The sequence below is a fragment of the Pholcus phalangioides genome, unplaced genomic scaffold (genome assembly GCF_987345545.1).
Source record: "Pholcus phalangioides strain wild (caught in Gottingen) unplaced genomic scaffold, Ppha-v1.0 ptg000028l_1, whole genome shotgun sequence".
Classification (NCBI taxonomy): Eukaryota; Metazoa; Arthropoda; class Arachnida; order Araneae; family Pholcidae; genus Pholcus; species Pholcus phalangioides.
The window spans coordinates 2,940,731-3,002,691 of NW_028301618.1; the positions used below are offsets into that span (position 1 = coordinate 2,940,731).

The window sequence follows — 61,961 nt, forward strand, 5'->3', positions numbered from 1 at the left end:
GTGGGGGGGGGGGTGTTACTTCAAGTGCCCACAAACTATCCAAAGGTTTTCTCGTTTTTGGCGTACCGAGTAAGATGCTATTAAAAATATTTAATATTGTCATTAAGGGTGGTTGATGACGTAAGCATTATGCAAACCCCCCCCCCCGTCATCAAAAGTCAGCAAATCAGAAACCCCCCCCCCCCATCGATGCTGAGGTAATACTTGAAGGGTCCCTACAAGCATCATGGGCCCCCGGGCCAAATGGTTTTTCGGAGGCCCTACGAGGCAAATTCTTGAAAACTTCAACCAGATCTCATTTTTGTGAGGCCCCCTTCTTCACTTGAGACCCCCCGGGTGGGCCCATGCCTTGAGACGGCACTGCTCACCCCCAAAATATTTTTGGATTCGAGTGAGGTTATCATATTTCCTCGAGAAAAATACATGAAATTCGGTTCGCGATGACGGGGAAATACCGGGCATTGCCAAATTGCGGAGAAATTGCTAATTAAGGCTCAAAACTAGCCAAAATTTTCTAATTTTCAAACTGCTACCAGAACATTTTCACATACTTGAGAACGGCTTCAGTTTAGGCTCTGAACTAGATTAAAGAAACGTAGATTTGAATCGATTTTTTTATCTCTAAGCGAACTCCGAGAATCAAGAATTCAATTCAACTTTTAAAATTACGTATTAATGTGGCGGAGAAAAACCCCACTAAATTTCCGCATTCCCTCTCAAGTAAAATCTTCAATTTTTTTATGTGGAGATCATCCTCTCTTTCAAAGTGATGACGGGTTATGCGAAAAACCTCATATTGGTATCGCAACTAGTGTGGCCATGTCACCATGACCAGTGTTTCTTAACCTTTGCTCCGGCGGCCCTCCATACTTAGCTGGAAGTAACAGATGAAAACCATAGTACCAGATCCCATATAGTGCAGTCCCCCTCCATCCATTATAGACATGAAGACCCGGGTCATGCCCACATAGACCCAAGGGTTAAGATGACCCTATTTCTATGAACGGATCTGATGAATTCTGAAAGTAGTAATATTTTTTTCAACCATGTTTCACTTTTAAAGTTTTTTTCTCTTCACAGCTCTCTATGACTCCACCACCTGTCGTGGGTCACCTTTCTTCTGATTTTCTGCCGTGGCCCCCCTAGAATATCCCAGGACCGCAAGGGGGCCATATGGCCCCAGGTTGAGAACCACTGACCATGACTAATAAAACATTTCCGTATTTTTTCGTGATCTTGGCCGTCTCGACTTTTCTTTTTTGCCCGTATTTCCATCGAAGCTTTTACCTCAATTTATGTTTCTCAGAAAAATCAAGGATTATATTTATTTTTATAATTTACAAATTTTTCTGATAATCATCTCATATGTTTACCATGTTTGGACGATTATTTTAGTCCATCGCGATTCGCAGTAGTGCTCCATTTCACGCCATTGGTGACGACGGTACGACGAGTAAAATTTGAAAGAACCCACCCTAAAACAGGGCCGTAAATGGGATTTTTGTGGGGAGGAGGGAGAAAGGCAAAATTGGTTTTTGCGCCTCCTCCACTACTAAACCCCACATGCACCTCGCAGGGCCGTCTTAAGAACATCATGGGCCTCCGGGCTAAATGATTTTTCTGAGGCCCTACCAGGCAAACTCTCAAAAATCTCAACCAGATTTTGTGGGGCCCCTTTTCTCTTGAGGTGCCCGGATAGGCCCATGCCTTAAGACGGCACTGGCACCTCGTCCATATTCCTCTGCGGAACTTCTAACGAATTGGTACATGTTGGAATGTGCGTGCACGTGTTGTGAACCTAACGAGAACTTTGTAATGATAAGAATGTTGCAATTCTTTTTGTTACTGCCTAAAATTTGCGTTGAAGCAGTTTGGACCCCTTCTCTAGTTCCCTCGCGCTCAGCCTAGAAATATAATAATTTAATTCCTAGCGCTGCTTCGAATGACGTTGTGTCCCTTGGGGGCCCCCAAGATGGTTATATATGTGCGTTCATGGCTTGTCCTTTCTAATACGATTTTTGTTTTGTCTTTAAAATGAATTTTGTGTTTGTTTTTACAACTAAAAAAAGCGTATTTTCTTATCCGTACACATGTTATTTTCCAACGACAATAAAAACATCTATGACTTTTAAGCAATTACTGCCTGAATTGAGGGCCTTCTATGCAAGAATTTCTCTTGAAGATAAAACACTGAGATAAACTATTTACGAGGGTGAACTGATAACGCGGTCCGTCTCATTTAATAGACATTGTATTTCCTAGATAGGACGTGCTATCTACGATACCCGAAAATAGAATGTTCTCAAATGCAGTATAAAACCTAAGCAAAGCAATAACATTAAGCCACAGATTTATCCTACACGTCCTATCCTATATCTCCTTCAATCTGCAATATATGGTTCAAACAAAAAAATTAGACCCTCACATATATACCCTATCTGATTGATACAAATATGGGTTACTGCGATCCTATATATCGCTCATCACCAATTGTCTCCAAAAAAAACAAGGCAATTTTCGACAAATTTGTTAATGGTTGCTGAAATTGCTCTGACCCAGTAAGCGATGAAAATCATTAATCTATCTGAACACATAATAACACAATCTAAATGAAATAACCAATACAGTCGAATCCCGTTATAACGAACTTCAAGAGACCGGAGAAAGCTCTTCGTTATAAAGGAATTCCAATTTTTTGCATTATTCCTATGTAAAGTTATCTGGGGGATTAGAAAAGTGTTCGTCAAAACGAGATTTTCGCTGTAACAGTGTTCGTTAAAACGGGGTTCGACTGTAATATATCTCGAAATTCCAAAAAGTTGCATATACAGTCCAGTACTACACTTATAACATTACCCACATATAGCATAAACCGTGGATATAACGTAGGTTGCGCAATCCTTAGAATTTGGCCCCATTCATACCACACCATAATTGAACGTTTTCGTCGGTTCCTAGCCTTTGCAGCCTGTCATCCGACTTACAAATTGCCTGGGATTGACATATGAAGGAAAAGACAAGTTGTGCTTACGTGTCAGTGGTGTAGCGAGCGTATGTGTAGAGAGAAATAATTTCATTGTCAATCCAAAAGTGGGTAATTTACAGATCTTTGAATTTAGAGCACTCCATCACGAGAAATATTTACTATATTCTGAAGGAACATTTGTCATTGACGGGGAAAAAAGAGTAGCTGGTGTAATGCTACCCAAAAACGGATTATGTGACATAATTGAGAAATGCTAATCAGAGATTTATGTATACAGAGCACGAGCAATTTTTTTTAACATATCGTTCATTCATTAAATAGTACAATAATTATACACTTTTTCAAGGTTGCACTGGCTGTGAGCACTCCTCAGTAGTCAACCCTCTTATGTCGTTGCTAGTTGGTGCGAAGTACCGAGCACTGAGCTCTCGTCTTCTTCGTTTCTCTACTTAGGTAGAGATATTGTCAATGGCAAAATGGTTGCTTAAAAACAACCATTTTAAATCCCATCCAAAACATCGATGTTCCAAAAAAAAAATTCAGGATATATCAAAGAATTTGCAAGTAGAAAAAAAGGGGAGGGGTAAATGCACTCGGAATGTCTGTGCTTAGGAATATTCACATGACCCATCGCTCGAGTCCCTGTCTGACGTTGGATTCGTGCGACACCTTTTCGGAAGCCTCAGCGAATCAAGCTTGATTCGGGACTCATAGCTCAGTCTTTGGTAGTGGATCTGGACTGTTTGGATTTGGACAACGACCCATCTCGGAAGCTCCTGCAACCCACAGGTTAAGAGCCCCTGAATTATGTGTTATGAGGTGGGGAGGTAGAGCTGACGAGGGGGGGGGGTCAAAAAAAGTCTAAAACTCTGCCGACGTTATTACTTGAATGGTCCCTTAGCCTCGGGAGAAACAGAGCAACAACTTAGGAATTGGAAGGATTAGGATTTTGTATTGGAGGACAGGAGAGAGGACCGTTTAAAAATTTAGTTTTATTTTATGACAAGGTATTTTCACTCTTGAAACTGGTACAGAGGGATTTCTGAAAACATTTTGAGCATTTTTCGAACTAGAATCATGCCTGTACTACGAACGAAACGGCCGAATTAGGACTTGCAGGACGCGCTTTGAATACAGGAAAATAATCATTATTGTTGATCATTTTCTAAAATTTATTGCATGATAACTACGATCATAACAAAGATTTCAACAGCTTGTAACATCGATTTTGAATACGTTTAATTTGGAGTTATTACAAATTTAAAATAAATTGAGCAAATGTAATATAACGGTTAAAACTTAATAAAGATATTTTATTATGTATAAAAAAAAATATTGTTCGTGAGGTATAGTTCTCAGATGACGAGAAGAGTTACGGTGACACCCCCCTCTCTCTGGAGGGGGTCCCGGGTTGCCACAAGTAAAGCCTGTCTTGGCGAAATCTCTGTATGCGGGTATTCTTCACGCTTGAGTGAGCTGCGCTTTTTGTGTTGGCGTTTGTTAAGAGATGTACTACTCAAAAATTATAAATTTTTGAAGTAAATTAAATTTTTTAATTTAAAAAATTTGAATTTTTATTAAATTTAATATTTTTAACTAAAATATTTGATACAAAAAAAAAATCGAAGGGTGTAGTGATCATTTAGTAATGAAGGGAATAAAATTACTTTAAATTAATAATTTAATACAAAAGGAGTATTATTAATACAATAATAATAATTTATTACTACTGTAAATTATATGGCATTTTCTTCGGGTTAATACCGCAGCGAGAGAATGCCACCTGCCAGCAATTAGCCATTTCTGTTTACCTTCTCTTATAGCCATGCCATCGTCTTTCTCCACAGAAGCTACTCATATGGGCTTTTTAAACAGGTGACAAATAAAAAGATTGAGCATGTCTGCTTGTCAAGTTTGCAGTTACGTCTGTAGCCACCTTAAGGGCATGTCCCCCCAAGGGCAGGGCTGGATCTAAAGTGACCCGTCGAAGATCCCAATCTGAGAGCCCGGCTGCAAGATGTGGGGGGCCATGCTTAAGGGCATCGGAAGAATGGTCCTCTCATGCTGCAGCAGGGATCCTGGCTGGGATCTCTCACCGGCCGTCAATTCTGAATTTACAGTGTGGAAAAAAAAAAGAAAATTATAAAAATTCCCCTATAGGCTGGATTTTGTCAGCCCATCCTTCGTCTTTAGCTCGTCTGCCACTACGAAGGTTACCATCAAGGTCCATGGGTTCGAATCCGGGCATAGGACATTCGAAGCAAGTTCTTTACCTACGGAGCCTAGGGCGACCACCGATGGATGGAGCCTTCATTTCCCACTCAACTCCACTGGTTGGAAATTGCCGTATGGCGATATATGACCGTAGTTGGTGTGCGGTGTAGTAGCCCATCCTTCTGGGGGGCCATGGTCGAAAATGTTTTATACGAGCAGCGTTCGGCTTCGCCTTGATGCATGGAACTGATTATTAAAAAAAGGCTGGAGTTTTCGACCCCTTCTGCGGAATAAAAAATAATTTTTTTGTATTAAAATAATGTGCCGTAAGTGCTCGAGCAGCCGGGCCGTCTTAAGAGCATCACGGGCTTTCCCGGGCCAAGTGATTTTTCGGAGGCCCTACCACGTAAATTCTGGAAAATTTCAACCAGATCTTATTTATGTGAACCTAATGCGACAATGCCTCAAAACGACAATGTCGAACAGCCGGTGTTTACGCAACAAAAACACTGCAATGACGATGTTATCGAGAGCACTGCCGTGGCGCTTTTAGTGAAATTTCTAGGAGGCCAAAATAGCGCAAAAGACGCCAAACGGAAAGCGCCGTTGCTAATGCGCTATTCTCGATGGGCAGTTGCTTTACCTAAAAGTAAATAATAGAATCGTCCGACGTGACGTAGCCAGTGTTCTTCTCGTGATCGGTGGACTATAACTTGAGTGGTGTAGAACCGCATTGGGGGCCACTTATGCTCTAAAACTACGTCACATGTCACTCAAGGGATCTATAAATGTATCACGGAGCGCTTAAGTGTTCTGGAACCGTGTCCCGGGTCATTTAAGTGATCTGAAAATGTGCCACGCGCCGCTTAAATGCTCCAGAATTGTACCACGGGAAACTTAGGCGATCTGCAAATGTGCCGCTTAGTTCATTTTTACAAAATTAGGTTTGAGGAGGGCATGCCGCATTAGCTAGCCCCCAGGGCCATATTTGGCCAGTGGGCCAAGGGCCTTTATGCAATATATCATTATATGGCTTAGCCTTCAAATAACCAAATAACATTGAAATTAACAGAAATTGATATAATAATAAATATATAAATAATATATAAAGGTATTTTCTTCTGAAATTTCAATTTAAAAAATATTTTTTCCATTAAAAAAATAAATTCTTAACTTGGGGGGGGGGGGGGCACGCGTGACCTTCCTATGCCCCCCCCCCCCCTCGTGTACGTCTCTGATCCCACCAATATGCATTAGGATTCAGGAGGGGCAGAGATGATGACGAAATTTTGCTGACAAGGGAGGGGGGAGGGGTCAGATTTTTGCTGCCAAGTCGAGGGGGGTGGCCATGGCTAAAAATTTGCTTACGTAATGAGGCTTTTTGGATCACGTGATATTTCTCTCTTTTTTTTTTTTTTGAGGGACATACAAGGTAACCAATATGGCGACTTCCTGTGCGATTCATGAAAGAGACAAATTTAAAGCAAAGAAACATAGAAATGAATCGTTTTTTCTTCTTTTTAATAGGAGCTAGAAATTTTGAATTTTTTTTTTTAACTCCAAATTATCGATATGCCTGTTTTTCCTTCAAAAAAATGCTTGATTAAAGCTGCGGTTCTTCGATGTAATTTATATGGGCCCATAATTAATTTAAAACATCCTAAACTATATGGTTGATGCAATTGCATAATAAAAGACAATACGGATACATTAATTTTCATGCTTGAGAAGATATAAATAAAAATTTGAAATCAATGTTATTGCATGAATATCCACCTCAAAAGTGTGGGTCTGGTTCATTATTTTATATTTAATTTTCTGGGCTTCGTATTTCTAAGCGAACTCAATATATTACGAAAATCAAAAATTCAATTCAATTTTTAAAATTATTGATGTGGCGGAAAACCCGACTAAATTTCCGCATTCCTACGCTAAAATCGGCAATTTTAACATTGATCTCTGGGGATCTTCTTTCTGTGGTTCAACGCACGAATGCGAGTCAATCTCCTCGTTAAAAAGTCTCGCCACAGAGAGCAACAGGCCTACAACGTTACAAATATTCAATCATTACACTTCACTCACAATTTGAAGTATAGATGGCAGCACTGAAATATCATACACAACATTAGCTACACACTCAAACTATTAGGTGCACTCACTTTGTTCCAGACTCTGACACGAAGCTGAGCTGGAAGAGATCTCGGCAACGGGATAAGTCCGGTGGCAGAGACCCTGGCGTTCATTCATTCATGGGGATCTTCTAGAGCCTCGGGAGTGATCTTGACGATGATTATGACGTCTATTCAAAAAGCCTCATGGCTTAAATGCACTACTACTCGTGAAATTGGCAGAATTATTTGACGGGGGTGGAGAGAGTTTACTGAGTTTTTATTACGCAGTGAAACTGCAGCTCGTTCCAATCAAGGTCTAATGATGCGAAACAAAGCTGCATTAAGCGCAGCTGCAAAGCTGCATTAACTTACAAGCGGCTTTGGATGCGAAACGATCCCTTATCCCGTATTTGCTTCGATAAAATATGGTCACAAATTTAAAAAAGACCTTGAAACTACGCTCCAGATGTATATGAAATCGAGCAACATGTCAGAAACTCTCTCTTATGACTTTGAAAAATCATCCGTCAGAATGTATTACGCATTTTTTTTACATTTTGATGCCTCTAGATATTATAAAAGTTCATTTAATGATTTTTAAAAATCCCATCATCATCACCATCAAAATCATAGATAAGATAAAATAAAAGACTTTTTTTTTTCCAGAAGATATTAAGATCGCCGTCCACTCAGCTGCTGATCTAATGTATCATGTGGTTCGTAGTTGTTTACAAACACGTGAGGTACATACAGTGAAAGCAGAAGATGACGTTAGCTAAAGAATACGATACCGATATTACGCCATCATCAGTCCATCTGAGTCATCGCAGTTCGCTATCAGACAGGACAGGCGAGACGTCGATATCGATATTGTCATCGCAGGATGGCCGCGAAATCGAGCTGCTTCATCTACTTCATCTCCATATTGTCGGCCGTCGGAGGCTTCCTGTTCGGCTATGACACGGGAGTCATTTCCGGGGCGATGGTCCAGCTCAAGAGCCACTTCCGACTCGGCCCCGAGTGGCAGGAGCTGGTCGTCAGCGTCGCCATTCTCAGCGCCTGGCTGTTCTCCCTCATTGGGGGAGTCCTCTCGGACAGCTGTGGGCGCAAGAGGGTCGTCATCTTCGCCAGTTTCCTCTTCACCGTCGGGTCCATCGTCATGGGCTTATCCGATGACAAGTTCCAGCTGCTTGTCGGCCGTGTTATTATTGGATGCGGGATAGGTAAGTCGATGATGAGGGTAATAATTGCTTAATCAACGAGGGTTTAATGGCCTCCCACAGCATTTGCTTAAATGTTTCATCATTTCTAGGCATTAAACCGGTGTTTCCCAAAATGGGTAATATCGCCCACCTGGAGGCCATGGAATGGTTCAGCAGGGGGGGGAGGCATGCGGGAAGATATCTGCCTCAGCCAATTCGCAGCTGAAGATGTCTGCCTCCGTTACAGTCCCAGCTGAAGATATATGGCTCAGCTCATTCACAGCTGAAAATATCTGCCTCTGCTCCATTCGCAGCTAAAAATGACTGCTTTCACTTAGATCCAAATGGGACTATGGATAAATGGACGTATAGAAAAACATACATTTCAATATTTAGAGAGAAAAGGCAATGAACTGCATGTGTTTTATATATCAGTTTTTTTCCCACATGCCTAGACCAATCACTGTTGAAATTCACAGAAAACGGGAACTGAAATTGCGCCCCACACAGAGCATATTGTGTTATTCTAGCTACTGCTTTATCAAGGGTGATTACGATTTTTCAGGGTGGGGGGGGGGCAAACATAAATTGGTACATAAATACCTCTTGGGGCCTTTTTTGTCTTGGCGAATTTTAATCTAATTCTTGCCTCCTGCTTAGCATTAAATATTTTCTTTTGTGTAATGTTTATATATTTTTTATTTTAAATAACCATGGCATGCGGAAAGGAAACAAGCCAAAATGTGTCAATTCAGTATCAAAAACACATGGTATGGTTATAACGTAAAATTACCCGCAATTTCGCTGCCTCCTTCCAGCATCAAAGTTAGTGATTTTGTAATTTGGTTCTCTTTGTTTGATAATGAAATTGTTTATACTTATTTAATTTTTTTTTTATATGTTCACATATAAAAAAAATTTAAAATGTGGCACGACACATTTTTAATTTTACAGGGCTCGCTTCTATGATTGTACCTGTTTACATTGCGGAAGTGTCACCAGCGGATTTGAGAGGTAGGCTCGTTACGATCAACAACTGCTGCATCACCATGGGGCAGTTCATAGCGAGTGTCATCGACGGAGCGTTCAGTACTAATGCTCAAGGATGGAGGTATGTGCATATGTTTTGTTTCTCTTTGAATACTCATAATATTTTTCCTAACTATAAGCTCTTGTTATGACAGACTGCTCTATATGCAGAGGGGAGGGGGTTAAAATTAGGGGGAAATCAAAATATTGAAATAAAAAACCCTTTATATGTTGTATTAACCAATGTCTGTTAATTTAAATGCTTTTCTGAAAGATTGTAGCTCGAAATTCCTCAGGAAAAAAATTTTTGTGCCTCCCCTGTCTCCAAAGACCTATCCTGCATACAGAAAAGTATGACATATCCGGTGCAAGGAAAGAAACTTTATTGGAAGCATATAATACATGCCTTGATATGCACGGTGGACATTTTATACATTTTCCTATGTAAACATATGCAAATACCAATATTCATGTTTCTAATAAAAAAAAATTTCTTGCACCAAATATGATGTTATACTTTCTCATTTTTCTCGAAAACCATGGGTCGTACAGGTACAGTTCTTTGTACCCCCCCCCCCCATTTTTTATGTATTGCAAACAAAGAATCTGACTGTGCAGCATTTGGGCGGTCTTGATGGGACACCCTGTATATGCATATATACAAATTGGCATCATCATCGTGCGAGACTTCCCTCCCCAGCCTTTTATGTCTATCTCCGCGTTTGCCCTGTATGCATGAGAATATTCCCAGGCCTTTGTGGTAAAGTTGATATCAAAAGTGGGTCTGTTTTAGTAGGGAAACGAGGTGGCTGAAAAAAAAGTAAAAAACAGGAAGATTCTCATATTTAGATACAGTTACATCCGATTTCACAACCCAAGCCTATCAAAGGATGACTTACTGTGTGTTACCCCCGAGGGGGGTGGGTGGGTTGAAGCGTATAAAAGCTTCCATCACACTCTGGAGCCTCAGACACCTGCATGGGCGACGCCCCTCCAAGCATCTGATTCCCTGGACCATTCCATCAGGGTAACCCAGTGGGCCTCTGCTCACCTCTCGGCTGGACCATGGTCTCCCAGGACTGTTTAATGAATTCAAAATCGGTACATACAAAAATGGAAAATGGGCATCAGCTGCTGGAGCTGTGGAAACAACACATTGCAGGCCCTATGCAAATTCCAGATTATTTGAAGATATTTACAATCAGTACATACAGAAATGGACACCAGCTGCGAGAGCTGAATGAATGAATGAATGAACGCCAGGGTCTCTGCCACCAGACTTATCCCGTTGCCGAGATCTCTTCCAGCCCAGCTTCGTGGCAGAGTCTGGAACAAAGTGAGTGCACCTAACAGTCTGAGTGTGTAGCTAGTGTTGTGTATGATATTTCAGTGCTGCCATCTATACTTCAAATTGTGAGTGAAGTGTAATGATTGAATATTTGTAACATTGTAGGCCTGTTGCTCTCTGTGGTGAGACTTTTTAACGGGGAGATCGGCTCGCATTTGCGCCTTGAAGTTGGGAACCACAGAAAACCAACTTCAGCTGACCACCACTGTGGGGTTCAAACCTGGATCCTCACATTGCGAGTCCGTCACTATAACCACTCGACCACCACAGCGGCTATCAGCTGCGAGAGCTGTGGAAACAGCCCATTGCAGGCCCTACACACATTTCAGATTATATGAAGATATTTTCAAAGAATATAAGTGCTGACTGGGGGGAGGATTTTGTTGTTGAGTATAATTCCTCTTGGTGGGCCCATCCAGACACCAGGAGTATTCGGATCTGGGGAGTGATGCTTCCTCCTGATGTGCCCGACCTGACACCTGTGTTCTCCGGTTCCCAGAGTATCCTGTCAGGTACCAGGAATTCTACCAGACCAGGAGCGAAGAATCCAGTTCTTGATGTATCGTACCAAATGCCTTTGAAGGCTGCAGGAGATTGGATGATGATTCATATAATATACAGTGCTCCTCTATCGAAGTAGTATCTAGCATGTCCCCTTGACCAAGGCAGATACCTGATCCTGGTGAGCAAAATCTAAAACTCGGGAAAGCAAACAAGATTAGTTAGGAAATGTGGTCATGATTTAAAGGTACCTGTGGATTATGCAATGAGTTGCAAGTATGGATACCAAAGGAGTGAAGGCTCTCATTGACTTTTACACGAGCAGATCGGAGAGATGGGGGGGGGGGGGGAACATGGGCTTCGACAAAATTGATTGACATTCCAATTGCAATTAAATGCGCAAAGTTTCAACTGAAATCCAATGATTATATTTACATTTCCACTTCCAAAAATACATAGATATTATAAATTATATACAAAACTTGCTACAAGGATGATATTCCTGTGTGCAAGTGCAGGTCATGTGATGGATTGTAGGTTCTGCTTCTTTTGTGGGCTGTGAAAGACTTGCCTCTTTTATTGTAGTGAGCTGAACCTCTTTTAGTTTGCCTTTTGGTCTCTTTTATGACCTGTACCAGGAAATTGTTGAATAATGATCGCAGCAGTGAATCGTGGCAATAAAAGACATATTCAGATACAACAATCTTACACTAATCTCCTTCCAAGTAGTCTCCTTGGGCTGCCACACATTTCACCCAACAGTTCTGCCGCTGTTCGAAGCAGTGTTGGAACGCCTCTTTTGAGATAATGTGGAGCTGGTCCATTGCATTCTGCATGGTGTCTTCTCTGGACTACTTCTAAACTACACATGCACCTCATCTACATTTCTCTGTGGAACTTCTAACGAATTGCTACATGTTGGGATGTGCGTGCACGTGTAGTGCAGCAGTTCTCAACCAGAGCTCCGTGTGCACCTCCCAGGGGCTCAGTGGCGACTTGAGTAAAATAAAATGAACCAGTAAATTCAATAGATAAATAAATAAGAGAGGCCTACAATGTTCTGTCATAAAAATTATGTACAAAAAAAAGGGCTCCTCGAGTCAAATAGGGCTGTGCCATAGAAATTATATACTAAAAAGGGCTCTGCGAGCCAAAAAAGGTTGAGAACCACTGGTGTAGTGAACCTAACATAAAGTTTCTTTCTTTGTAATTCTTGTTATTTGTAGTGCTGCCATCTATTTTTCGAACTGTGAGTGAAGTGTAATGATTGAGTAAGTATCATTGTAGGCTTGTTGCTCTCTCTGGGTAGACTTTGTCTTCTCAGACTAATATCTGGTCCCTTTCAGGGGCATTTTCAGCATCACGCGGAGCTATGTCGGGTGATTAAAGAGCCCGACAAAGCATGGGTGTGTTGTGTTTGGCCAGGAATCTCTGTATCAAATATGAATAATGGGTGGGTGCATTACCCTGATGCAGCTGTCCATAAGCCCGTCTGTTTGTGTTTCATGGCATCAGAAAGGTGACACAGGTGATGGTTATGTGATGTAGAACTCTAATGTAATCATGATGAAACATGCCACTATTGTCAAAGAAGATGGTCCTATCAGTGAAGATAGACTTGAAAGTCTGGGGGCATGCAAGATGTCAATTCATATGTACAAATCTCCCGTAATTCTGCCCATGCTGAGAAGCCACGATGATGATGAGCGCTGGCGGGGGGGGGGGGCATCAAGATGATGTAAATTCATATATAGGCATGTAAGTTAGATCTTTCGGCTCCACCATTGACGCTGGCTCCCCCCTATCTTCACACATGGATGGTCAGTATGACATTACTATGCCCGAGTGGCATGGCATAGTGGTAAGATGCTTGTCTACCATCGTGAAGGTTGTTGTCAGGGTCCCAGGTTCGAACCCAAGGGAGGATATAGACAAGATATTTTCCCTAACGAACTCGAGGCGACCACCGATAGACAGCGCCTTCACTTCCAACCCATCTCACTAATGGCAGTAAATTGCAATATAGCGATATGGCCAGAGTTGGTGCTTGGTGAAGTAGTATGACATTACTGCTGACCTGCCCTTTTTTCTTTTCCTTTTTTTGGCCTTAGATGTTGGATGCTTTCATTGTGATAAAATGGTTTCTGTGTCATACTCATAAACCCAGGACTCATCACCTGTAAGGTGACCTCTGTTGAGGAAATTGGGGTTATACTGCTAAAGTATAGTTATCTATTTACTGCTAAATGGCAAATGCATGAATTTTATGTTGTGTATTGTGTTGACTGTCTACCTGTTCTCTGCAGAGAGAGTTCTTCTGTGGACAACAATAACAAGACAAACGCATAGTTTTTCTTCTTAATTCTGATTGGATTCAAATTTTATAAATACGCGTCCAACAGAATTAAATTTCACCCGATTATCATTCATTCACCATCATGGATGAATGGCTGATGACTTAGTCAGAGCCATGCGACATGCTTTAGGCTTGTGTTATATCAAATTATTATCCCCTTTATGTGCGGGTTCTGCGAAAAATTTGGATGATAACGATTAAAGTAACTATGATATCAAAAAATATATATTTGTTAACATTGAGGAAATAAATATTTGTTGTTGCCTGTCATTTCTATTTGTGCCTGTGATTTAAGCTGCAGCATGTGGGCCACAGTCTTTGGTAATGTTATTTGAATTTGTGTCGTTTTTACTGCTTTCTGACATTTCCGCGATCTCTTTGTGAACAGGTATATGCTGAGTCTTGCAGCTATTCCATCTGCCATTCAGTTCGTGGGTTTCTTGTTCATGCCAGAGTCTCCCAGATGGTTGACAGCGAGGAAAAGATACGGGGAAGCCGTCAAGGTTCTAAAAGACATTCGTAATGACAGCGCAGATATCGCAGGTGAATTCAATTCTATCAAAACGTGCGTTGAAGAAGAGGGGGAAATGATGAAGACCAAAGGTTTGTTCATTTACTTAAAATATACTTGGCTCCAAAATAATTTAGCTGTCGCTTGTTAAGCCCTGTTAAATCACGATTAAACATTATCATGGGACCCTCATGCACCAAGGGGCCCTGAGGCTGTACTATCTGCTCATGCTCATTCTCATCCCATCCGAATTATAAGCATAGATTCCAGGGTTGTTTGGTTTAACCAAGTGTTTTTTTTTTTTCCAAAAAAAGTGGCCTAAATATAATTTTCCCCATGAAAAATATCATATTGGTTCTTATTAGCCAAAATGTTTCATTTTTACCACATTTTTTATTCTTGGGGCACATTCTGATGGTATATCTTTAAATGTAAGATGATATAAGTGGGTTTTTTTCAAAAAAATCTCATAAAAGTGGTCTGAATATAAATTTTCTTCCATATTAACTATCTTAGTTGCTTAAAATTATATACAGTATCAAAATTTCTCATTCTTACTGCATTTTCTAACTTTGCGTTACATTCTGATGTTCTATCTTGGGCAAATTCATGAAAGAGGATTGCATCACGCATGTTGTGGTGGTGGTCGAGTGGTTATAGTGACGGACTCGCGATGCGAGGATCCGGGTTCGAACCCCACAGTGATGGTCGGCTGAAGTTGGTTTTCTGTGGTTCCCAACTTCAAGGCGCAAATGCGAGCCGATCTCCCCGTTAAAAAGTCTTGCCAACAGTCCTACAACGATAAATCATTCAATCATAACACTTCACTCATAGTTAGAAAAACTGGTGGCAGATGGCAGCATTACACATAACAAGCATTACAAAGAAACAAAAAACTTCACGTCAGGTTTCACTACACGCACATTCCCGCATGTACCGATTCGTTGGGGGTTCCGCGGGCGGGCGGGGTGCATGTGTGGTGTAGCAGTAGTAGGTAGGGCCTCCAAAAAATGGCTCGGGGATCCATGATGTTCTTAAGTCAGCCACCTCGTTGGGCAATTTGCCTGTTGTGGCGTTGTATTTGTATTACCTCAAAAGCTTTGTTTTTGCCCTTTGCAAAGAAGCAGCAACCATAGTGACTTCACTGTCATGTGCTAACGACAAGTTGTCTTACAATCCAAAAAGTGACCAGCTGCTCCTTATGGACAAAGACCAGTGCACTAGTAGTTACATTACCTCACAGACATTTTCATTTTCTTTCCATAGGAAGCAGCACATCTCGTACTGTATATCAAACCACCAGGCTTAATATTGAATTATTATTTTTTACATATTTTCAACATTACCCCTTGTTAATAAAGGTTCTACTGTGCAGTAGTAGTAGACCGGAATTGAACAGTTCGTGAAGTGACCGATGATCCCTGTCCAAATAATTTTCAGTTAGAAATTCCTTGGAATATGGACTGGTTCACCGTTTGGTTAGGATGTGCAGCAGTAAGTGATTTATGAAAAAAAATCAGCTATGTACACAGGGTGATTATAATTAAAGTTCTGATTCCAAAACACGAATAAGAACTGCTGGTCGGAATGGCTTGAAAATTTGCATGGGTCCATTGCATGAAGCAGTGCAATTTTCTTTGGCGAAAGAAAAAAAAAATTACTTTAAAATGTACAAGTAGCTGATGCTGTACTTGGCCAGCGGTATAATCTATTTTGTGCAGCCATATCATTTTGGCACTTCAACAGCATCAGTATGTGGATAGCAGGGTTGGACAAATCCCAGATGCCAGGGTGACTAGAAAATCAGTTTTGGCACCTAAAATTTTATATATATCATTGCTATATAAAAATTTTTTACCAACCCTGATAGATTCATAAGCATGACTTTAAGAATAATCTGAAAAACGGTACTAAGGAATTATTCTTAGGCAAGCTTAAGAATAGTTGTTGTCATTGTAATGAGCTTTCACTGTAAAGTACATCAATTGCAAAAGGCCAACGAAATTGCATAGTTTTCTTTCAAGGAAAAACACTACTTAAGTGATCGTAATAAATTTCCAGGTCAGAGAAATAAATTTTCCACTAAACTGGTGCCATCTGGAGTAGAAAATATGATCCCATGCTGAAGGAGTGGGTCTCCCCTATCCGTATCTTCCTCTGAATGTTCGAAGAAATACAATGCTTGTTTTCGGAAGGGGAAACGCAGATAGTACAAAAATTTCCCATTTATGCTTATATTGTCATAACTGGCATGGATACAGATTGGATTCCTGATAAGCATGAGTAAATAGTACAGCCCGTGTTAAACTGTTGCGTTAAGACTGCCCTACGATGCATGTTTTTCTGTCACCCGTACACCATAAATTTCATGGTCAATTTCAGAAAGAACAAGTGTGGGACTCCATCAACTATTACTACCAAACCTTACATGCACCTTGTAAACATTTCTCTGAGGAACTGAATATTATGTTTGTGTTGTGCATATTTGATGTTCTGGAATTGGCATCATCTATCTTCTATTTTGGAAGTGAAAGTGGCTGATGCTTGAATTTTTGTGTTCGTGAGTTATCATCTCAGCCTGCCATTTAAGACGCTGTTGTTGAGACCATTGCAAGAAAAATGCATGCGGCTGGAAGTATTTTGACATGGATGGAAGGGAAACATTTGAAACTTCTTTAACTTGAAAATTTCTCATGTAAGATCCACTGTACCCATATAATTACATTGAACAAAACAAATTTCAATATTTCACGACCAAAACAAAAACAGCCAATTCTTATATAATTTGGTGTACTAAACACAAATTTGGCCATGGGAAAGATGGATTGGCGAGGTTTTCTCTGAAATTGTGCATTTAACCACTTCCCGTACAAAAATCTGGCGATAAATTTGAATGATCTATATTAGATGTATAGGTGATAAATGTGAGAGTGTGGTTCCAAGGTAAAAAAAAAAAGAAAGGGAAGAAAGAAAGAAAATGAAGGTGGGGGAGGAACAGTACAGAGATATATGAATAACAGAGTATTAGTACAATACCTTGCTTTTTTTGCCCTCATCTTCAAACTTGTTTTGTAGTTTTTTTACTTGTTCTTTTTCCTCCCTTCTATGTACAGTATATAATAGAAGGATTAGTTCTAAGAAAGATATATGTGTGTTGAAAATGGGGATGGTGAAAAAAGCTGAGGAGAGAACCGTCACACTATTGTTATCTCAGTTTGCGCGTTATCAGTTGATCGTTATCGCGTTGAGATATCACGATGGTGGAGAACATAGAGGGGAAAACACACACACACAACTTTGTTTCGTATAGTTGCAATAAGTTTCAGGTAAAAAAGGGGCTAAAGGAACAGAAAGCTTGATTGAAGTCACTCTTGTATTTCGATGCAATATTACATCCATGATCGTAAAGAGGTTAATACACATATAATTCAACACAACATAAGTACCTTGAATATTGAAGGGCCGGACAAACCATGCGTCACATCTCAGATTGATATCAGAGTGCAAACGGTGGGTATATCCGGAAATTTAACACGATATAAGTACAATGAAACAATGAACCTCTCTGCTAATTACATAAAGTATGATTGATTGGATACCAAGCGAATATAATTTCAGGAAAAAAAAGTCACTTTCAACTCAAGCTTGATATTCAGTCAGTTACAGTGTTGGCATGGAAAAGAGTGTAAGTCCCAAAAAAATCAGAAAATTTTTTTTTTTTGCTGCCAAAAAAGTATGAATCCATGCTAGCAGCAAGCAGCATGTTAAAATAAGAAAGTCTCTAGAAGAAATAGTTTAGTTTCTGCAGCTCTCTAAAGATGGCATTAGCAATGAGGGTTTATGGCTTTGCCATAGAGACTTTGGATTGTCCTGTGAAATTTGATTTTTGTGATTTGCATGCTTTTCCATGTCAATGCGCCAATTGTACTTTAGTATAATTAGCGGAGAGGTTCGTTGCTTCGTTCACTTCACTATCTCAGAGGTAATGCTGTTACGAGATGTTGCTGACCCAGGGGCGCAGTCCTGTTCAGCTTGAACATATTGTTCTAAAGTTAGTACATGTTTGTCCTCTGTAGCTTAATGGTAGAAAACTGGTCCAATCAATGAGAGGTTGGTGATTCGATTCCCCTCAGAGGAATGTAACTTTTCTTCCCAAAATTATTTTCACTTAGAATCCAGTCAATTGTACTTCATGCAACGTAAGTATTTAGAAAAAGTAAATGTACAAAAGAAAAAACACAAATATGTAAGAACTTCGTCAATATATAGAGGCACAACATTGATCTACATGAAAACACATAAAAATGCAAATATTATTGCACAATAGTGTGTCTGACTTCTATTTCATTTTGTATTACACTTGTACTGGGCATGAGGAGCATTTTTACCAATTATTTACCAATTATTGTCCAACAATGATCAGCCAGCATAGAGGTCTGCCATTTTCCCTTGTAACGTTGCTCTATGGTCCTTGCCACTTTTTTCACCCTTCAATAATGCTTGTAAAGCTATTTTTAACTGTAACCAGGATAATATCTCAAAAACAAGAGCCAATAAAACTTTCTCAGAAAAACCACCAACAGAAAATGCAAACACAAAATTCCTAATGCATTTCGACATGCTATGGGTATCATATCATCTTCAGAGGATAAAAAAATATCTAATATAATATATAATCGCCCCAGGTTCGGTAGGTTAGGGGTCATTCAAGTATTACATCAGCATCGGAGGGGGGGGGGGTTTCGGATTTGCTGACTTTTGATGACAAGGGGAAGGGTGGGGTTTGAAGGTTGCTTGCGTCATCAATCACTTTTTTTTGAAGATATGAAATATATTCTAAGCTGCTGACGAAATTTTGCCGACAAGGGGGTGGGGAGGGGGTCAGTGTTTTACTGACTTTTGCTGACAAGGAGGGGGGAGGGGTCAGAAATGGCTAAAAATCTGCTTACGTAATACTTGAACGGCCCCTTAAGAATATGCTTCTGAAGTTCTATGCCAGGATTCGAACCCGTGGACCTTGATGGTAACCTTCATAGTGGAAGACAAGCATCTTACCACTGCGCCAGTTGAGCACACGGGTTCATAAAAAATATTCATTGACAACTACTCACTGGTTCTTAGTTTTTCAATGACGAGAATTAAGTAACAACATTGTGCCCTGTGTATTCTTGAGTGAGCGAGCAAGTAACCAAAGAGATGAGAGTGAGCAAGCAAAGGGAGTGAATGAAGTGTTCAAGAGAGTAAGCACCGAATGACTGACAGAAACAAGTGAATGAATCAATGACTGAGAGCAAATGACTAATAGAATGAATAAGCGCCCAAGTGGCTAGTGGTAAGATGCTTCTCTCTACCTTCATGAAGATTGCCATCAGGTCCCAGTTTCAAACTGGGGAAAGAGTATAAAGAATAGATAGCAAGATATTTTCACTAATGTGTTTGAGGCAACCACCGATAGATGGTGCCTTCATTTCCAACCAAAACTCATTAATGGCAGTAAATTGCAGTATAGCGATATGGCCAGAGTTGGTGTGTGGTGAAGTAGTAATAGAGCGAGTAAGTCATTTGCTCAGTCACTCTCACTCACTTGATCATTCACTTTTTCAAAACTATCTGTGGTGACGAACTGTTGTCTATTAATTCCCCCTTGTAAGAATTGTTTTTTGTGAATTTTTCAGACACACAGCATACTAGTCTTGGTTGTTATCTGCGCTTGACATTGAAAATTTTAGCATGGTCACTTGGATACTGGAATTTTTAATGATCATATCGCAAACAGACATGACATCTGATCTCGTAGAGACCACCTAGAGATGTTTTGCACCTTTCTTAAGGGTAACCTCTGAGAACTGATTAAAATCTGAAAGATCCTGAAACCTATTATATTACGACTAGCTCTCTGAGATTGCTCATTCCATTTGGGATGTGTGAGCAAGGGAAGGGATGAATTTTGGACCAAGAGACTGAATGATTGAGCAAGCAAATGAGTGATTCCACCACAATGTTAAAATATGATCGAGCACTATATTATTATTCATTATTATTCATACTTTAAATTTGTTGCATCAGGTGTGCGGTTCTGTGTCTCTCTGCCGTAACTAGGCTATTTGGTCTAAAACTGTGTCAGTTATTCAGTGCATCATGTTACATCATCTGTCTATGTTTATTGATAGAAATATTTATTATGTTTTCAGGAAACATGCCCATTATCCTACAGGTTTTGAAAATCCCAAAGTTGCGAAGAGCATTGGCCGTCGGATGTGGTTTGCAGATCATTCAACAAATTGCAGGGATAAACACTGTCATGTAAGCATTTGATATTTTTCCAATAAAGTTGTTTGGGTTATTATTGAAAATTAGAACTCTTCATTTCCTCTAAAATTAAAAAGAAAAAAGAAATGCCCTGTAAATTTGATTTTTTTCAATTCTTTCTAATCAAAGCTAATAGAGATGTAAATTCTTCCATAGGTATTATAGCGCAACGATAATTGAGATGTCTGGAATTGCTGGCGATTCGAAAGCCATATGGCTTAGCTGCACCACAGCTGCGATGAATGCAGTATGTTCGTTGTTCGCATTCTTTCTCATTGATAGAGTTGGGAGACGAATCCTGACTCTGACTAGTCTGGCTGGTATGTTTGTTCTTGCTTTCCCCCCCCCCCTTATACTCTATTGAAAATACTTACATTTTTTGAATGATGGCAATACGGCAACTAACACCTCTAGACACAACCTACAAATACTAGAAAAACAAACTTTGTCACAATTCATCATTCATAAGTGGATACAGTCTTCCTGAATGAGGAGTGAGGGCTGAGGTGAAGTGGGGTGGATATTCACCTCTGCCTATGCCAATAATACAATTTTTTTAACTGAATTTTTTCAAAATATGTTTTCAGCTCTCGGGACCCATTATTACCTTTGCATTAATGATTTGGATATCGAATTTGGACTTTTCGGGATTGTAAAAAGTTCTTGTATTGCCTGTATTTTCACTGTGATTATGAAAAAACTATTTATTCTCAAAGAATTTTCTTTAAAAAAATTACTTGCCTGTTTTCTTCCAAAACTGATGTCATATGCGAAAAGTAGATTGTCACCATTGCATCAAATCAAAAAAACAGCCTTTAAGTCACTCCAAATCCAGGGGTGGCTTAAGCGAGGGTGCAACGGGTGCGGTGCACCTAGGCGGCAGACTAAGCTTTTGTGTATACACGTGTAAGCTTGATCATTGAAATTTTGGGATAATAAAAGTTCATATGACACCGCCTGTTGTCACTCATTTGAGTGACCTTGACAATGAAAATGTCAAGAAAACTGGATGGGACAGACAGGGTTTGAGGCCGTAAACACAGAAACAAGAATAGACTATCACATTTAGGAAGGGTACAAACGGGGCAAGTGTGAATTTTGGTTTTTCCCCCAAACAGTAATTTTTTGGAAGCAGTTGAACAAAGGCAAAGAAAGAATTTGGGTTCTCACTTTCCAGGGCCTGGAGCACTAAAAACCCCTCGCACTCCCCCTAGTTTTTGCCCTGGGAACCTTGAAATAGGTATTTTGGCATTTACAAGGTTCAACTGTTTAAAAAAGTTTTTGATTATTTAAAAAATTCAATTGTAAAAGGAAGGAAAATATGATAGCTCGTCAATAAGAGCTGCAATGTGGAATTTATCTAAATGTAAAATCTGACGTAGTTAAGGTCAGTAAAATAATTCTGGGAGGGGAGAAATGGGGCAGTTTCCTTAAAAGCAGGATGTATGGTCAAGAACATTTTGTTGATTAAACAATGGTGTGTAGCTTCAGACGAATTTAAAAAAATCAGATTTGTCTCAGAGACCTATGATAAAGTCCTTTCAGCCTCCCACCAGTGTCGTCTTTAGAAGAGACATATGAGGTTTTGCAGCCGGGCAGTTGAGATAAGAGTCTTCCCCCTGGTGAAATCGATGAGGAGATTATTTGTGACCTTAAAGTCTGTCCTGTTTTTGGGCGAGGTGGAATTTTTTTTGTTACCTTGATTTGAGTAAGTAATGGGCATGGAGGTATTATATAGAGTAATATATTGCCACCATAGTAAATAGGTAATCTTTCTGTTGGGTGATGATTAGCGACTTTGTGCCAATGGGCGATGACTGGCGCAAAGCCACTTTTTCCAAATTGGAAAAAAATCCCTATGATTTCACTTTCATGTGTGAAAAATCTGTAGATTGTTTTTCAAAAATCCCATTTGTGTGTGTAAAATTTTTGTACAGATTCCCACAAAAATCTCACAAATTATGATTCTCCAAGGCAGCAATGACATGTCTGCCAATAACTGAAAGAGATATCAATGTCCCATATACATTGAAGAAACCATTAGTTTGGACCTGACCATTCATGATAGCTTTGCATTTGAAGAACTTAACCGACAGCTGTGCTATTTCATGGAAAAAGATTACCAAAAATTGCTGTTTATAAAGTTCCTCAGTCATCGAGAGATGGTCAAATTAAAGCGGTTTGAGTGAACTTGATAACCTGCCTACTTGTTCTGGGGGCTCCCTGATTTATGAAAGGGTAATGTAAGCATAACATTATCTGCGTTCCACTGTTTCAGAATACTGCATTGGGTTTTACAAAATTTTCCTAGTAATTTTTTTCTGCAGCTCTTGCTATTTTTTTTCATATGGCCATACCTAATATTGTCCAACTTCAGTCAAGTTTGTAGTATTAATGACTATATTTTTCCCTTTCACAGGTGTGATTTTGAGCCTGAGTTTCTTGGCCATCAGCTTCCAAGTTGCGAATGATCACACTCCCGCAGTTGTGCAAAATGTGGATAACAGCACTTGTAATAATTATGGGTACATTTATTTTTCTGTGTTCTAGTGAAGTAAATTGCTAAATTTATTTTGCTCTGGTTCTTTCCCCGCCCCCCTGACTGAAAAGTTTTCATTCGAGTTATACTCATTGAATAACCTGTGAACCACGTTTAATTGTTCTCCAGCTTCCTCTGTATCTTCAAGATATTTTTCTTCCAAAACCTGTAGGATAATAGGTGAGAGCTATAATATGAAAGCATATTTCAGTCGTGGCCGTATCACGCCATCGAACTATACTGATAGGAATTAATTCGCATCCTGACCTACCAAACTGACCTTCTACTCTTGAAAAAATGCAAGCCTGTCTAAGCGTTAACTTTTGTAAGACTAAACCACACTAAAATCATATGATGTGAATTGTCTCTAAATCTCTGTCCAAACTTTTTCCAGTCGTTTGACCACCCACCTGATCTGGAATTTTATTGCATACAATTGCACACACTTTACAATTGCTCACTGTGGCAAGACATTTGAAAGCAAAACTGACTTAAATATTTCATCTTCGATTATTCAGTACAAGGAATACCAAGTTTAGCAGCAACAGCCACCACTGTGCAGGCACCATGAGCAAATCTAGACTTAACCATTATCATATCCACGCAACTGCACAGAAGCTATCACTGGGGTTGTCTGTCTTTCATGTCCATACCCCGTCGACTAATACTAATTTGAGATTATGGAAGAAAGCAACTCATAAAATGTCGAAATTTGCCAGTAATTCACTTGTTGCCAAGTGTCATAATAAATGTGTTAGACAAAATTCTATGAACGTTTATTTTCCACAAAAATTATAGATTCACCCTTCAGAAAATTAAACATTTTCAAATTACCATTGCAAAGATTGTATTACTGCATACACACCATTTTTTGATTATTATTTCTTCTTATTCCAGATATTGCTCAGCATGCATAGAATCGAATCACTGCGGATTTTGCTATGAAGATACCTCGAACGGGCCTCAAAATGGGTCTTGCGTACTGTGTGAAGATGACTATTGCCAGTCTGGACCCACGAACAGCTCGTGCAGTAAATCACATATCGAGAAACGTGACGTGTCTTGGGCAGATACCTGGTGTCCCTCTCCTTACTCGTGGTTGACTTTACTCGGTCTTCTGTTGTATTTACTTTGCTTTGCGCCAGGTAAACAGTTTAGTTTGATGTATTCGAATATATTGATGAATATGTATTTGTATATTATACCATGGCTGCCAGGTGGGCCCGATTATTATTTTTTTTTTTTTTTTTCCTTGAGGCTAATGAATTTCGACTCAATTTCCAGACCTGGCAACTCTCCAGATTTAGGTGGGAGACTGAATTTTTCACCCTGCCTCCTGCTCTCCGGATTCGTAAAATTTCTTTGAATTTTGGCAGAAAATTAGATTTTTTGCAAGCTTTTACGTTGTCATGGCGTAAATGACTATTGTCATCATTAGGAAAAACACCCATAGAGGGCAGCCGTGATCATTTCCATCAAGCAGCCTTAAAAAAGTCTTGGTGACTGCATTTAGGCAACTGGCAAAGACGTGACTTTGTTTACAATTTTATTTTACCTTTATCAACAATCATTTATCAGGGGGATGACCCTGGTTGCCAAAATCCCTGTATAATCATTATTGTATTCCATTAACAGCCATGCAGTAAACACAATAAGTTTTCTCATCAGCAGCTTTGTATTTTGAAGTTTTTGTTTCCTCTAATTAAATCTGTCGCCAGAAAGAAAATATAAAGCTGCTTTTAAGAGTTCATATACTAATTCTATCAGTCACAGATGGCATCCACGAAAGAAAACAGCTATGTTTTATAAACAACTAGCTATAATACCTGGCGCTGCCTGGGTTTTCTTTAATGAGGCTTTTTGGATCACGTGATACCTCCCTCTTTCTTTGAAGGACATGCAAACCATGTCCAAGTTGACCAATATGGCGACTTCTTGTGCAACTCATGTCAACTAGATTTAAAGAAACGTAGAAATGAATATTTTTTTTTCCTTTTTTAAGGGGTGCTAAGTATTTTGATCCCCCTCCCCCTGAACTTCAATTTATCCATCTGCCTGTTTCAGCTTCCAAAAATGCTTAATTAAAGCTGTGGAATTTCTTTGATGTACTTTACGGGCCCAAAATTAATTTTAAAACATCCTAAACTATATGAATTGATGCAGTTGATATTAAAAGACAATAAGGAGACATTAATTTTCATGATTGAGAAGATATAAATATAAAAAGTAGAAATCAATATTATTGCATGCATTAGCTCCTCTCCAGCTGAAAAGTAAGTCCAGCTAATTACTTCATATTTATTTTCTGGGCTTCATATATATCTCTAAGCGAACTCAATATCTCAAACATTGAAAATTCAATACAATTTTTAAAATTATTGATAGGGCAGGAAACCCTCACTAAATTTCCGCATTTCTACAGTAAAATCAGCAATTTTAACACTGAATTCTATGAGGATCACCCTTTCTCTGAATCTCAAAGTGATGCTGATGATGATTATGAAGTCTATTCAAAAAGCCTCATTACTGAGAGTATTTAAAATGTGGCAAACCTTATGAAGGCATAAATTATTATACATATACTAACAAGATTAGAGAAGTGACAAACCATTGTAAAGGCATATACACGTCTGAAACGCATTGCTAGGGAACCACGATAACCAAAGTAAATGTTCGGAAAGTGATTGTTGATGCCCAAAAACCATTGTTGCCTGACAGTTTTTTGCCCGTTTGGGGTATTTGCCCTGCTCTGACGAAATTTTAAAGTAGCCTATATCGTTCAAGTCGAGTTCCATTTGGTACCTATGCAAAATTTGGTGACGAATCTATCTAAAATTGTAGATTTGTATAGAGAACATACACACACAGACAATCAATTTTATATATATAGATATGTAGATGTGATTTCTCTATTTTGCATGGAAAGACTGACGATGAATTATATTCTGCTCAGGGGCAATGCACAGAGCCTGCCGAGGGAGGAGTGGGTTGGAACTTTTTCTTAATTGATTTTAAAAAATGTGAAATTTTTTTTGATCGGGTCTATAAGGGGGGGGGGGGCCCTCGGGAGAATCTCTGGATTTCTGTTTTCAAAAAGTTGGCATGTCTGAATTTCCCAAATTCTCGTAAATCTTCTGAATTTTTACCATAGTTGCAAAAAAAAAATCCCACTTTGAAGAAAATAATTCTGAATGGATGGTAGTGGTTCTAAAACTTTTGGCATAGGTGTTTCACTTCCTTTGTCATCCCTTCCCATTATCTACCCAAGGTTCCTTTGTCCTAGCCATGATAAATCAAACTTTTTTTTTAACATGTTAACTGGTGGGGTTTTTGGCCATCAGCCTTTCTATTTGGCCCACCAGTAAAGACAAAAGGTATTGATTTTTTTTTTGTCAATCATTGACTCTGCCATGCTGTTTGATGTCCTTTCTTCAAAGTGGCCTACCACACACAGTTTGAATCTATATATATATAATTGATTTTCTGTGTGTGTGATCTCTATACAAATCTACGATTTTAGAACAATCATCGCAAATTTTGCATATATACCAAATAGGGCCTGGATGGAATGATAGACTACTTTAAAGGTTTCTCAGAGCAGGACAAATGCCTGAAATGGGCAAAAATCTGATGTGCAACAGTAGTTCCTGGGCCTGAATGATCACTTTCGTAATGCTTACTTTGGTTACCGTGGTTCCCTAGTAATGCGTTTCAGACATGCATATATCCTTTACAATAGTTTGTCAGTTCTTTTAATGCTGCCAGTATTATGTATACTTAAATTGGTTCATTCCTTTAAATTGGTTTGTCACTTTTTCAGTCCTCCCAGTAATTGAAGAAAGCCCTGGCAGCGCCAGGTATTGTCTGTCTCACAGGCCGTTTTTATAAAATGGCCTGTGACTAATGTACTAAAGCATATCTATGACACTCCTTGTGGTGAAATTTCACAAACACTCAGATAAAGCCTGAAAACTTCTAGTAATCGATGCTTAGCTGCACTCACATAAATATCCTCAGCTTGGCACGCAGCCCTCTGCAAAGTTTTGCAATACTCCTGTCGAGGGAAGGGAGACACTCGATGTGCACTCTTTGAAAAGCACTGTTTTATGGCCCTGTGACAACCAGTGTTCATACCGTTAACCCCCATGTGCTAAACTATGATAAAAAAAAAAAATTTCATTCTGCTAAAAAAGGAGACCAAACTCACCAAATGGCCAGTGTTAATTCAGCTTCTTGACAGTCAAATTGCAAGGATAGTTATGTTTGTTATGATCATATATTCTGTTTCTCATCCTCCTTTGTCAATGGCACGCAGGATACCAGACGTGCCAGCAGTGTAAGGGTGCCGCAAGAAGCCCATTTTACAGAAACCCCTGTCAGGAATTTTGTCATGTAGTCACAGGACACAGTTTTAAGAGGAAGTTTACCTTGATTTTATTGCACCATAATACAAAAATGTATCACTGTCAGTGGCAGCAAAAAATATTTCATTCGGATGTATGCTTCTGTTTGTGATAAAGTATCACATATTCTCCTTTATTTTGCAGGTATGGGGCCAACTCCTTGGACAGTCAATTCAGAGATATATCCGTTATGGGCACGAGGGACGTGCTTCTCTGCTGCGACTTCTTGCAACTGGTTTTTCAATTTCCTGATTTCGTTGTCTTTTCTCACACTTACGAAATGGCTTACGAAACCGGGTGAGTTGGTGTAATAGTATATTACTTTCTTCTCTTTTTTTTTTCAAACTGAGCACAACTCAGGTCTATCACCACGGGCAATTAACTACCTAGTGAGTTGTGCCGGAAGTGTAAGTGTGTGTACCTAATAGTCTGAGTGTGTGTCTAGCATTATGCCTAATTTTTTTTTCAGTGCTGCCATCTATATTTCAGAGTGAAATGAGTGAAGTGTAATAATTGATTATTTGTGTCGTTTGTAAGCCTGTTACTCTCTATTGGCGAGACTTTCTAATGGGGAGATCAGCTCGCATTTGCACCTTGAAGTAGTTAGCCACAGAAAACTAACTTCAGCCTACCACCTCTGGTGCACCATTGGGGTTCGAACCTGTGACCTTGAGATGCGAGTCCGTCACTATGACCACTCGACCACCACAGTGGCTCCGTATGTACTGTAAAAATATCAGATTATAATGAAATGTAGGTCAGGGATTCCGCAAAAGTATGCTTCCATCAAATCTCTTCAAGTACTCAAATAGTCTTACCCTTTAAAGTGCTAGAAATTTGCCCTCCATTCATTTGACCTGATTGCATTTGTGAACTTCCTCCCGAAATCCGGTTCACACTGACACATTGAGCAGATCGCCCAAGCACTCCTACCTGATTTTCCCTTTAGACTATAGTGGGCTATGCGTTCATTGACAGTTGCATTATCATTCTGATTGGAAAAAGAACATATTCTGAGCTGCTGCTACGTTGTGAGAAGAATTGTTGTATGGGATTCTTCGTGTCAGAGTTCTAGTTTTTGTCGATTAAAACTAGCCAAGCCTGAACCACGGAAACAGCCAGGTATCATTACACTGCCGCCACCACCAAATTCTGCTGCTGGCACACCACACTCTAGTGAATACTGTTTGCCTGGCATCCCATTCCATACATATTCATCCGCGTATTAGATCGTGTATCCACACATCTAGTGATCCAAAAGATCATCTGCTTCTCCTGCTCATTTGCTATGTTGCCTACATCAGTGTTCTTCAACAGTTGGTCTGCGAACCCGTTACGGTCAAAGAAAAATTTTGCCCTATTGTTGATTGCTACATAATTTTATATTTATTTTTTAATTTTTGCTGTATACAGGGTGTCCTGTAAGTCCTAATTCGTCCTGTATCTCATCAACCATTTATTGTAGAGGTATAGTTTCAATTTAAAAAATTCTCAAAATGTGTTCAGATTCACCCTGTACCAGTTTTAGGAGTGAAAATGCAGTGTGCCACAAAATAAATCTACATTTTTATACGGTTCCCCCATGTCTTCCAGTTAGAAAGTTAGAAGACATTGCCCTGTCTCTTCTGAACCCCACAAAAGAAATCCCATTCTTCTAACTGTAATATTTTGCTGAGATTGAATATTGCAGTTAGAAATACAAGATTTCATTTGTTGGGCTCAAAGAAGATAGGGCAACAACTTTCTTATTAAAAATTAGAGGACAAGGGGTCCGTATAAATTTGTATTTTTTATTTTGTGACACGCACACACACACACACACACACCCTGTATTTTCGAAACTAGTACATGATAACTTCTGAATACAAATTTGAGCTTTTTGAATTGGAACTATACCTCTACGATGAACAGTTGATGAGATACCAAATTAGGACTTACAGGATTCTTCCAGACTACTAAAATCGCAATAAATTGAAAACCCATGTCCCTACCCCCAAAATACAATTTAATTTAGAGGTTGGAGAGATTAGTATATTTTCATGTAATAAAAGTTACTCTGGAAAATGATTCCAACTCTTTCAGTCGTTATGAGCAAGAGGTCCTGGGTTCGATTTCTGGTGGAGAGATACAAAACTTTTGCGACCAAGTGGTGCTGTGGTAAGATGCTCGTCTACCAACATGAATGTTACCATCAAGGTTCACAGGTTCGAATCCTGGGAAGAACATCAGAAACAAGTTGCTTTACCCACCGAGCCTAGGGTGATCACCAATAGCCTTCATTTCCCACCTAATCCCACTGGTTGGAAATTTGTCTTATGACGATATATGACTGGAAATGGTGTGCGTTAAAGCATTATGTCCATGATTTTTCCTCTTGACCACAGTAACGTTGACACAGTAAAGTTGGATTTGCTGCTAGGAAATTACTTGATTTAAAAAAACTTCAAATTTATAGGTGCCCTCTTTCATACACACTAAATTCTTTCAATTGATTCGTTTTTGCAGTAAACATATGCATTTTGTGTTCAAGCACTTCAAACAGGATTTGATGTTTGAATCGGTTTATAGTTGTCATACTGAGCCAGTTCGCTTCGAGCAAAGGCATGTGAGATTGACTACAGCATGTATCGCAAATGTCAAAATAAATAAATCGATAGATACATGTTCAAATAGAACATTTTATCATCATAATCCATGTCAAAGCAGTGCAGTTGGAGTTCCTACAAGCCTGCAGCAATTGAGTTTGCTTGTGCATTTGCTCATTAAGATAGTTCCGATAGTCTCTCCAGGGCTGAAACTGGGGGGGGGGGGGGGGGGAGCAGGTGAGTCTTGTGCCCCGGGCACTGAACCAGAGGGGGTGCAAATTTCATTGTCAAACCTCTCCGTCAACATCACAAGGGGGCACCAAAATGCGTACTTGCCCCGGGTGACCAAGCACCTAGTTGTGACCCTGTGTAATCTCATAATCTGTTTATAAGAATTTTATAAATAAATCAATCAATAAATAATTGTACATTTCACTCCCACAGAAATGTAACCATATCTTGTTTCTCGATCATTTCAGGTGCATTCTGGTTGTACACAGGATTCTCCACTTTCGGTTTCGTGTTCCTGTTCTTAATGCTACCGGAGACCCGCGGTAAGTCTCTCGAGGAAATGGAGAACCTGTTTGAGCGGCCACTTTGGAAACAAAGGAATTGGTGCTGCTCAGGTAAGAAGAACAGAGAGTACGAAGACATTGATGCCAAGAACGGGCCAAGCCCTATCCAGAGATGATGATCCGTTGGTCGCGATGGTCATTTAGACTCTGTATGGTGTCACCGTACTTCGATCAAATATGTATTCTAGAAACACCCTTTTGTCAGGTGTTAAAAATTTAGGGGACCAATCAATGATATGCCAGAACATATCAGGGATCTGTTATGTTTGCGTTGTTATCCGTCATTAATGGAGTATTTTTACCGTTATGGGATTTCAAAACTAGACATGGGTCAGAATACTTTGTCCCCCATTATTTTTATAGATTTATACCAGATTGTTAATAATATCGCTATCGAATTCTCTGTGAAGAGGGGCTTGAATCGAAATATGAAATCAGAGTTCAGCTGTGATAAATATATTTGCAACTTCTTGGTATATATTCTGATGTTTTACCAGATGGCAATATTGTATAATATGTATGAAATATATACACAAGAATTCACGCATATCTGAATTAAAGCATACATGTTCCTTTTCAAATTTTTCTTATCAATCAGTCGAATCAGTCGAAGACCAGAAATGTCTGTACGAAGTCTGTCTTCGATGTTCTACCCCCCCCCCCCTTCCCCTCCAACGCGTCTTTAAAATTCACAGCCAGCAATTAATAAGTCTGAGCTAGGCCAGACTTAAGCAAGTGCGAATGTTGCAGGTGTACTATGCTTCTAAATTTTAGGGACTGCAAAACAGAAGAAAAACACTTACATTTAGATTACATTTTGACTTAAAAAACTACTGTTTAAAATTTCTGTCCAAGAACTCTAAAATTCAGACATCGAGCCCTCTAGCCTAGGGTTTCCACAGAACCCCTCCCTCCCCCCACGCCAAGGTAAGGATGCAGATAGATCTAGTATCCCGGATGCTGGACTAGAAAGAGATGCTAAATTCTTCTTTTGAAATTATTCAAAATTACACGAGGGAGGCATTATTCATGATTGCCATGCTGAAAGACTATCTCGTTGTGACCCTGGATAGATAATCGGTTCTCTAGCATTACAGCCCCCCACCTTTAAGTGCCTGGGGCACACTTGAAACACCATCTATTGCAGAAGGCCTCTGCTCGAAGCTTTGATGTCACTAAAGAAGTCCATTTCACCTGCAGCCCTTGGATATAGCAGGCCGAAACACGCGATATCTTTGCCTTTTCTTTTGCAGTATATCCGGTGACTATAGATGGAATGGACTTCATTCGTCTTGAGCTTCTCGCAGATGCTTTCTGTTATAGATGGTGTTGGCTGAGCGGGGCCGTACACGGACAGCTAGACCTAACTCAGGCCAAAGCTGACATACCACCAGATGGTGGCTTATCCGATGAGTCTGTCATGCATGAGAGTAATTAATTTGTCTTAAATTTTTTTTTTTTTAAGACCTTAAGTGGACTGTCATTTTTTTTTTTTATCTATCTCCATAATATCTCGCTGCACCCTAGGGTGCCGGGGTACACTGGTTGGGAAACATTGCTCTGTAGTTTTAAGTTCCCAAAAATGACTAATTTGGACAAGTGGAAAACATCTCCAGAGTAATGAATCCTCAAAATGACTGCTATCTCCTCCTCTTAACCAGATCATTTTTTTAATTATTACCGTTCTTTTAAAAATATTTCAGAATTTAATTTAATGAAGCAGGGATATTCTTCAACACATACAGTGAGGAATTCACAAAAAACAGAAGCACGTGACTTTAGCTCCTGAAAGTTTGGGTTCGATTTAAAAAAAAAAACTTTATTTTTACAATAGCTAAAGGTTTTATTTTTGACGAATCTGGACACTTTTGGATGCATTTTCTGCAGGGTTTGGAAAATTTGGAGAAAAAAAAAATTCAGGCACCACAACCTGATTTCTCAGAATTTTCATTATCTGAATTCATTTATTTTACCACAAACAATCCTCTTGCTACAGTTCTGCATACAACTCGAGGTTCAGATACAATTATGCAGAAGTTGGTGTGTTTGTGTGTGAACAATTATTCCTTTGTTGTATGGTCAATTTTATTGATCAAATACATAGTTTAACGTGCACCAAAAAAGTATATTTAGACATAATACAGTCGAATCCCGTTATAGCGAAAATCTCGTTTTAACAAACACTTTTCTAATCCCCCAGATAAGTTTACATAGGAGCAATGCATATACCTGGAAGCCATTATAACGAAGTGATTTCTTTGGTCTCTGAGTTCGTTATAATTGGATTCGACTGTGTAAGATGTACACATAAAGGATGTACATACACAGTGTACATGTTTAAATGAGATATTTTGAGGTTGTGGAAAAAGGAAATTCAATTTTGCCCAAAAAAACAAGGATTTTCCAAAAAAAAAAAAAACCCCCCGCCCGGGCTGGTTTTTTTACAACCCTGCCAAGTACCCGTTTTACAGAGTAATACTTCATCTGCCGGAGTTTTTTTGAAAAGATTAATCACATCGTTATTACTAATCGTTAATTAATTATCACATAGAAACGAAATCGTTTAAAATTAACGATTTCGTTTCTATGTCATAATTAATTAATTAACGATTAGTAATAACGATAATTAATCTTTTCAAAAAACTCGAAAAAAATTTGTCATGACGGTTCGCGTGGGAGCGGCGGGCGCACCGGGCACCCCGACTTCTAAAGGGCCCCGAAAAACCAAAACTCCACACTTTTTTCTAATTTAAGGGGCCCAATATTTTCTTTTGCGCCCTTCTTCTTCAAACCGAGCACAACTCAGGTCTATTGCCATAGGCAATTTACTACCTAGTGAGTTGTGCCGGAAGTGTAAGTGCGTGTACCTAACAGTCTGAATGCGTATCTAGTGTTGTGTATGATTTTTCAGTGCTGCCATCTATATCTCAGAAGTGAAGTGAGTGATGTGTAGTGACTGAATATTTGTACTGTTTGTAGGACTGTTGCTCTCTGTGGCGAGACTTTTTAACGGGGAGATCGGCTCGCATTTGCGCCTTGAAGTTGGGAACCACAGAAAACCAACTTCAGCCGACCACCACTGTAGTGTTTCTTTTGCGCCCGAGGCCTCAGTCGATTTTAATCCGCCACTGAAAGTAAGCTTTGGCTTCTCCCTAAGGGAGCGCCCTACCCCCCCCCCCCCGCTACCTCCGTCACACCACGTGCGTGGTTGGGGCAATGACCCCCGAACCCCTCCGATAAGTACACGTCTGGAAGAAAAACCAAAAGAATCGATATATTAAAACATGATAATATGCGGTCACATAATTGTCAATGAATTATTATTTTTAACAAATTATTAGTGCAAAGTGTTCGAATTAAAAAGCTCTTATACATTTCCCTATTACACATAAATAGCTTGTGGGGGGGGCGCTATAATCGTGGGGTCCGATGCGACCGCACCTGTCGCCCCCCCCCCCCCACCTTATGGGTGGCTCTTCTCCTTTCAATTAATTTCCCATTCGGACTTCGGCCTCTATTCACGTAAATTTCGTTCCAGAATCATCGGACCCCCCTAAATATTTTAGGCCCTGGGGTTCTGGAAAAGTCACGAGTTATAGGACCGGTCTGACCTCGTAAAAGGAAAAGCACAGACATATCTCACTCAGTTTTTTGCGACTCGATTCTCGGCCTGGTGTTTATACGCAAATGGCCAGTGGCCGTTCGAGACGAATAGGGCCACCGATTTTGCAACGTTGAAGAAATATCCGTTACCATCGGGTCGGGCGAGGGCTGATTCTTCGTATCTAAAGTCGTTGCGGCAGCTGCGTCATCACCATCGTCGCGTACTATTTGCACTGAGCACAGGTGCGTAGGCCATCTATCTATATTCTTGACAAGCTCTTGCAAAAAAAAAAAAACAGTTCGGTTGTACGCGCGCGCGTGTGTATATATGTATGTTAATCAAGAAAACTGGGGATCCCGGGTTCGAAACCCACGTATACACGTTTTATATGAGAGAAGGCATCGCTCTCACGCGTAAGAAAGAAGCTGCATTCGTTGCAGGCCTGTTAAAATAACGAAGGAAACTACTCGTCTAATACGTGCGCGCTCAAAAGAGATGTGATTTTCTTACCAGGGTAAGTCGATTTGCAATGTGTATCGCCCTTTTTTTTTTTTTTTTGCCATTCCGTTTAAGAGATGTTCTGATTCGTTATTTGGTAATTATTCCGGGGCGGGGGGGAGGAGTGACCCTCTTGGGCCGTGTGGCCACACAGGTGCAGCTGTAGAAGGGGCCGCTAAATCCGAATTGGAAGGGCGGAAAAAAGCTTTGTTGATCAAAGAAACATGGTCGGGGGCGCCAAAAGTAGATCCCACACAGCCAGAGATTTTTCTCGAGCTGCCCCTGAGTTACTTTATTGTGAGTCACTCGAACGGGAAACAGTTTTAGGGGATGTTTCCCTAAAACTTGAACTCCTGATTCGAGAAAAATTTCCCCAGAAGCACGCGCCCTGATTTTGGCAAGTTTGTCGTGATTCGAATGGAATCGGAGCAAGTTTCTTCCAAAGTATAAATCCAGGTTGAGATAAGAATAGGGCAAGTTTTCACCAAAGCATGAACCTAGGTTCTCAAGTATTGTCCAGAGATCTAGAGAAGCCCCCCCACCCCCCCATGAGCATGAACCCTGATTCTGGCAAGTTTACCCAAAAGCAGGAGCGTTGATTCAAATAAGCTTTCTCTAAAGCGAGCGAGGCTCTAAATTCGGGCAAGTCTTCTCCAGAGCAGGAATCTCTGATTCGGACAGGGGCGTAGCCAGAAATTTCGTTCGGGGGACCACTTTCATTTCGTGGGGAGGGAGGACCAAAGTGGTAGAACAATAGATTTGGCAATCTTTTTCCCTTTTTTCGGTCATTTTCTCACATTTCGGGGGGGGGGAGGACCAGACCCCCCCAAGTCCCTTCCTCCCGCTGCACCTTTGGATTCGGAGAAGTTGTATCCGAACCGTGAAATTGGATTCGAATGGAATCCAGGAAGTAGGTTTCCTCCGGAGATCTAAGCAAGTTTTTCCAAAAGCATGTACCTTGATCCGGGCAAGTTTTCTCCAAAGTATGAACTCTGATCCGAGAAAGTTTGCCCAAAACCAACAGCCCTGATTTCGTCACGTTTTCCCAAAAGCACGAATTCTTATTCGAGAAAGTTTTCAAATCCCGAACCTCTGATTCGAAGTTTTTTCCAAATTGTGAACCACGGATCGGGCAAGTTTTGTCCAAATCAAGGACCCGATTCAGACAAGTTTTCTCCCAAAGCATACAAAGTGTAAGCCCTGATCAGTGCCAATTTTCTCGAAAGCATGCACCCTGACTTGGCACGCTTTCCCAATGGCATGCATTCTTATTCGGGAAAGTTTCTCCAAATCATGAAACTCTAATTCGAAGTTTTCTCTAAATCATGGACCCTGATTCGGACAAGCTTCCTCCAAAGCATAAACTCTGATTCAGACGAGCTTTCCCAAAATCCTGATCCAGCAAAGTTTGCCCAAAAGCGTGCGCCCCATGTTCGGGCAAGTTTCCTCCAAAGCGTGAACCCCGATTCGGGCAATTTCCCTCCAAAGCGTTAACCTCCATTCGGATAAGTATCCCCCAAAGCGTGAACCCCCATTCGGGCAATTTCCCTCTAAAGCGTTAACCTACAATTCGGACAAGTTTCCTCCAAAGCGTGAACCCCCATTCGGACAAGTTTCCTCCAAAGCGTTAACCTCCATTCGGATAAGTATCCCCCAAAGCGTGAACCCCCATTCGGGCAATTTCCCTCTAAAGCGTTAACCTACAATTCGGACAAGTTTCCTCCAAAGCGTGAACCCCCATTCGGACAAGTTTCCTCCAAAGCGTTAACCCCCATTCGGGCAAGTTTCCTCCAAAGCGTGAACCTCCATTCGGACAAGTTTCCTCCAAAGCGTGAACCCCCATTCAGGCAAGTTTCCTCCAAAGCGTGAACCCCCATTCGGGCAATTTCCCTCTAAAGCGTTAACCTCCATTCGGACAAGTTTCCTCCAAAGCGTGAACCCCCATTCGGGCAAGTTCCCTCTAAAGCATGAACCCCTGATCCGAACAAGTTGTATCCGAAGCATGAACTTGGGTTCGAATAGAATCAGGAAGTAAGGTTTTTCAAGAGATCCAGGTAAGTTTTTCTAAAAGCATGAACCTGAATGCGGATAGTAATAATTAAAAAAAAACGGGTCTGAATGATTCCTTTTTATCCGGCAGTTGAGCCGAATGCATAGGGTCAGTTTCGAATCCTCCCGCTTAAATGCCTAGTCTGATGTCATTGGCGCGATGGCCTGGCATCACGCCATCATCGTCGTCTCTCAGACTCGTTTTGATCAGTCTCGGCCTTGAGTCCAGCCATCGAAAGCCTCAGTTGCAAACGAATAGCTTCTACGTCGGCCTAACTCCGTCCAACAGGACATCACAAAGGTAAGATGTCATTCGCGTCTCTTTATCATATACATGTTAATAATATCGTTGAGGTCATTAACGCCGAAACAAAGGGCTTCGAGTTTCCATGTTTTAATTAAATTTCGAAGGGAATTTTGGCAACCATATTTCAACTCGATACCGCGATCGAGACGCGTAAAAAAAATGGTCACTCATCGAGATTGATATCTGAAGAAATTTCTCAGTTCTGGAAGTTCAGAATATTCTAGTTACATTCGGGTGTCGAATTACAACCGAATTGTCTGGAAATGCCGTTAAATATACTCGACAGTGTTTTTCCGGCAAGGTCGTAAAAGATGTAACACCCATTAAAATGTTACGACCAATATACCTGCCAATGCCACTGCACTTATTCGTCGTTGTTGTGAATAATAACAGCAATGTCGTAACTCGTACGCTGTTAGGTATTGTGAGCAGTACCTAACAGTGGTTATGACACGGTCGACAATTGTTGTGAGCAGCGACTGGCAATGTCGTAAGACATATTCGAAAGTGTCGGGAATAACATCTGGCAATACTGTGAGTCGTACTTGACGATGTTTTGATCAATACCCGGCAGTGTCGTATGTCATATTCGACAATATGAATAACGTCCTTGAATGCTATCAATCATACTTGGCATTGCTGAGACCAATATCTGCCAGTGTCATATGTTATAGTTGGCAATGTCGTAAGATGTATTCGGCGTGAGAAAATATCTGACAATATCGTCAGTCATAATTGGCATTGCTGTGATCAGTATCTGACAGTGTCGTATGTCATAATGGACAATGTCGTGAGATATATTGACTTTGTCATGAGCAATATCCGATACTGCGATGTGTCCTGGAGGAGACCAGATGACTTTTCTTTCCGAGTTAACCTCGGCTTAAAATCCAGAAAATATCTGTTTTCTTAACATCCGACATTGCCGTTAGTCATACTTGACAGAATGTGACAAATACCCGATCGTGTCGTGTGTCACATTCAATAATATTCTGAGCAATAACCGGCAATACCGTATATTCGAAATCGTAATGGGTAATCTGACGATGCCAAGAATCATACTTGACAGTGATACAGTCGACGCTCGGTATAACGACCCCTTCGTCCCGTCGATAACAGACGTTATATTGGGAGGGGTCGTTATATCGAACGTAAAACATACGTGATAGTCATTCTATGCAAACATTTACTCATACTACTGGTCGTTGTAATGGAATAGTAGCTATAACACGGGGTCGTTGTAACGAGCGCCGACTGTATTAATATCTGACAGTGTCGTATGTCAATGTCGTAAGATGTATTGAGACACTGTCGTGAATAATAATATCCAACAGTGCCGTTAGTCATATTTGACAGGATTAAAAATACCTGACAATCAGAGGCGCTAACACGAAGAAAACATTGGAGGGGGGCTGAAAGTTGCTGGTTGTCCCGTATATATACGGGACTCAAGCGCTTACGCAGGAGAGGGAAGGTTCATTGCATTGTTTTTTTTCAGAAATTTATTAGGAGGGTTACAAAATTTATTAAAGGGGCTCAAATGGCACCACCCTTAGGTTCCGGCGCCTATGCTGATAATGTTATACATCACAATCGACAATGTTGTGAGCAATAACTGGCGAGGTCGTAAGGCATATTCGACATTGTCGTGAGTAATAATCGCCAACGCCGCGAGACATACTCGAGAGTAATTTGAATATCGGCCAGTCGTAGTCAACAATGTCGCATGATATATTCGTGAATGATAATCGACAACGCCATCAAGTCACACTTGACAGCGTAGGCATCGCAGCCTAGAAGTTTAGGAAATTTGAGCACCCCAATAATTAATGAATTTGCAATGCACAATGCACCTTCCCTCTCTTGCGTACGCGCTTTAGTCCCGTATACATGGGACGACTAGAAACTTTCAAGCCCCCCCCCCCCCCAATGTTTTCTTCATGTCGGCGCCTCTGCTTGACAGCGTTTAGACAAATACCTGACAGTGTGGTATGTCATAGTTGATAATGTTATGAACAACAGCTGGTAATATTGTAAGTCATACTTCACACAGTGCAATGGCTAATCCCCGACGGTACCGTATGCCAAATGTTGTGAGGTATAACTTGCAATGTTCATCTTGACATGTTCATCATGTCAATGTCATCTTGACATGTCCATCATGTCAGTGTCATCTTGACATGTTCATCATGTCAATCTTCATATTGACTAATATCATACGTCATGACTAATGTCTGACAATGTCGAGAGTCATATTTGACGGTGTTGCGGCCAATACCTGACAGTTTCATACGTCATAGTGTGATAATGTTGAGAGTCGTATCAGACAATGTTGACAGCGTTGATTAAATTTGTCCGCACACTATTCTGACGTGATGTGGAACCACATCAGTGACATGATGAATTCTCACGTCACGTCCAGGGGCGCGTTTATGGCTTTTTCCGCCTGCGGGCTGCACGAATTTTGCCGCCCTTCTCCCGGTCTAGTCTAATTTTAATGACTACTATTTCCTCGAATTCGCCAACCTGTCCTATAACCCACTTGGTCCCCCCCCCCCCGCATGCACGTATACCCGTGTTCTAAGTCATTATTTTTGTCACTCCCGTCCGTGCTCGCACACTCTCTAAGTTACTCTTCTAGTCATTCACATGCTTGCACACTGTTTTCGTCACTCACCTGCTTGCCCACTGTTTTCGTTACTCACCTGCTTGCCCACTGTTTTGGTCACTCACATGCTTGCCCATTGTTTTGATCACTCACATGCTTGCTCATGCTGTAGGTCACTCTTTTGTTAACTCCCATGCTCACATATTCTCTAAGTTACTCTTTTAGTCATTCACATGCTTGCACACTGTTTTGGTCACTAACATGCATGCACGTGCTGTAGGTTTGCACGTGCTGTAGGTCACTCTTTTGTTAACTCCCATGCTCACATACTCTCAAAGTTACTCTTTCTTTTAGTCATTCACATGCTTGCACACTGTTTTGGTCACCAACATATTTGCACGTGCTGTAGTAACTCCCATGCTCACATACTCTCTAAGTTACTCTTTTAGTCATTCACATTCTTGCACACTGTTTTGGTCACTCACATTCTTGCACACTGTTTTGGTCACTCACATGCTTGCACACTGTTTTCGTCACTCACATGCTTGCACACTGTTTTCGTCACTCACATGCTTGCACACTGTTTTCGTCACTCACATGCTTGCACACTGTTTTCGTCACTCACATGCTTGCACACTGTTTTCGTCACTAACATACTGGCACGTGCTGTAGGTCTTTTCGTCACTCAATGTTCTTTATGTTCTTTTCTCAAGGTTCTTTGCTTTATAGGTCACTATTTTGATCTTTTACAAGTTTACACATGCTCTAGGTCATTCTTTCAGTCATTCACATTCTTGCCCGCTCTCTAGATCACTTTTTTGGTCATTCACATGTTTTCAGACACTCTCTAGCTTATTCTTTTGATCATTCACATGCTTGCACATGCTGTAGATCAGTTCTCAACCTTTGGAAGCCCGTTTCAAGGTAAATGTCTTTTGTGTAAGTGAAAGGCCCGGGTCATACACACAACTAACGAGAAATTAATGGGGAAAAATGAAACGGCGATCACTCACGACCCACTGACTAGTGTTAGGGCCCGGTACTAGGCCGCCGCCTGGCGGTTGAGAAACACTGCTCCTGATCACTCTTTTGCCCACTCACGTGCTAGCAATTTCTTGAGGTCACTCTTTTGGACACTCAATGACCACTACTCCCTTACCGTCTATCACTTGTCCCTTAAGGTCTTGACGGCAGGGCCATCTTAAGAGCACAAAGGGCTCCTGGGCCATCATAAGAGCATTTAGGGCCCCTGGGCAAATTGATATTTTTGAGGTCCTGCCTGGCTGAAAGTGCTTGTTCGTAACTAATAGCACTCTGAAAAATTTTAACTGGATCTCATTTTTATGAGGACTCTTCTGCTCTTGGGGGAAAGGGGGACCCCGGGCCGTACGTGCCAAGCCCATGCGTTAAGACGGGACACTGCACGGCAGACGCGGATTTATTCAGGGTTATACAAATTTTGCCACCCTTAACCCATATTCTACTAATTTTCTCGGCCAATCATTTTCCTCAAATTTTCCACCCATCTGAATTTGCCCCAAACGGGATATAGCCCGCTAAGCCACCCTCCCCCCCCCCCCGGAATGTGGGGATAGAAATTTCCGGATCTTATACCCGAAAGTGCCTGCCATATAATACTGTAGTTGACGTAATTTCTGACATTCAACATTGACATAATTTCTGCCCTAAGCGACGGTGTAAAGCCGGGTTTCCCTCGGAGCATGTTTTCTGTGCCACGTGAATTCTCGCCAATAAGAAAAGCGGCACGACTGTTTTCCCACAGAGCGCTAAAACACCACTTCCTAGAGATACAGGCCCCCGACGTAAAGTGCTGGTGCATCACCTCCTAGAGATAGAAGGCCTCTGCACTGATTGCCATAAACGTCATTCAGACCACCTAGCAAGTTTGCCACATTTTGAAACACATCATCCTATTTCGTTTCTTCTCATTTTGGCGTAGAATCTTCCTGATTGGCTTACAAATACCGCATAGTGATTGGATGTGGGGCATAGAAAGCAGGGAATTTTTTCCCCTGAATGTTCTGAGGGAAAATGGACTGCTTGCTGACGTTATAGGCAGAGTGCGGAGGCATTCTATCTCTAGGAGGTGCTGGCTAAAAGCCTCACGCCAGCGCTTTACGTCGGGGGCTGTAGAAACCTGCTCCTATGGGGAAAACCCGGCTTTATAGGGGGAAAAGAGCGCGCCGGCGCGATGGAGGAACCGTACTTCTCGGAAGCCCACGTTACCCAAGTTTGACGTGACTCACAGGTTAAGAAACCCCTGAGTTGAAGGGAGAATTCGGCTTCCACACCCCCCCCACTCCGGTCTAGAGCAAGGAGCACCGGACCCGTCTGCTTCCCCCCCCCCTAGTTGCGGCCCTTGGACTCCCCTCCTCCATGATGCTCTTAAGAGCCCTACCTGGGCACTCGGTTTCAGGATATGGTGCCCCGAATCCTTACCGAATGTTTCAAAAATGTGGGTGCGTGTGTAAAAATATTTTGCTTTCTTTCGCTTCGGGTGGCCCGTTTTTTGGTCCAGGACGATGTGCCGGGAGGGGCGCGACACATTGTGTACGTTTTTTTGGATCGTTCCGTATTGCACGGGACGATTCAATCAACCCCCTCCCTCCTCGTATTATTCGGCTGTCGGGAGGGGAGATGGTTAATCCCTGGATCTGGGCCCAGGGGCGTCAAAAGTGTTTTCTATAAACTCGTGGGTGCTTTTTCTTGATCTTTATAAAGGGGATTTTGATTTCTGAATCAAAATTTCGATTTTGAATCAATCGGACCCTGTGGCCCAGGATGATTCTTATATATATCATTCATTCTTATTTTTCTCACTATAAATTCACTATAGAGCAGGGGGCAGATCTATAGGGGGGGGGTGATCTGGGTGATCACCTCCTACCACCACCACCCCCAATCAAAATGCAATAATTCTTGAAATTTCCGGAATTTCTATATTATAATAACAAATTCAAGCAAACCTCGACTAAAAAACGGGTAAAACGGAGACGTTTTTGAAAAAAAGTCGGGACGGGGAAGAAACAGGAAAACGGGACAGTCACGGATAATACGGGACAAAATGCGGGAAGTATGGTCACTGAAGACAGACTAATTTTTAAGCGATTTGTAAAATCACACCTCTCTACAGCGAGCTCTAACTCCCCCCCACCCCCACTTCTGCCATAGAGAGACCGTGAAAGGTCCTAGCCTAGGGCCCCAGCTTGAAGTGGGAGAGGGGGAAGGGGGGCATGGATCAGACGCATGCGATAAATGACACTGGGTGCTCGAGCACCCACAGCACCGCTGGCTCTGACGCCGCTGCCTGCGCCTGATTTTGATGAGACATCCCCAAACACATGGACTGACCATATTTACTCGGGGGAAAATACGGAGAAATTGGGATGCCAACTATTGGATTATAATATAGTATTGCCAATAGTAGATAGCTAAAAATTCCAGAAAAGTCGCCAATGGCAGGAAATGAAGCATCGATGGGAATTGCAACGAATTCCACAAAACAAGCTGAATATATCCATATTACAGCCATGATTATCATATAATCCAGGGGGTGACCAACAGCTGTTACTACTAAACCACACATAGACCTCGTCCATATTCCTCTGCGGAATTTATAACGAATTGGTACATACGAAGGTTTTTAACAGCTGGCTGATGCGGAGATATACAGGGTGGGCAAAAAAGTCCGTAGAAACTTTAAAAATTCATAAAAACCGAAAAAATAACCGAAATAAAAAACAGCCGACAGGTGGCACTGGCGTACACGAGTCAAAGGAAAGATACGCAAATAACGAACAGAATGCCTCCAAATTAAAGCAGCACGTGAGCACCAGCACAGGGGATAACACATTGCACGCGAGTCACAAATCCGGCAACGACAGAGTGCAGCACAGGTCCGGATGTATATACATGACACCTCTCGGCGTATCGCATCTTTCAGTTCCGACATATTGGTTGGACCGGATCGATACACTATCCTTTGACTTGCGTACTTCAGCGCCACCTATCGGCTGTTTTTTGAGTTTTTTCCCTGTCTTAAAAACATTCCTAGCGATACTGACCTTGCAAACCGTTTTCTATTTCGATTATTTTCCCGGTTTTTATGAACTTTTAAAGTTTCTACGGACTTTTTGCCCACCCTGTATTTCGGAAAAGGAGAAAATTCGACTGCCCCTGCGGGGAATCGAACCCACGTCCTTTCACTTTCCGGGTGTGAACGCCCTCAGGGCTCTTTCCAAAATATATCTTCGCATCAGTCGTCTGTTAAAAACCTTTGTATGGATAGCGGAGTGTGACATCATCCTCGAATGGGTACGTGCTGGAATGTGCGTGTAACTAACGTTAAGTTTGCTTCTGTGTAATGCTTTTTTTTTTCAAACCGAGCACAACTCAGGCCCATCGCCATGGGCAATTTACTACCGAGGGAGTCGTGCCGGAAGTGAGTACACCTAACAGTCTTTGCGTATGATTTTTTAGTGCTGCCATCTATATCTCGGAAGTAAAATGAATGATGTGTAGTGACTGAATATTTGTCTTGTTTGTAGGCCTGTTGCTCTCTGTGGCGAGACATTTTTTGACGGGGAGATCGGCTCGCATTTGCGCCTTCAAGTTGGAAATCACAGAAAACCCAACTTCAACCGACCATTCCCCGTTGCGACGGGGGGAGGGGGGGGCGGCAGGGTTCGAACCCATGCGAGTCTATTACAGTGACCACTCGATCACCACAGCCGTGGTGGCCAACAGCTGGTCCGCGAGGTGGTTAATCAAAAGAATATGGGTCATGGCGGAAAAAACCTTGAGGATGTCCACCCTTTTATAGATGCGGCTTATATACCAGAGGTCAATCTGAGAGTGGGGGGGGGGGCCTTGGAGAAGATATATAATACCTCCTCTGAGTGGTCCGGCCCTTGATGACCTGAGGTGCAGACCTGCGTGTCCGGAAAATTCATCGCCAGCAATTCACTGACAACAATTCACCGCCGGAAAATTCATCGCTAGGAAAATCACCGACTAACAATTCACCGACAACAGTTCGATGCGGGTCAGTTAGCATGGGAGTGAGCGATTGAGTTGCTGAGTAACCTAATGAGTATGTGAGTGAGTGAGTGACCCAGTAATTGAATGTGTGAGTAAGTGACCCAGTAATTGAATGAGTGATGAGTGACCTAGTGAGTAAGTGAGTGAGGGAGTGAGTGAATTAGTTAATTTTAACCTAGTAGTGTCACAAATTATTGATTCACTCCCTCACTTACTCGCTCATGGACTCAGTAGCTCACTCACTCACTCAATCCCTCACTCACTCACTCACTCACTCAATCCCTCACTCACTCACTCACTCAGTAACTCAATCACTCACTCCCTCGCATCGAACTGTTGTCGGTGAATTTTCCTAGCGGTGAATTGCATGGCGGTGAATTTTCCGTAAACCGCAGACCGTTGGAATAGAGAAAAGGTGGCCACCTTTGAGACTCATGGCGTATACAAATCTACGAATTTCCCCGGGTAAATTTCCTTACGTGTGGCTTATGCGCCGGACATTGCGGTCCCGCACCGCTGCAGCTGACCATTGTGTCGGCCCTCGAATCAAGAAAAGTTGGCCACCCATGGGTACAATTTATTAATCGGGGAAAAATAACATTAATCCTTGATTTCAGTTAATAATAAAAATTCAAGTTTCATCGGGGAAGACATTTTTGGCCAAAACAGTTTGCAAGCACGTAGGTGAATAATGGAGTGACATCCACAGCAAGATAACAGGACAGTGAGTGACCAAAACAGTCTCGTTTACTCTCTTTATTAAATTAATGTCATGCCCTTCACAAATTGCTAACATAGTAAAATGTTACGCAGTGCTTAGAGATAGCTTGACAAATAACTTGGGCAATACACAAAATCCGCCTCTGCTTACAGAGCGGGAGAGAGACTAGGTCAGTAAGTGACCTTGAATAAGTTACCAAAACAGTGTGCAAGCACATGAGTGAACAAAAGAGTGACCTAGAGAGCAAGGTCGCTGAGCAACCAAAAGCAGTTTCCAGGCACATGAGGGAACGAAAGAATGAACTAGAGAGCAAAGTAACTAGTCCAGTGAGCGAGCAAAAGAGTATGCAAGCACCTGAGTGAACAAAAGAGTGACCTATGGAGCAAAGTAACAGAGCACTGAGCAACAAAAACAGTGTGCAAGCACAAGAGTGAACAAAACAGTGACCTAGAGAGCGAGGTCACTGAACGACCAAAACATTTTGCAAGCACATGAGTGAACGAACAAAAGAGTGACCTAGAGAGCAAGGTAACAGGTCGCTGAGCGACCAAAAAAAGTTTTCAGACACGTGAGTGAACAAAGGAATGAACTAGAGAGCAAAGTAGTCAGTGAGTGAGAAAAACAGTATGCAAGCACGTGAGTGAATAAAAGAGTGACCTTTGGAGCAAAGTAACAGAGCACTGAGCAACAAAAACAGTGTGCAAGCACATGAGTGAACAAAATAGTGACCTAGAGAGCTAGGTCACTGAACGACCAAAACATTTTGCAAGCACATGAGTGAACGAACAAAAGAGTGACCTAGAGAGCAAGGTAACAGGTCGCTGAGCGACCAAAAAAAGTTTTCAGACACGTGAGTGAACAAAGGAATGAACTAGAGAGCAAAGTAGTCAGTGAGTGAGAAAAACAGTATGCAAGCACGTGAGTGAATAAAAGAGTGACCTATGGAGCAAAGTAACAGAGCACTGAGCAACAAAAACAGTGTGCAAGCACCATGGTCCCCACATCCTGAAGCAGGGCCCCTAGGCTGGGATCTTTTGCGGACCCCCCGACAAGACTTTCACGGGGGCCCCTTTATGATGAATTTATTGCTTGAAAAAGCAAAAAATTTGTGAAAATTGTCCCGGGCCCCGGGGCTGGAGCCTTGTCAGCCCACCCCTTCTGAGGGCCATGGCAAGCACATGAGTAAATGAACAAAAGAGTGACCTAGAGAGCAAGGTCACTGAGCGATCAAAAGCAGTTTTCAGGCGCGTGAGTGAACGAAAGAATGAACTAGAGAGCAAAGTAACCGGCCACTGAATGACCAAAACATTTTGCAAGCACACGTTAATGACCAAAAGAATGGCTTAGCGAGTGAGGTCACCCGTCACTGAGCGAGCAAAACAGTGTGCAGGCATATGAGTGATCAAAAGTGACCTAGAGAGCAAAGTAACAGAGCACTGAGCAACAAAAATAGTTTACAAGCAGGGGAGTGAACAAAAGAGTGACCTAGAGAGTAAAGTTACTAGTCACCGAGTGACCAGAACAGTTTGCAAGCACGTGAGTGAACAAAAGAGTGGCCTATAGAGCAAGTTAACAGGCAGTGAATGACCAAAAAAGTGTGAAATGACTTATTTTAACCCACGTGAGTGAAAGAGTGACCTAGAAAGCAAGGATGGGTGATCAAAAGTGTGAGCTAGAGAGTTTGCAAGGCATGTGAGCGTCCATAACTGTGCGCAAACATGCGGATGACATGCGATGAAAAGAGTGACCCGGAGGGTGATGGACATCAGTGGGTGACTGAAAAAGGGTGACGTAGAGAGTGCGTATGCATGGGGGTTGTGACCTAGAGAACGAAGGGAGGGCCAGTATGCGGCCAAAAGAGTGACCAAGAAAGAATGCAAAAAATATGAGTTTCCAAAAGAGTGACTTAGAGACAGAAGGGGGCTTATGAGGGGGAGGGGCCGAGCTATGACCAACAGTAGCAAATTTGAGAATTGAGGGCTCAACAAAATAAGACCGATGAAGAAGAATTAGTAGAAGACTGTAGAGCAGGTTGAGAAAATTTGTTTGTAGCCCATAGGCTGGACCGTAGCTAGCCGTTCCTATGCCCATGATCCCCACATCCGGCCCGACGGGCCTCCAGACCGGACTTTCCACGGGCCCCTTTATGGTGAATATTTATGGCGTGAAAAGACAAAAAAATTATGAGAATCGTCCCGGGCCCTGTCAGCATCCCCCTTGTGGGGGCCATGTCTATGCCCTGTATAAGAATTTGAATTTTGGCCCTTTCTGGCCCATTGATGCCCCTCCCCCTTCCAAGTGGGTCCTGTGTGGGTGCACCTGTTGCACTTACCTAGTTACGGCCGTGTCCATAGGTGGCATAACCATAAATGCATCTCACCCTATAAGGCTACTTTGTAATGTTAAGCCGGGTTTTCCTAGGAGCAGGTTTCCTGTGCCGCGCGCAACGTGATTCGCCCAGCGTGACACGCCGTCCACTCACCAGTAAGAAATGCAGCCTGACTGTTTCCTACAGAGCGCAATACGCCTAACGACAGCGCTTTACGTCGGGCGTGATTGGCCGACTGCTTCTGCAGGAGTCAAATGCGTCGTGCGCCGCGGTTTTGCCGATATTCTCTTCACTCTTATGTGTTCTATTTCCCTTCGAACCGAAGCATGCAGGTGACAGAGTAGCTGATGCCAAAGCCATATACTGTAATATAGCCGCCCTGATCTGATGCGCCTCGCTAGGAAAACACAAACGCGTAGCGTGATTATGTAACACGTTTCTGTCGGCGCGAAATAGTCTAATTCGGTTCACGCGGCGCAAAAAACCTATTCCTAGGAAAAGCCGGCTTTATACATAAAAATAAGAATACACAAGGCAGGAGTCCCGTCAGCCTCTTTCCTCCTAGGAGGAGAGTGGGGCAGGGGGTGCATGTCCACTGTTATTCATTTACTGAAAATTTAGAATAAAGTAAATAATAATTATAATTATTATTTTTATCATATAATTATGTAAAAAATAATAGTATAGTTTAAATATAATTTTTTTTTATTGTTTTCATTTTGATAAATTATACGTATGTTCAACATCGTATTACGAATTCTAAAAAAGAAAGATATTTTATCATCACCAAATGAGTCTTTTTTAATTTTGATGTTAGATGGCAGCACAAAAGGTATAATAAATAAACAGTTTAAACTCCCTTTTCATCTGTCGTCTGCTTTTTCTAGGTGCATTCGTTTCGAATACCTCCTTATGTTCAGATAAATTAACTGAACTTGCGATCCAGTTCAGTTCGTGAGCTCTGCTTCCAGGGAACTGATCTGAACGAGACCTCTTTGAACGGAACCGAAAATCACCGCAGGAGTAGTCTGTTATTGTGATAATAGGCAGCAGCACTGACAGTATAGTTAGAAAAAGAGCTCATCTTCAATAAATTAACCAAATTGACCTGTCGTCTGCTTTTTCGAGGGTCTTTATTTTAGCTCCTTGCATTCAGAAAAAAATAACTGAACTGGCAATGCCGTTCAGTTTGTGGGCTAGGCTCGCAAGGAACTAATCTGAACGACATTTCTTTGACGGGAACTTAAAATCACCACAAAAGTAGTCTTTGATTGTGACAATAGGTGGCAGTATAAACAGTGTAATTAAATTTAACACTCATTATCAATTGGGAGCTTCCTAATTAACTTGTCGTCTGCTTCTTGCCTGAGTCTTTGTTTTGAACGCTCCCTTTTTGTTTAGAAAAAATAACTGAGCTTGCGATCCAGTTTAGTTTATGAGATCTTCCCGTGAACAAAAATTTCTGCTTCCTGGACCTGAACTTGAGTCGTCTTTAATTTCGATTCTAGATGGTAGCACCAACGCAGCAATTCAGCAATCTATAAATTAGGGTTACCAACCATCCTCCTTTTTGATTTGAAGCGCTTGAAATGCGCGTACGTTTCGGAAATTTCGCATTTTTGTTCTTCTTTTTCAGGTTTCCGGAATTATTTTTCATTTCTTCTGGGGATATTTTTCTTTTTTCCATTTTGAAACATATATTTCTTCATTGATATGAGCGTTTTCCCCCACGCATTCACAGATAGCCGTCGCAATTTGCAGAATTTTTTCCTGTTTTTGCTTGTTTTTTCAGTGGTTCTGTTTTAGACTTTGGAAAAATTATTGTGTTGTGGTTGGTTTTATTTAGGGTGACCATACGTCCCGTATTTCCCGGGACAGTCCCGGTATTTTCTGTTTTTTTGGCTGTCCCGACTTTTTGGCAAAAGTGTCCTGGTTTTTCCCGTATTCTTGAATTTTTGTTTTTTATTGAAGTCAAAGATTGAAATTATTTTTCAACTCCTAAATTATATTATTATAATTACAACTATAAATGAGAATATTAATCTCCCACATTTGTCTTGGTGAACGGTTTTTTTTTTTTCGTGGAATTCATTTTAATGCACTGCAATTTGCAGTAATGCTTCATTTCCCGCCATTGTGATTTTTCCGTAATTTCAACAATATTTGGCAACTTTGTTCGGTTTTAGCGTCATTTTAGGCGATAATTGGCGATGTCCCGTATTTCGAATCTCAATTTCCCGTATTTCTCTCAAGGAAATATGGTCAGCCTAGTTTTATTGGTCAGAATCATGGAGGTATTATCTAGTGGAGATGGCAACGCGGCAAAGATTTAATGATTCCGGGTTGCCTTTTCCTGACATTTATCGCGTTTTCCATTCATTCAGTACAAACATTGCAAGTGCCTAATGCTTTTCTATGAGAATTCTCTGAATTTCGGTGGCCTCTCTTAAATTTCGAATTAATTTTAAATGCCAAATAATGTTGCAGATAGTTAGACTATATTACCGAGAAGATCTCATTTGAAAATTTTTAGTATCTAATGCAATTTAGCGGGGAAAAAACGATTTCCTCCAAGCGCTATTATTTGTGTATAAGAATAGATATAACATTGTGGTTTTTTCTCCATTTGTATGAGTATTTCATGCTTTGAAATCGTATTATACTCAACTACAGATAGGACAGTATACACAGCATCATGTAGCCCCCGCAAATTGGTTCTGAGGCCAGGGCCTGACATATAGACCCCCCCCCCCCGGGAAAAGCTAAATTTTTCGGACCCCTGTAATTAAGGTCTAATATACGAGATATACAGAAGACTGGATGTTGTGAAGATATTTATTATTTGAGATGTTAATTTTTTAAGGAAGGAAAAAAACTCATCTCTGCCTCTACCGGGAGTCGAACCCGGGTCCCTCGATTGCCGGACGAGTGCTCTGACCACTAAGCTACAGAGGAGATAGAGATTTTCCTTCGCTAGAGCGTATATATGCCGAACGGAACCGTGCAATGGACGGTGAAACCGATCAGCTAATAGCTCACGAACGACGAGCCACCAGAGGGCTATATATATGACATGAATGTCGCTCTCCACTTGTTAATACGAGATATACAGAAGACTGGATGTTGTGAAGATATTTATTATTTGAGATGTTAATTTTTTAAGGAAGGAAAAAAACTCATCTCTGCCTCTACCGGGAGTCGAACCCGGGTCCCTCGATTGCCCGGGTTCGACTCCCGGTAGAGGCAGAGATGAGTTTTTTCCTTCCTTAAAAAATTAACATCTCAAATAATAAATATCTTCACAACATCCAGTCTTCTGTATATCTCGTATTAACAAGTGGAGAGCGACATTCATGTCATATATATAGCCCTCTGGTGGCTCGTCGTTCGTGAGCTATTAGCTGATCGGTTTCACCGTCCATTGCACGGTTCCGTTCGGCATATATACGCTCTAGCGAAGGAAAATCTCTATCTCCTCTGTAGCTTAGTGGTCAGAGCACTCGTCCGGCAATCGAGGGACCCGGGTTCGACTCCCGGTAGAGGCAGAGATGAGTTTTTTTCCTTCCTTAAAAAATTAACATCTCAAATAATAAATATCTTCACAACATCCAGTCTTCTGTATATCTCGTATTAACAAGTGGAGAGCGACATTCATGTCATGTCAAGGTCTAATATGTTTCGTTAGTCAATGAATAGATGCTACTCACATTTTGGGGCCGAAAAAATCATGCGAGTCCCATGGCCTCTACAAGGGTAGGGCTCCAGCTTTGGGGCCTCGGGACGATTCTCATCATTTTTTTTTTTTTCAAGTTATAAATTCACTATTAACAGGAGCCCGTGAAAAGTTTGGTCTTGGGCCCACCAAATGTCCCTGCTCCAGAATGTGGGAGGTCATGGGGCCCCCACAGCCGTGTGGAAGTACCAGCCCTTAATAATTTACATACTTCTGAAAAAATCACAGTACTAGATCTTATTAGCAGAGGTGATTTATATCAGGGCCGGTCTTATTAACAGCATCTTGGGAAGGGGGGGGGGGGCACTCCGTGAAAGCGATTTTTCTGGAAGTCTCATTATCATAGGAGCAGGTCCCGCCCTTACTACACGCGGGGCACGGTGCAAAAAAAAATTGTGGTGACAAGTTCGTCTCAACAATTTTGGGACAACAAAAATGTAAACATTTTTGGACCCCCTTTGCCCAGATTTTATATATTTTGCGGGGATAGCGGGGATAATTTTTCCAGTGAGAATGAAAATTCATAACAAACGAAAGAAATAATTCCGGAATTGATCAAAATTTAGAATTAATGGAAGAAAGAAAATATAGAATTAATGGAAGAAATAAAATTTAGAATTAATGGGAGAAATAAAATATAGAATTAATGGAAGAAAGAAAATATAGAATTAATGGGAGAAAGAAAATATAGAATTAATGGGAGAAAGAAAATTTAGAATTAATGGAAGAAATAAAATTTAGAATTAATGGAAGAAAGAAAATATAGAATAAATGGAAGAAATAAAATTTAGAATTAATGGGAGAAAGAAAATATAGAATTAATGGAAGAAATAAAATTTAGAATTAATGGGAGAAATAAAATATAGAATTAATGGAAGAAAGAAAATATAGAATTAATGGGAGAAAGAAAATTTAGAATTAATGGAAGAAAGAAAATATAGAATAAATGGAAGAAATAAAATTTAGAATTAATGGGAGAAAGAAAATATATAATTAATGGGAGAAAGAAAATTTAGAATTAATGGAAAAAAGAAAATCTAGAATTAATGGAAGAAAGAAAATATAGAATTAATGGAAGAAATAAAATTTAGAATTAATGGGAGAAATAAAATATAGAATTAATGGAAGAAAGAAAATATAGAATTAATGGAAGAAATAAAATTTAGAATTAATGGGAGAAAGAAAATATAGAATTAATGGGAGAAAGAAAATTTAGAATTAATGGAAAAAAGAAAATCTAGAATTAATGGAAGAAAGAAAATATAGAATTAATGGGAGAAAGAAAATTTAGAATTAATGGAAAAAAGAAAATCTAGAATTAATGGAAGAAAGAAAATCTAGACTTAATGGAAGAAAGAAAATGTAGAATTAATGGAAGAAATAAAATTTAGAATTAATGGGAGAAAGAAAATCTAGAATTAATGGAAGAAAGAAAATATGGAATTAATGGAAGAAAGAAAATATAGAATTAATGGGAGAAAGAAAATTTAGAATTAATGGAAAAAAGAAAATCTAGAATTAATGGAAGAAAGAAAATCTAGAACTAATGGAAGAAATAAAATATAGAATTAATGGAAGAAAGAAAATATAGAATTAATGGGAGAAAGAAAATTTAGAATTAATGGAAAAAAGAAAATCTAGAATTAATGGAAGAAAGAAAATATAGAATTAATGGAAGAAATAAAATTTAGAATTAATGGGAGAAAGAAAATTTAGAATTAATGGAAAAAAGAAAATCTAGAATTAATGGAAGAAAGAAAATATAGAATTAATGGAAGAAAGAAAATTTAGAATTAATGGGAGAAAGAAAATATAGAATTAATGGGAGAAAGAAAATTTAGAATTAATGGAAAAAAGAAAATCTAGAATTAATGGAAGAAAGAAAATGTAGAATTAATGGAAGAAATAAAATTCAGAATTAATGGGAGAAAGAAAATCTAGAATTAATGGAAGAAAGAAAATATAGAATTAATGGAAGAAACAAAATATAGAATTAATGGAAGAAAGAAAATATAGAATTAATGGGAGAAAGGAAATCTAGAATTAAAGGAAGAAAGAAAATGTAGAATTAATGGAAGAAATAAAATTTAGAATTAATTGGAGAAAGAAAATCTAGAATTAATGGAAGAAACAAAATATAGAATTAATGGAAGAAAGAAAATATAGAATTAATGGAAGAAAGAAAATATAGAATTAATGGGAGAAAGAAAATTTAGAATTAATGGAAAAAAGAAAATCTAGAATTAATGGAAGAAAGAAAATCTAGAACTAATGGAAGAAAGAAAATATAGAATTAATGGAAGAAAGAAAACATAGAATTAATGGAAGAAAGAAAATATAGAATTAATGGGAGAAAGAAAATTTAGAATTAATGGAAAAAAGAAAATATAGAATTAATGGAAGAAAGAAAACATAGAATTAATGGAAGAAAGAAAATTTAGAATTAATGGGAAAAAAATCTAGAATTAATGGAAGAAATAAAATATAGAATTAATGGAAGAAATAAAATTTAGAATTAATGGGAGAAAGAAAATCTAGAACTAATGGAAGAAAGAAAATCTAGAATTAATGGAAGAAAGAAAATCTAGAATTAATGGAGAAAGAAAATATAGAATTAATGGAAGAAACAAAATATAGAATTAATGGAAGAAAGAAAATCTAGAATTAATGGAGAAAGAAAATATAGAATTAATGGAAGAAACAAAATATAGAATTAATGGAAGAAAGAAAATATAGAATTAATGGGAGAAAGAAAATTTAGAATTAATGGAAGAAAGAAAATATAGAATTAATGGAAGAAAGAAAATATAGAATTAATGGAAGAAAGAAAATCTAGAATTAATGGAAGAAAGAAAATATAGAATTAATGGAAGAAGGAAATATAGAATTAATGGAAGAAGGAAAATATAGAATTAATGGGAGAAAGAAAATGTAGAATTAATGGGAGAAAGAAAATTTAGAAGTAATGGAAGAAAGAAAACTAGAACTAATGGAAGAAATAAAATATAGAATTAATGGAAGAAAGAAAATATAGAATTAATGGAAGAAAGAAAATCTAGAATTAATGGGAGAAAGAAAATCTAGAATTAATGGAAGAAAGAAAATCTAGAATTAATGAAAAAAAGAAAATCTAGAATTAATGGGAGAAAGAAAATGTAGAATTAATGGAAAAAAGAAAATCTAGAATTAATGGAAGAAAGAAAATATAGAATTAATGGAAGAAAGAAAATATAGAATTAATGGAAGAAAAATATAGAATTAATGGAAGAAAGAAAATATAGAATTAATGGAAGAAATAAAATATAGAATTAATGGGAGAAAGAAAATATAGAATTAATGGGAGAAAGAAAATTTAGAATTAATGGAAGAAAGAAAATCTAGAATTAATGGAAGAAAGAAAATCTAGAATTGATGAAAATTCCGAGTTAATGGAAGGAATATAATAGCAGAATTTACGAAAATTCAAAACTAATGGAAAAAATATTTCTAAAAGTAATGAAAGAAACAAATCCAGAATTCATAAAAATTCAGTACTTCCGGGGGTGGGGGGAAATTCCTGAATTCAAGAAAATTAAGAATTAATGAAATTAATATTTCCGCAATTGATGGAAATTAAGAATTAATGGAAGAAATAATTTAAGACTTGGTGAAAGCTTCCAATAATTTACCGTGAGTGCGGGGTCTTATAAAGTGTGGGCGGGGCCCGGTGCAACCGCACCTGTCGCACACCCCCCAAGGGCGGTTCTGCATAGGAGACCTTCTTTGCACTTGAGGCTTTCGAGCTATACCCGAGCAGTCCCATGCTTTAAAATGGCCATCACCATGGCTCCCACTTTCTGCAGCAGAGGGGCCCCTGAGGCTGGGGTCTTTGGTGGGCCTCCCAGGCCAAACTTTTCAAGGCCTCTCTGTAGTAAATTTATAGCGTGAAAAAATAATAATCGTTCCTTACCCCTGGGCTGGAGCCCTTCAGCCCTGCTCTTATGGGGGGGGGGGGCATGACCCTCATTTTTATACATCCGAGGCCGTAGGGGCACCGGATCAGAGGGGGGCGCAAATTTCCCTTTTAAAATCTCCTTCAACATTACAAGGTGTTGTGCCCCCCCTTTCCTTGCCCCCCCCCCCCCACTTCTGCAAGTTCACCTGTGTTTCCGAGTCACTCTTTTGGTCACTCCCTTGTAACACACACAAGTCATTGGCATGCTTCCACACTGCTTTAGTGACTCACATGCTTGCACATTGTTCATTGTTTTTTGGCCACTCATATACTTACACACGCTCTAGGTCAATAGTTCTCAACCTCTGAAAGCCCGAGGCCCGGTTTCATTTAATTTTGTACTTGGAAAGCCCGGTTCAAGCACGCTAATAACAGAAAATGGGTAGGAGAAAAGGAAACCAGCCAGCCACTCGCGGCTCAGTATGAGTGATATCAGGGCCCGGTACTGGGCTGCGGGATACTGCTCCAAGTCACTCTTTTGGTTGCTCACTGACATGGGTTCCTTGCAGTATGGGTCACCCTTTGGATCGCGGACATTCGCACCCTCTAGTTGATCATTTACTCCAAATGCTTTCCAAATATCTAGGCCACTCTTTTTATCATTCACATACTTTCGCATTCTCTGGGTCACTCTTTTTGGTCATTGACTTGCTCGCACACACTCTAGGTTATTCACTGACCCGGTCCTTCGTTCTGTAGGTAATTTTTTGGTCATTCGCAAGTCACTTCAAGTCACTTTTTTGCTTACTCACGTGATTACCACCTCTCCAGGTTACTTTTTGGCCGCTCCCTAAGGGGTCATTCAAGTATTACGTCAGTATCGAGGGGGGGGGGGGGTTTCGGATTTGCTGACTTTTGATGACAAGTGGGGAGGATGTTTGAAGATTGCTTACGTCATCAACCACCCCTTTTAGAAGATATTAAATATTCTAAGCTGCTGACGAAATTTTGCTGACAGTGAGGGAGGGGGTCAAAAATGGCTGAAAATCTGCTTACGTAATACTTGAATAGCTCCTAGCTGTCTAAGCAGATGCGGATTGATTGAGGATTATTAATTTCTGAATTTGCCGTCCTGGGTTATAGCCCGCTAAGCCCCCCTCCCTGTGAATACGCTACTGTTTGCGGCCCTAAAATATAGCAGCCCAGCGTGGCCGCATCCTTCGCACCTGCCCCCACGGTCGGCCCTGACAACCTGTACCCGAAATTCAAACGACTCTAATTATTGCTTTGTTCTACTTCCAGATCGACAACTTTATAACTTCGACAGCAGAATTGGATCTCCGACGCCACACGAAAGCGGATGCGAGGACTCAAGACGCAATGGCGTCGTGACCAACCGATTCGGGACACGGTAAATAACCATCCGCTGCTGAGTTTCGTCTGAAGATTCTTCCATCTGCAGTTTGCGTGTGTGTGTGTGTGTGCGCCTGCGTCTAAGATCCTGACCGTCATGGATGCCGCCCAGATACCGGAAGAAGGAGGTGACAGCGAAGTCAAGTACGTCGTAGACGCGACCCGCGCTCTCAGTTCGGATCAGGGTCAGATAGACATGTTCGAGGATCAGGTGGCTGCTTACGACACCTGCGTGGCGGACGAGGGCGACGGGTCGTACATAGAAGTCAACGCAAACGACGACGACGACGACATCAATCTCTACTCGGACGTCGAGACGGAACTGATGAAAGTTGTCGGGAGCCAAATCGATGGTGGCAAAGAGGCGCCCGACAACGGGAACGTCGTCGTTCGGTCGGGTCGAGAACCCGCCGGAAAGACCGCCGTGGACAAAGAGGAAGGTGAACTAACCCCGGAACCGGACACTACCGGAGATTTCCGGACGACCGACCCGAAAGACGGCCTACAGACGGCGTCCGGTCCCGCACCGGACGTCAGCAAAGTCCTCGAGGAGTTCAACAAACGCCTGGCAGAGATTCAGGCCGAGGCCAAGCGCCAAAGTCTCGCCCTGCAAAGAACGTTCGCCGAGAAGCTGAAGGTGGACACCGCCCCGGTGCTGAAGGATGTGGAGGAACATGATAAGCCGGTAACACCCGTCGAGAAACAACCCCAGTCGAAGAAACCCTGTGACAACGAGAGTCGAGCGCGACACGAAGACAGGAAGCCAGAAACGTCGAAGTCGAGTGGTCATCGGACGTCTTCCCGGAGCAGAAACGATTCCGCCGACCGGAAGCGTCGACATCGAAGTGTCGAAAACGATAAGGATCACCGACGACGGAAGGAGGAGGAGGAGGAGGAGGAGAAGAAGGCGGACGAGGAATTCTGCATCGACTGCATCACCGAGAAAATGAGGGAACAGTCCAGGAGGCGAAACAGCAGCGATGATAACGGCCATCGCCGATCCAGAACTCGGTACGATAGGCGATCGGGAAGTCCTCGTCACAGGCACTCGAAGGATCGTCGTCGGCCATCAAGAGACAGGAGTCGGGATCGCCGTAGGCCGTCAAGACACCGGAGCTGGGATCACCGGAGGTCATCGAGAGGTCGGAGTAGGGATCGTCGAAGATCATCTAGAGATCGGAGCAGAGATCATCGCAGGTCATCGAGGGATGATCCATCAAGGAGCAGCATCGGGTTCGGCAAAAAAAGTCGTTCACTAGATCGTACTGATGGCACGAGATCGTCGCCACCTAGACGTCGTAGGTTTTCCGGCCACGGAGGCAGGGATGACGATTACACATCCAGGCTGTCTAGGCGCGACAGACACCTTCTCCTGAAAGAGACGGAGAAGTCAAAAGCCGCCAACAGCGGTGACGAGAGGATCGAGAAACGCCGAATGAAGACGTTGGTCAAACGCCAGATGCAGATAATATCCGACGTGATAGACAATCCCAACCCCAAATCCGGATCGATCGCGATGCAGCAGCAGCAGCATAAGGAATGCTTCGATCCAGACTCGAAGAAGAAGAGGAAGAGCAGTCGCGAGTCCCCCGACGGCGGGAACGTCGCTCGCGAGTCCAGTGATCTGACCGCCATGGAGATCTTCCTGGAGCAGTTGAGGGACGTCAGGCGGAAAAAAACAGACAGGTCGGAAGAAACGGAGCGACTGAGACGCCAAAGGAAACTGAAAGTCCTCCAAGGAGCCGCCACGGCGTCGTCCGGCACTGGTCAAGCCCAGAGCAGGATATCCATACGTAGACCTGCGGGCGATGACGTGTACGTCGGCGGCAGGAAACTGTACTTCACTTCCGGTTCCAGATTCAGGCGCGCGCGCGATAGGCGGAGCCAGGAGAAAGAAAACTTACCGGGCAACGTCGTATCGCGTGACGTCATCCCTGCAACAAAACAGAGACCCGACGCGGTGGTTGTCGACACCAGAACCGATGACCTGGGAAAAAGCAAGGAGGATGTACCGCACGAGGAAAAACACAGCCGCTCCAAGAAGGAGGACATGGACGTGAAAGACTCCAATCCCGTGGATCCACCAACCAGGAATCAGAAAAGCACAAGGAATGAATCCCATCCCGGTTCACGAGATGGTTCGGCTGCAGGAGAACGACATCCGGGAGGTAGTCGTACAAGACCATCACGCAAACGTGACCGTGTCAGGGAGCGTTCCCACGACTCAGATAGCAGCGAAGAGGATAAAACCGAAAAAAGGAAATCTAGGGCGAGGAAGAGGCAGGCAACTGATCCGCCATCTCGTTCAGCTTCGGAATCAGACGGGGATCTGAGGAGACAGAGCACCGAGTACACCCGGAACGCCGAACTCTGCAAGAGGCGTGCCCTAAGGAAGAAGAAAACAGCTGACAGGTTCAAAAAGTCATCGTCGGGGTCTGAATCAGATTCGGCAACCACGAAGGTCAAAAGGAAGAAGACGGCGATGATGAAACAGAGGGGTAGTGTTTCAACGAGTTCTTCTGAGCCTGAGCTGAGGCGGAAACATCGAAGACGTCGTCACCAGCTTGTTGCGTCAGGATCCGACATCGAAGACGTCAAGCACAAGAGGAAAGTTAAAAGACATGCTTCAGAGTCTGAATCAGACCCGGGAGTAACGCGTAGACACTCGAAACACCTGGCCAGACGCAAATCTGTTTCAGAATCGGAATCAGAACCACGTAAGCACTCGAAACGCCTGGTAAGGCACAAGGCTGTCGGCTCCGAGTCTGAACCCGAAAAAGTACTTCCTAGAAGGAAAAGGAAAGATCCAACAGAATCTGAAGGATCCGACAGCGATTCCTACGAGATACTCAAGAAGAATGTGATATCAATGTGTAGGGAGAATGGCCTTGATCTAGACCTGCTCCAGCTTTTCCTTGGCGATGACGATGATGATGATGATGATGACGAACCGAAACGTGCCAAAAGAAAGATGACGAAGAAAAATACGTCCAAAACAAAGACCACTAGTAAGAAATCCAAGCCCAGGGAAGATATCTCGATCCCGGAAGAGAGAGAACGCATCGAATATGAAGAAGTCCAGGACCCCGGCCCGACCCTGGACGAACTGGAAATGTTCCTCGGCAAGCTGCGAGAGAACCGCAAGGAGGTGCCAGGAGAAGAGTTCCACCCAGCCCTGGAGATGCAGTCCCTCCGGAGAGAATGCGCCTTCCTAGACCGGCACCGAGCCAAAAGGAAAGCAAAACTCATGGCATGCGTGGCGCTGACGGCCAAGGCTTCGGCGAAAGAAGCCCGTTTCCTGGAGGCCCTGAAGAAAGGCAAAGACGAACACGAGATCGAGAAAGAAAAGATGATCCGCAAGCTCAAAGCCGGCAACGACGCCATATTCTCGTCTTTGGCTTTGAACGTCAAAACTGGTGAGAAGAAGCCAGCGAAAGAACCCGAGACGAAGACTGAAGGTAACGACGATTCGGAAGATTCGCTGCGCAATAAGATGTTCGGCATATCGTTTGCTTTCAAAAGCCCCCTCAAGAAATCAACTGTAGGCGGAACAGACCAACCCGTGAACACCGTGGATATACTGGCCTCGGAGAAAGCCCAGGCTTTTCTTAACAGTTTGAGAGCCAAGAAGAAAGTTAAGAAAAGCGGCCAAAACATTGAGGACTTGCCAGATAAAGGAAACAGTGCCTGAGAGTGTCTTTATAGTTTCTTGTTTTCGACCTGTATTTCTTATATGCAAAAAGAATAATGCCGAATAAAATTATCTTCCGATGCACCAACAGTCATTTATTATCGAAGAGAAATAATTATTATCATATTCAGGTCCCTAAGTCAGAGGTTTTTCACGAGCCCTTAACCACTTTACGATCAAGGACGTAATAATGCGTCCAAACACCTGTGGAATGAACTCAAACAAGCTCTCTCTGTTTTCTTTCCTCTCTTATCATCGCGAGGCTTTGTTGTAACCATACGAAGTAGTACTTTTTACCTTCCTTTAATTTCTATATAATTTTTAGTGACTTCCCTCTCCCCCCCCCCCCCACATATGATGTGTGTCCTTATATTTTAAATACTTAGAGAATTATAGAACAGGTTTATTTATTATAGAACAGGTTGGGTGAGAAGAGAAATCTCTCTACTTCGTATACTTACTCTCTCTTATCTGTAATTATATATTTTATACTTGTTTTCCTTTCATTCCCCCTCCCCTTTCTGTTTCCTTCTTACTTATTCCGTTTCAACTTTTTTCCTTTTTTCTAACGTGCGGTTCGGTTAAGACAAGGTTACCATATTTATCGCTCATTCGTCAAATAGAGATCATCCGAATTTCTCGCCAATACCTTGTAAGAAAAGGGGTGTTAAACTTATTGCATAGAACAGGGTTTCTGTAAGTTGGCTGTGTTACCCTTGAAAAGGATATTGGAAAGGCTTCGAGTGAAACAAAAAGGATTCTTAGGTTTAGTTAGGAAGGAGGCGTTAAGAAAAAGAAAATTCTCAAATATTAACCCTAGAATTGTATCTATACGTCTAAAGAGACGTAGTTCGTATAGGTAGGGTTAATATCAAAGGGCGAAGGTAGGAAGAATCTCTGCGGCAAAAAAAATAAAATAAAAAAGCAGTCGGGATGTAGGAAAGACCCCGACCCCAAACGAATTTTTAAAAAAACGTCAAACACATAGCATTGACGAATAATTATAATTTATGCAATGAATTTGTCATAAAATGCACGAAATTTACTTAATTTTAATTTTCAAATTATTCATTCAAGTATCCGATGATTTCATATTTGCCCACCATCACCATTAGATGACGTCACGCGCAATGCATTGTTGCTGATAGCGGATTGTCTCCATTATGTCGTCTGATTTAAACTGTTGAAATCAGAACCGAGGTGATTATCACCATGATGATACTTACCGAATCAAGAGCAACCAAAATTTAATAAATGTTACGCAAAATTCTAATCATAATTTCCCTTTTTTTTCACCAAAAGGGACAATAAGTCGAGTCAAGTCAAATTTCGACCATGCGAAAG

General features: G+C 41.2%; 2 protein-coding genes across 3 annotated transcripts; both read left to right on the forward strand.

The window, feature by feature from the left end:
- Nucleotides 1–7,842: 7,842 nt before the first annotated feature.
- Nucleotides 7,843–31,250, forward strand: LOC149067763 (proton myo-inositol cotransporter-like). The gene is made up of 9 exons (XM_089252092.1): nucleotides 7,843–8,534; nucleotides 9,468–9,624; nucleotides 14,136–14,350; nucleotides 20,450–20,561; nucleotides 20,724–20,887; nucleotides 22,987–23,092; nucleotides 24,004–24,251; nucleotides 27,654–27,806; nucleotides 30,574–31,250. Exons 1-9 carry the CDS (start codon nucleotides 8,195–8,197, stop codon nucleotides 30,783–30,785), a joined length of 1,707 nt encoding a protein of 568 aa, XP_089108218.1. The 5' UTR covers nucleotides 7,843–8,194; the 3' UTR covers nucleotides 30,786–31,250.
- Nucleotides 31,251–34,543: 3,293 nt separating this feature from the next.
- LOC149067764 (uncharacterized) lies at nucleotides 34,544–60,698 on the forward strand. Of its 2 annotated transcripts, none has more exons than XM_089252084.1 (2): nucleotides 34,544–34,787; nucleotides 56,816–60,698. In XM_089252084.1, exon 2 carries the CDS (start codon nucleotides 57,024–57,026, stop codon nucleotides 60,615–60,617), a length of 3,594 nt encoding a protein of 1,197 aa, XP_089108210.1. In that variant the 5' UTR covers nucleotides 34,544–34,787; nucleotides 56,816–57,023; the 3' UTR covers nucleotides 60,618–60,698. The 2 variants fall into 2 exon arrangements, with proteins under 2 accessions (XP_089108210.1, XP_089108211.1); XM_089252085.1 differs by lacking the exon at nucleotides 34,544–34,787 and adding an exon at nucleotides 36,999–37,121.
- Nucleotides 60,699–61,961: the final 1,263 nt, after the last annotated feature.

Bases quoted from the DNA above. Each gene is read 5' to 3' on its own strand.
- LOC149067763 (XM_089252092.1), top strand. From the start codon at position 8,195: ATGGCCGCGAAATCGAGCTGCTTCATCTACTTCATCTCCATATTGTCG. The intron at 14,351-20,449 runs GTTTGTTCATTT...TTATGTTTTCAG, and splicing joins GGAAATGATGAAGACCAAAG to GAAACATGCCCATTATCCTA. The intron at 24,252-27,653 runs GTAAACAGTTTA...TTTATTTTGCAG, and splicing joins TTTACTTTGCTTTGCGCCAG to GTATGGGGCCAACTCCTTGG.
- LOC149067764 (XM_089252084.1), top strand. From the start codon at position 57,024: ATGGATGCCGCCCAGATACCGGAAGAAGGAGGTGACAGCGAAGTCAAG.